Source organism: Strix aluco, chromosome 1 (assembly GCF_031877795.1).
Source record: "Strix aluco isolate bStrAlu1 chromosome 1, bStrAlu1.hap1, whole genome shotgun sequence".
Classification (NCBI taxonomy): domain Eukaryota; kingdom Metazoa; phylum Chordata; class Aves; order Strigiformes; family Strigidae; genus Strix; species Strix aluco.
Window position 1 is genome coordinate 150172710 of NC_133931.1, and position 64646 is coordinate 150237355.

Sequence of the window (64646 nt, forward strand, 5' to 3'; positions counted from 1 at the left end):
AGCTAGTGATGGTGCATTTGGAGTGATTCAGCTTTACAGATCTCATTTAACTGTTTCTCTCCCAGAAATACAATGTAATGCAGCAAAATATATCTGCCAGGCCAAATTCTCTGCTCACACATGGCTTACACCAGCCTCTGCCGGGAGCCCAGGCTGTCTGGTGTGGGGCTTCGGGACCTGCCAGGGTACTCCCTGTTTTAGCTCTCCCTTAGAGCCCCAGAGTGAAAAGGAGATAGTCCAAGGTGAGACTGTTCAGAGTGATGCCCTGTCCTAGATAACAGGCAGGCTTATTCAAGGCTTGGTATTAACTGTCCCAGACATCATAGTACACAGCTAAATTATTGCCTTAGGCCCCCTTTTGGCCAGGGGATGAGCATGAATACCCCTGAGCAGCCCCGAGGGGCAGCAGGACATCTGTGCCTCCCCAGTGCTCTCCTGCTTGGATGGGATAATAATTTGCTGTGGAACCATAGCCAATGCAAACTGACACAGGCAGCACCTGAGCTCAGCTACCCAAAACCTTCATGCCCTGCATTTCAAGCAAGTCCTGCAGAGTGCAGACACACACTTATTCCTAAGCAACCCAGGTCTGGCATCCTGAACAAGAGTTTAGGGAAGGTGCAATGTCTAAATCATAGTTTAAGCATGGTAAAATAATGCTGTGGCATTAAAAGGCCAGATCCTGATATCCTGATATCCCTACTCCTTTCAAGTCATCTCTGCTTCACAATCTGTCCCTCCAACCTCAAAGTACACTGAAGTAACTGCAATGGCATCTATGGAGTTAATCCCAATGGACAGGATTAACTGTAAATCTCAGTACTCCCATCTGCATCCAGCTGAGTTCCCTTCCCAATCCACATTTCCCTGGGCAACTTTTCCCAGTGCCTCCCCTATCCCACCCTTCTGGAGAGACACGGCCCACCCTGCTCTCGCCAAAACCCCCCGTAACCCCCTTCTTCTGAATGGAGAATCTGCAGCATGAACGTTTCTGTTATCCACCCAATAATAACCTTTTTGTCACTTACACCATCTCTGGGCGTGCAAAGAGCCTGGCTGCCAAAAATCCAAGTATCCTGGGGAGGGGTGCATGCAGGAGCCATTTGAGAACCTTGGAAATACTGCAGGAAAAATCCTTTTTAATCCACAGCTGGAGAGCAATGGATGCCAAATGGATGATAACGATTGCCAGGTTTTTAATGTCAAGTCAGTTTACAGTCCAAACGGTTAAGGAATCATTATTGGCCAAACCCACTTTGTCTCCTCTGTCAGCGAGCTCAGGTTTGGGCACTGCAAGTTAGAGCTTCATTTCTTTCCCACCTCAGGCTTGAAATCCTGCTCTGTGAAGCTGGGCGAGGGCCACCACAGGCTCCCTTCCCCAGCACCGTTCAGGGTTTCCCTGCCACATCAACAATAAAAAGAAAAAAAAGTGCAAGTACAGTCTCTGTGTTATTTCTGGCAGTTGATATTGTAAATTTTATAATAATCTAGATGATGGAACATTGCAGAAATAATACTGTATTTACAAGCCCAGGGTAAATACTTTTCCAAAGAGACTTTCTCTGAACCCAAGCTGTAAAAAAATGTTGCAGTTTAAGCTATGGCTTCAATTCAGCCTGAAATGCAAACCATACGTACAGCTCTGCTTTGCCAATCTGACATACTGACAGTACAGCACGTCTTCGCTACAAATTAGATCCATTTCCCACCGGACAAGCTACAGGCAAAACCCACAAAAAGGCTTAAGAGAGGTACTGCTTGTTCCAGGATGCCAATAAGTAAATAATATATATCCTTGCTCATCAGAGGGACATACAGCACAGCCCAGGCTCCCAAAGGCACAGTGGAGATCCTGTTCAGCCTGGTCACTCGGGGATAAAACTTTCTAAGTGTGGTTGGGAGGGTTTTATCTTTGACATTGTATTCCCGGGACGCTTGAACCTTGGCAGAATTTGAAGCAGAGAAGCCTGTTTTCAATTTCTTTTCAAAGTGCATCAAATTGGCTTTGTTGAGCTTGAAAGAAAAGAAAACCCCAAACTTCATTATCCAAGAATGTAAGAAACAGCCCAAAAAACTAGAAATATGCCATGGAAATACGTGGCCTTTAAAAGAGGAATTGATCCCTGCCTTTCTCTGGCATCCAAAGGAGTGCTCCTGCCCCTGCATCGGCACTGCCAGACCCCTCCAGCAGTAAATCCCACCGTCCCAAAGAGGTGCCCAAGGGAGCCAGGATGGCTCAGCCACAGCCATGTCCCTCTTGGCCACTTGCCTGCCCTAGGTTCCCAAGCTCAGAGGATTTTGACAAAGGTCGCCAGTGAGCAGGTTAAAAGTAGGTATATGCATTTGTCTGGATACACACCATGCGGGGTATATTTTGCACGGGGGTGAAACACACAGAGCTGTACTTACCCTCCCAGCACTGTGCTCTCTGCCTGCCCGATGAACCGCAAAACTGCCTGGGCAGCAGGAGACGCAGCCCGGCGTGACCAATTTTAACAAAGAGTGCTTGAAAAGCAACTGGGAAACCTCCTCTGGCTGCCCCCCACCTCCGGGAATGTCTCCAGAGCCTTGTGCCCAACACGTGGTGCTCACAGCAGCTCCCGGCACATCAGGAAGGCTGAAAGTGGGTATGTCAACCAGACCCGGGAGGGAAACAGCCTCTTCTTTTTGGTATTGTCCAGGAGTCTTTTGGCTTGTTAAGGGCATGGCACATGGGTTAAGCTCACTGCTGGGGGCCGTGCTGAGGATGTGGAAGGAGACAAAACCCCTCCACCCCCAGAGTGACTCTGGGCAAGCCTGATCAGAAGGAAATCCTTGGCAGCGTCTGTTGCCCATCATTCAAGTGCTTAAGTCCCTTCCTATATCATCCTGTTCGGGGAAGATAGATGGCTCGCAGAGTGGGAATTTGCTAAAGACTGCTATTAAATGATGACTGCCAGCCTCAAAGGTAGCCCCGGCTCAGAGCAGCTGCCCAGCAAGTCAGGTCTGCTGTGTTCCCCCAGCACATGGGTACAGCAGCAGGTCCCAGCACCACCCACTTGCATCCACATCGCCATGGGGCTCAAAGAATGGACAGCCCTTCATCTGCCCTCATGATCCATCAAAGTGGCCGTAATTCCTAGCAGACAGGCACCAGCTTTGTGTCTGGGGTTGTTTCCGCCAGGGCTGCAGTTTTTTTCCTCCAAAATGCACTTCAAGGGGGGAGAACCATGACCCCACTGCATTTCAGCACCCTGAGGATGCCCTGAAGGCCACCTTGCTTGATGACAGGGCAGGGATGCCTGCCTGCCTGCTCAAGGTGTCCCTGCAGACCGGCTTCCATCTGTTGCTCCTGGGAAGCTCAAGCCAGGCGCTGAGGAGGTGGGAAGGGGGATTGTGCTCCCCACAGACTGGATGCAAGGGAGTCACGGCAAATGCTGGGTCAGCTGAAGCCCACAAGACGGAAATGTGACACATCATCACATGGTGCTGGGTCCTTCCCTGCAGAGTCAGCAAAGTCCTTGTAGCTGGCACACAAACCTTCCCACCAGCATGTCCAAAACCAAACCAGAAAATGACCAAGTTAAATTGCCCTGGACAAAACTTTAAAACATGCTGTACTTTGTTAAATTTTGGACAGTCTGCAAAGCTTCTGCCTCAAGGGGATAATTTATAGTCTAACTGTGAGACAAGCGTGCTTTGCACTAGCATAGGTCAACACTCCAGCAGCAGCATAAAGGGATGAAACAGTGTTGACACTGTTCACTCTGAGCACTGACTTTAAAGGGATGGTGCCAACATGCTTGCTTTAACTTCTAAAATAATGTTGCCTTCACAGTTCTTCCCAGTTATTGCTAGAGCCTTGGGGCAACAAACTATAAAAGCCTTGAAACTCTCAAGCTCCACAGCCTCTCTCTAGCAATAACCTGGAGTGCCTTTGACTCTAGGCCCTGCGTCAGTCCCTTGAGCTTTTTGCTTCTTGGGAATGAGACATCCCATTTCTTGCTCGATCCCCGCCCCCCCAGAACTACTATTTTCTGGTTTTGGGAGGCCCCTCGTGCTGGAGGTGCTTCTCTGCCTTGGCTCTTCTCACACATCCTGTCATCCAAAAGGCCATTTTGAACAGAATGTTCAGTAGGTGCTGGAAACTGCTCTGCGTAACAAGAAAATCCCAGCACTTGTACCTAATAGTGCCATTCCCATTGCACTGGCTGGTCCCAGCTGAGTTACAGACCAAAGAAGTACAGCCAAAACACAGGCTTGCAAAACCCCCAGGAGTATCCTGCAAGAGCAGCAAGGCTCCCAGCATCCCAAATGCCTCTGTTCAGCATCTTTAGGGAGGCCCTGGGGCAGGAGACAGAGGACACCATGGAGAAGATGGATGGCCATCACCGGGTGGAGAACACTGCACTACGGGGTGCAGCTGATGCAGTCAAGGGTAGGGCTGCTTCTTGGGGGGACCCAGAGAAGACACACACCACGTCCTGTACCTGGGATGGACTAAAGCCCTGCGTACCAGTGGAGACTTGCTCTTCTGGTGACAACACTGTCCTTACCCCTAAATTGTGTGATTTTTCACTGAGAAAAAGGAAAGATTCATAATTCTCCTTGCTCCCACTGTGAAAATCTTTTGGCTTGCAAGAAGTTAATATTCAGCTCTGTGAAGGATGGACAGGGCACTTTTCATCCCGACGCTGTGTACAGCGCGGCTCAGGACCTCTCCAGTTTAATCCCAGAAGTCAACACAAAGCTCCACAAAAATAAACAGTCTCCAGGATGCCATACTTCTTTTGCTTAAAGTAAGCAAACTAAAAGCTTTCAGATGCCTCATCCTTCTTCTACTTAATTTCAGAGTCACAGCTTTTACCGCAGACTCTTGAACTTAGCTGGATCTTCTATTTCTTGGAGACACATCTCCTAAGAGATTGCTGGTGGTCTTTCAGGACATGTCACCGAGACGCACGGGTCTGCTGCCATTTACATATGCAAACTTCTGCAATACTTTTCACCACTAAAAGCCTTATATTAAGTGATATCAGCCTGCACCCAAACCATCCACGTCACTGCAGACCCAAAACAGCACCTCATGTTCACAGGAGACAGTGAGGGTCTGAGCAGTCCTGAATGCACGACTCTTCCTGCTACCATCACGGGACAACGGAGGTCCTTCTCATCTTCCCTCCTCTCTGTCTGCTTGTTTCTCTAACCCTCACACCTACGTGAGAGCAGCACAACCTAGAAATGCTGGCAGGGACGTCAAGGAGGGAGAGCAGCGATTTTGGGCAGCCGTTGCTCCCCCACTCCCTCCGCTGCTGTGCAGGATCCCGCCAGGTTTCCCTTTTCCCCCTCCCCTCGTCCCAGTTTCCCAGCCAGCCTGTTGCACTCAGCTCCAGAAGTTTTCAGAGCAGCTTTCCCATCTGCCTGCTGAAACAGCAAGAAGGGGGCCCCTTCCCCGGCGAAACAGATGTGGCTCGCCTTTGTGCAACATCTGTGCCTCATGCCCCCGTTCATTTTGAACAGTCTGGCCTTTGTTTGTGAGGGGTTGTGCAGGGGATGCTTTGGAGGAGGGCAGCAGCCTGCAGCCCGTGGGCTGAACTCCTTCCCTTCAAGCCCCCCACACAAACTGCCTCGAAATGCCTGGGTTTCTTCTGATGAAAAACAATATGTTTTTTTTCCTGTGGCATTCAGGAATTGACAGTCCCACTCCTCAGCATTTCAGTTCCAGCCACAGACAGTGGCTCACACTGACAATTCCTCTGGGATTCCCAAACCCAGGGAAGTAAGATCTGGAACCTGGGAGCCACCACAGATCGCCTTCCTCACAACCCCCCTCGCCCCAGTAGCTTCTCTCACTGTACCTCTGGGCTGCTCACCAGCTTTGTCTTGGCATCCCCTGTGGGGTTGCACTGCTTCAGCTCCTCTACTTACAACAGCAGCAAAGAGCAGAAGTGCTAGAAAGCCACATCTTTTTTGCAACATATTCTGGGCTGCATTTAATATGGGGAGGAATACATTAAAAAAAAATCAAATTTCCTCTCGCTCCTGATGAATTTACCAATCCTGCTGATGAGTGCCTGAAAAGCTGCTAAAACTCTCTTACACATTTTGGCACTCAGTCCCATTTTATTTATTTTACTGGGGGTCATGTTTTTCCTATACTTAGGGGAAGGGGGATTTTGATCCACTTATTTTCAGTTTTCATTTCTAACCAGTGGACCAGCACCAGGGAGCAGAAGCACTTGCTCAGTGCCCAGTGGGGGCTCACAAAACCGGCTCTGGGGTGCTGGTGAGGGGCAGCACTGGATTCCCTTGTTGGCGTTTCAGCAGAGGTTGCCCAAGTCAGCCGGTTGGGTTTCCCTGAGCTGGCTGTCAGGTTTTACCCTTCCTGGAGAGCAGGAAAGTGCATTCGTGGGATTCCAAAGGGGAGGGAGGAGGAGGACAGCAGGGCCTTTCAGCCCTGCGGGCTTTCTTCAAAACAGAATTGTTCATCCAAACCCTGGCCTCAGCTGCAGAAAGGTAACCCCTTTTTCCTCTGGTTAAGCCATTGCTTCTTAAAGAGAAAAAAAGGGGAAGAGAGCTGCTCACTGTTCAGCTCTGAGTGCTGCCTGTGCTCCGCAGACCCCGTCTTGGGCAAAGCCTGCCAGCAGCCGCCCTCCAACCCACTTGTGCTTCTCCCAGCAAACCCCATGGAGCAAGCAAACAGAGCAAACGTGGCACAAGCACTGGTGCAGTCTGGGTCCCAAAAAAAGGAGCTTTACCTTCAGGGCAAGGCAAATAGCTGCAGGCAGACTGGAGTTATTGAGTGTTTGAAACAGAAGGGGTAATTAAGGCGTTTGGCATCAATGCCAGAGGATTAATAAAGTGTAATCAGTCCCTCTTATTTACTGCCTCATACTAGGCGAATGACAGAGCAGTTGGAAATTACTTGCTGGCGGATTTTGAAACCAGAAGAAAGAAGATGTTTCTGCAATGCAGTCATCCCCCAGCACTCACTGCTCCGGCAGGTCGGGCACATACAGCGGCCGGACCCAACAAGCAGCCAGCTGCAAGCGTACACTCGGTACTAACAGCAAAGCTCACACCTGGGATCTCTCTGGCTTTCTGCAATGGTCACCCTCCTAGTGATTTTGCAAGAAGTCAAAAATCAGCTTATTTCACTCAGCAGTTTGCTGCAAATGAAGCAACAAGACAATAAGCTTAGGGCACAGCCTGAATTTATTCCTCTTGACTGTCACTGCCCTGCCTACAGGTGAGCGGTGCCCAGATCAGACCCGGATTACAGGTGAAATCAAAGCAATCAATACAGGAGCTCACAAAGGGGAAAGGACTGCAGAACCAGACCTTCCCTTGCCAAGGCAAAATTGAAATCCTGGCAAAAACTGAATACCCCGCTCTCGCAGGGGAGACCACACCAGGCACCTGGCACAGGCTACATACTCTTTGAAAGGCTTCATAGTGAAGGCTCGTATGGGAAAGTGTTACTGCAGATGAAAGGCTGGTGTGGAGAGGGCTGCCTTGCTTTTTTCTTTGACACAGAGGAGTTACCTCCAACCCCAAAATGGGTGACACAAGCCCCAGTCTTGTCTATTTTTCCTACTGTTGAAGTGCATTAATTAAGAAACTCAAAACAGCCTATGCAAACTGTAGGATGGAAAGTATAAAGCACAACATCAGTGTCCCCCATACACACATACACACTCTGGTACAAGGCTGGCACGACCACATTAGTACCCCTGGCCCCATGGGATGCACTGGCTCCCAGAGTTGCTCTAAGTCATCACCAGACTTTTGAGGACAAAAACATTTCAGTGACACAGATGACACCAAAGCAATCCCTACCCCGCATGTGTTTTGCAAAGGCAGAGGTGGCAGAGCAGACAATGAGCCCCCCACCCCAGTGTGAATCCCCCTGGTGATGCCCCGGCTGTCCCCTGGCAGGACAGCAATGACGGGGAGCAGTGGGGGCTCCATCCCAGCTCAGCTGGCTCATGCTTGCTCATATGGGTCTGGAAACCGGTTGCCAAGAGATGTCCCAAACTTGAGCACAAAAACTAGACAACATGAAAAACGACCCTAAGGTTTGGAACATGCTGCAGATGCAGGGGAATCTGCTATTGCTAGAGAAACATGCCATTTCTCGGGGCGGTGGGGGGGGGGGGGCATTTTCCCTTGCCAAACTGGCCGTTTTTGTGATTTTTTGTTGAAAGCGCTGTGCTTTGTGAGGACCAAATGGAAAGCACAGAGGGTCTTTTCATGCTCTCCGAGTCTATCTGCCCTTTGCTGCCTTTGCCCCATGCTCTTCGCCTGCCTGAAGCAATGTGACCCAGACTCTTAAAAAAATGTGGATTTCACCTCCCTGGCCGATAGCAGTGCCTTTAGCTACAGCAGCTCCAGGTACTGCCTTTATGGGCATCCTTGCAATCTGCTTTGTCCACCCCTAGTGCTATTAAGGACAGACACATGCGGGAGTGGGTCCATGCCTCGCTTGCCTCACCATGCCCCTACCCGCTGGACTTGCACCCAGGATGGAGACAACCAAGACACAGCCTCTCACCTCGCCCCATGGGGTTGGTGTCCCTGAGCAGACTCAGCATTGCTTCCCACCACCAACTCGGTAAGAAAACCCTTAAATCCTACCATGTCTCGCAGCACCAGCCGATGTGCTCCTCCTCGTGTGCTTCACCACCCGTGGGTGACACGGCAGGTGGTCACCTCCTGAGCTGGGCACTAGCCACCTGCAACGCTTCCATGCAACGCCAGGAACCCACACAAAATACAAAAATAAAAAAAATAACAATGATAAAAAAAGTCCTCCAACAACTAATCAGCCTGCCTCCTCTCCCTGAGCCATTAACCATGACAGGGCACTGTCACCCAGGGGCGCCCCTCCAGGCTCTCCACAATCCCTGCTGCTGGATTCTGCATTGCCAGGGGCTGCCGGGTCCTTGCCACGACACAGCTGGTGGGTGACTCTAGTCCCCCCCCCCCGCCGCGGCGGGAGGACACCCGTCAAACTTCAGCTGCAGTTTTCAAACTCTGCCTCATCCCAGACCCACCTCCCTGTGGGGAGGGGAGCAGAGAGGCTGGGAAGGGGGGAACAGGCATTTGAAGAGTCTCTTTTTCACAATAAAAGCCCTTCTTGCTGCTTTTTTTTCATTTTTTTTAATACCAAGGACCGGTTTGAGCCAGGACGCACAGGTAAAGGAGGCTGAGGGCACGCGTGCTCCTCCCAAGCTCATCTGTGCCCAGTGACCCCAGTGCCAGACAAGCAGAGGGAGAGGCAGAGCCCCAGGGACCACGTCAGCCCCGGAGCTGGGAAAACAAACCATAGGTCTGCTCATGGATGCTCGAGAAAATGCCCTTTGCAGGTTTTTATTAACATTGCTTTGCCTTTCAGTAACAGTCCATCAAAGAGGTGTGCCACATCAGTGCCTGGAGCGGGTGCAGCCCTGGGAGAAGATTTCTTATCCTCTTAAAAGGCATTAATGCATTAAAAACATTTTTAGGGTGCTCGGGTGCCTGCTTTTCCGGGGCACACAGTGCCTGCAGGCGTCCAGGAGAGGGGTGACCCCAAGGGCAGGGGGAAGGAGACCCTTGCACCTACCAGCACCACATGGCAGGTCTGCAGCATGGTGAGCCCCACAGTGCCCAGCCAATGCAGGCTCCCCCAGCACACGGGTGTGGGGTGCATCCTAAACACCGTTTCCTCAGACCTCTGGGAGAAGAGGGACTGGAGGCATCATTTCAGAAAGCAGCACACTTCACCACCTCTCCACGGCCAAGCAGGGCATACAGACAGCTATCCGGATGCAAAGTGCTTTTTTTCCTTCATATAACTTTTCCCCTCCAGCGCCGGGCTATGGCCAAGCAAAACCCATCTGTCCCCCACTGTGCCAGAAGATGCCATCACCTGCCTCAGCCCCAGCCCCTGCCAGCCCAGCCTGGGGACAAGAGGAAACCCTCTGTCTCAGGCGTGAGGGGTTTCCAGCTCTCCAACCTGTGCAACTAACTCGGCCAGAAAACTGTAAATCAAATGGGGCTGATCAATGTTATTCATTACTGATATTTGCATTTTTAAAAGTCCGACAAAGGCACAGTACAAATTATTGTGAGGGACACTGAAGACATGATAGTCTAAAATGAGAAGAGGATGAGGCTTAAGGAAAGTTGGCTAAGTGACTTGACCAAGGCAGCATGGGTGTGCAGTGGCAGAGCACAGGAGGAGGCTCCTGTGTCCCTGAGTCCTGCTTTAGCTCACTGACTGTGCATGGTCCTACAGTGACATTTCATGTGATCAGCACAAGCAAAGACTTCAACACAATGCTTTGCCCAGCATGGGCTTCTGCTAGTCCCAGTACCCCAGTTCCTTCACACCCCCTTGGTTCGTCAAGTGCCTTCACACCCCTTCCGTTGCTACTCAAAACTATATCTAAGAAAAGAAGTGGATTGAAGGTTACACACAAAAGCAGTGAGTCTGATTTCAGCTTCAGCACATGCACCTCCTTGCCACCCTTGGGTGGAAGAAAGGAGTATGGAAACCAAGCCCTGGGCCCCCCAGTTGCTGCCACCAAGCTCACTGACCCCCCTAGCTGTCACCACAGTGTTGGACACATCACATTTTCCTTGAGGCCAGTCCCCTGGGGCAGCTAATAACCTAATATTTCTAATATAATTAGTAATATTAGGTAATTAGCAATAACCTAGTATTAGTCTCGGTGCAAAGATGGATCGAGCCTGTGGCTGCTGGGCAGGCAGCAGCCAAGTGCCAGAGGAGGGATCTGCAGGACTCCCAAGGTTGAACCCTGCACATCACGACTCATCGGTGGCGTCTCATTTCGGAAGCGTTTGCTTTCATCTTCCTTTCTTAATTTTGAAATGATTCAATTTATATGCAATTTTCTGTCAAAATGATTCCTGTCAGTGCAGCGGCATTGCAAGCCTTGACTGACAGGCCAGGCGCTCCGGCTGGTCTCTCTGGATTGCCTCTCCGTACAAATAACTGTTTAAAATGCACGCCTGACATTTGAGGAATTTACCATCAGAAACAGGCATGGATGGCTGCTGTGGGAGGCAGACTTAAGGGATCAGTGGCCAAACCGGTATGATAAATCCACCGAGCCTCGAAACAAACACTCCGATCTCAGCATTTTGAAATTTCAATTTGATTTCTGCTTCCCTCCTTCCCCTGGAGAAGTTTTTTAATGATGTTCACAGTGCAAAAATCAGATTAAAAATGCAGCAAGACCTGAGAACCAAGTGCGTTATGAGCCTGTTTCCTGAGGAGGCCCAGGAGCTCCCTCCAAATCCCAGCGTAGGCCATTCCTACGTTGTACCTAAGCTGGGTAGTCCCGAGCCCGTCGGCGCAGTCCCAGCCCCCATCAGTAGCATCCTTGCTACCTCATTCTGGAAAACCAGTGATTACCTGAGTAGTGGAAACTGCTTTCCTTGTCTCTTTTTCCTTTTCTATCCCCTGACCACCTCTGTTCATGTTCTCACAGCCATGCCTACAGCTTGAAACAGAGCTTGCTCACTCATTCACAGATTTCCCTGAGGTTTCCCTGATTTTAGCTGAGGCCAGTCCTTCTATCAGACCAATGCCACCTCTGCAGGATGAGGGACGGTCCCCACTCCAAGAAACTCCCGTGTGGTGTAGGCAGCAAAGGGAGACAGAGGAGAGCAGGAAGGTGGGACTGCCCCCAGCTTACAGGCCAAATACGAGCCTCCAAAACAATCAGGTTTCATATTAGGGTCTCGGGCCAGATGACCTACGGTTTCCAATATCAAAGATCTCCTGAGCCTGCCCCCTCTCACCTTACACTTAGGCAAGAGGAAAAGCTGTTTAGTCCTCCTTGCAAGGCACAGGGCAGCAGCAAGACGGGCTCCCCTGAGGCTCACACTAGACCATACAGATATTTTCTCAATTTGCTGGTATCACCAGGCAGATACGGCTTAGCCAGAAGCAAGTATTCTGAAGTAGAAGAGCTGAGACCCCTCTCTGAGGGAAAAGCAGCAGCGCTGAAGAGCCTAAAGAAACCGACGGAGAGCAAAGGTGGCCATGGGCCCTGGTGTACCCGCAGCAGCACAGGGACCTCTGTGCTTCCCAAAGTGCCACCACTGTAGGCATTAGCAAAAGCTTCTGATATAACCCTGCTTCCATTTCATGGACTGACTCACCTTTCCCCTTGCTTGTCCTCATAGAGAAATACCTGTTACAAAAGGATGGAAATAGGCCAATTGATTTTTTTTTTTTTCCCCAAAAATATTTTGTCTTTCCCTTTCTGTCCTGGTGGACCTGCATTCATTTCTCCCTTGAGAGCTAAAGACAGGCAGCAGAGAGCGGACAGATTTCAAGAGCTGACAAAGCACAGAATGCTATTCCGCCTCCAAGAAAGTAAAGTTGAAGGAGTTTTTTCTCCCTTTTACAAAACTGTGAAGCTTTAATGGGTTTGAGGAACTATGAATATGACTTTCCACATATGCCAAGATAATTATAAGCTTGAATGGATTTCTGAGACCCCAAACCCTACCCAGATAAATCACTGCCTGTCAACCACTGATTACAAACGAGCCGCTCAGAAAGCCTTCGAATTTCTCTTCTTTTCCCCACTATCTCCTTTATCTGTTGGTAATGGGCCTCAACGCTTTACTAAGGAATAGGCTATAGAGGACACCCTGATACTTCAGCCTTCCTTTGCAGCAGCTGTGAAAAAGATGGGAAATTAAGGCTATAAGGATCAAGCAGAATGGGGACAGAGCTGGGCTTCTGCTCAGTGCTGTGGCTCTGGGTCTGGTGCTGGAGCTCAGAAGACGCAGAGAAGCAGACAAGCTGCAAAATTGAGTTTTGCATCTGATTTCAGTGTGACACATTCCTGTGCCCCGCTTCCCCAGCCACTGCCCCCAAAGGGGACAAGCCCCAAGTCCCTAAGGCAGAGAAAACGTGGGTGATTTCTTTCACTGCATTGTGTGTGGGAACAGACTTTTATCTCTCGGGTTTTCTTCATTGTTCACATGGAAATAAGCCCACCCAGGTCACTTACAGAACACACTGAATTTTCATAAATATGCTGAAGAAGTTGCACACCCCCAATCTGATAATTAGAGTAAATTAATGCTGTCAGGATGCCTTTGTCACCATTTGTCTGACTCAAGACAAAAAGCAGGGGGTCACATCCTGAAGGGAGAGAAATCCTTTATAAGCAGCATTTAAGATGCCAGAGAAAACAGTAACATCTGCAGAGGAATCACACATTCCCTGAGCACATGGGCTTTATGCCTCCCACAAATACCTATTGTGTCCTTGCTATCATGACTCAAACACAAGTATATAGAGGAAGGGACAAAGAGTTATTAAGTCCTTCAGAGGTGATTACTCATTTCTCCTGCTTACATTTTAGATAAACGTTACAAACTCTGGATCGCTTGTCAGACTGAAACATTGCTTTTGCAGGACATGAACTGTGATGATTCAAATGAGTTAGGGTTTTTTTTAATTTTTTAATTTCTCAAGTATATTTTTAAAGCTCTCCCATCTTCAGCCAGAAATAGTTCTTACCACCCATGTCCGGTGTCCAAAAGATTTATTGTGTTATTAGAGAAGCAACCGTTTCCTTAGCCTGCTCCCCCCAAAAAAGGCAGCTTTTATGATCACTCTGCACCGCCGAAGAGTCTGTCCTCCACCAGCTTTTGGAAATGACTGAACTCCAGTCTAGTATGAGAACAGACGGTTGCTGAGAGCCCACCTGTGTCATGACAGCCCGAGCCCATAGAAGAGGGTGAACCCACCGGAGCGGCATGCCAAGGGTGCCCTGTAGGACACCCATCCCCCTGGGTTCCCTCACTCCCAGCAGCTGCTATAGCAGCTTGAACTTTGACACTGAGTTTCCACCTGTATCTCATCCTAGACACCTCTGTCCTCTTCAGGGTCCATCCTTCCTGAGGCAGAGACTCCCACTCTCTCAATAAAAGATTTATTTTTTCCTCCACTCTTTCTCCCTTCTAAATACAAACCCCAGCACTCGGATGAATCAGAAACACCATTTTCTTGGACCATGACCATGTAAATCAAGGATTCAGATTGCTCTTTATTATTTACTATCCCCCTAATCCTACACCATCTGCAAACTTTACTAGCAAATAAATACATGTGTGTGTCTGTGTATCCTTAACTTGATCACTGTTTAAAAATACTGGATGTTGGATGAAGAACAATTCCACCCCACAGCGTAAAAAAGCTTTAGTACCGATGTCTCAATTTGAGATCTGTTATTGAGATAGATTCTCATCTAATATGTAAAGCAGTCCCTCTAAATGATACACTTTTCAAAATCAAAATGGCATATGGTGCTGTGCTTGTTGCCTTGGAGACACCCAAATGTGCCCTGCCAGCACAGATGCCATGGTCTTCTCAGGAAGGTAATGAGTTTGTCTGACCAGGAAATCACGTTAGCTGGTCATCGTTACACTCTGCTCCTTGCTCCTTCTTGATGAAGACTTTGTTTAGCCATCCATCCGTGCTACCACATTCATAGAAAGTGGATAGGAAAAGCCACAGATAAGCCTGGGAAAACTCCACTGGAAAATACATAGCATCACAGAAAAAAAAAATCCTGAGCAGTTGCAAAATTACAGCTCAAATTATTTGGACTTAGAGGGGCTAAGAATTAGCATTGGTGGTTCAGAGAGCTGCTTGGCTCATTCCCTTGGCCTCTTGAGCATGAGTTGCCCAAGCTCATCTTGGGAGGTGCTTTGGGAAAGGCGGGGAGCTGTGGTGGGGCTCTGCAGGGGACAGCCCAGCTCCTCCCCACCTGCTCTCGAACCTCACAGGCAGATCTAGGGTGAATGCAGGTTTCCCTGCACCATCCACAAGTCTGTGCATGGCTTAAAACTGGAGTTGGACGGCTTTTAGGAAGCCTGAAAGGGAGTGTGAACGGTGCCGGGCAGGAGCACAGAGCGGCGCTGCCTGCAATTCACGTTGGCACAGGAGTGGTGAGGTTTGCATGAGTGCTGCATGCCCTGGCTCCCTGCAGAGCATGACTGTGACTCTCTCTGAGACATTTCCAGAGATGGGAAAACTTGATTCCTACCTCTGCACATGAACACGCCAGACGCCGGGGGCAGATCCTGCCGTGCTGGATTCTCTGCGGATGTGCCAGTGTCCCAAGACCAGGGGGCATCAAGCTAAACTGTTACTTCATTTCCCTCGGAGCATCTCAGCAAACCTCCAGCTCTAACCTGCGGGACTGGACAGAAACAAGGAAAAAATGAACACAAGCTGATGCACAGAACATTTCCCCCTCAAAAGAAAGAGAGAGAAAACAAGACAGAAGCAATCTGTTTCTTTTCCTCGAAGAAGTTATTGGCATATGCTTGAGTTGGGTCCACAAAGACACTGTATTGGCTGTTGTAAGGGACAAGCCCCAAGTGACTGTACTGTGAGCCCAGACCACGCCTGGGGACCAGGGGTTTTCCTAACTACTGATGACCCAAGAGAGCCATGGTCATTAACTCAATGAGCTGCCTATTGGGCAGGAGGTCTGGACCCCTTGGAGAGGGGGGATCCATATGTATTGAGACCCCAAATATAAACCATTTGACCGAAAGTTTGCAGAAGGCTGCTTGTCTTCAATTAATGTATAATAGGTGTTTAGTCCCTCAACAGCCTTCCATGATGTTATTAATTGCTAACCCTGATAGCATGACTTCCCTGATTTGGGGCCTGCCTGATTCTTTGAAACTATATGCAGTACAACAAGACCATTTGCAGGATGCATGACCCCCATGCGGAGGGAGATAGGCACAAGGAGGAGGACCCATGACTTGAGGAGAGTAGCCCAAGAGCTAATAAATTATGGTAGAAGGATGGGGATCACAGGGGGAGCTACAAAATCAAAGTCCACTGTGCAGAGAGTGAAACAGCGGGAAAATCAACTCCTCTGTGAGCCTCAGGGGCAAAGAGAAACCTATTGTGGACTGAGGGAATCGAAAAGGGGATTCCCCAGAATTTAGTGGACAGTATGCCTACTGTGGCCTTAGAAAAAAGCTCATTTTATCATGGAAAGTAACCGATGCACACAGGAAGGATCACCAAATTCATACCCAGTGGATTGTCCCACCCTATTAATTGCTGTTTGTCTTTATGTACATATTTTACAGGTTGTCAGAAGCCTACCATGGGACTTATGTTTTTGGTTAATGAGTGGGTGATTATTTGCATTGTTCATCTGACTAGGCCTGGCTTTGTTCTTTACCAGGGAAAGATGGTGTGGGAGAAGTTTATATTCTTACTTTGTGGATGTATAATCTTGTCTAAATCAACTGGGGCTTTGGATAACCAACCCAACTTGGCATGGGAACTGATTACTGGTTTTATCCAAATCTGGAACTAAACAGACCAAGGTCTTTGTGTGGACCTCCCCATGTCTGCATCAGTGGATCTTAAATTTGCCATCATTTGTTTAAAGTTCTCACAAATTTTAAATTTGAAGCTAGAAATGTTAAACCAGAAATGTATTCGAAATACACACAGGAAGGGAAAATGTTTGTAGGGAGCTGACTCATCCTCATTCCAAGAATATAGCAGGACAACTTGGTACATACTGTCTCCAGTGATCTATTGATTTCCAATGAACACGACCTGGAGCAACATGTGGAGTGCTACCTGTTGGAAGCAACAGCTCTGCAAGGGGACTACAAATGCCATCCTTGCAGCCCGAAAGAACTGGACATTGTGTCCCTGGGGTGAGAGACTGAAAGAGTTAATGCATGTCTCAAACACTGTGGCTGCCCAGGAAGGCTGAGCCTCGGGTAAGGGGTGGCCTGGCCCCGTCCACGAGGGGCTCTTGGCACGCAGGTGGGGCCTTGCTGGGCAAGGCTACTTGCCACCTACGGCCAGAGGTTGTGCAGAGTTTATTTGAGGAAGGGGCTCACAACCACCCCAAAGACCCTTCGCAACCACCCCCCCCACACACAGTGGTGCCTGCGCAGAAGGTTGAGAGTTCCAGAAGGTCCCGAGGGATGTGACTGGTGCAGTCAAAAGGCGGGAACTATCTTTTTAGACTAGATATTAGGAAGTATTTCTTTACAGAATGGGTAGTTAGGTGTTGGAATGGGCTGCCCAGGGAGGTGCGCAGTCCCCATCCCTGGAGGTGTTCAAGAGGCGGGTTGACATAGCACTTAGGGATATGGTGTAGTTGGGAACTGTCAGTGCTAGGTTAACAGTTGGACTAGATGATCTTCAAGGTCCTTTCCAACCTAGATGATTCTGTGATTCTGCAACAGGCACAAACCCAAGGAGCCAGTTTCATGCCTGCCACCAGCGGATTGCCATGGCAGCCACCATCATCGCTAGATCCAAGGGTGGTGATACTTTTCTCTCCCCCTCCCTCTCTTTCTTCCCCTCTTTCTCTTTCTCTTTTATCTTAAAGTGTTAAAGGGTTAAAAGGTCCATCTTGTTTCCCACAAAGCAGTATAGCTTTTGTAGTTACAACTGTGATTGTGCCAACACTTACAGTCCATTTAAGTTGATGTTTGTGTAGGACTTTGAGCGGTCTTGGTCCACATAGTTTCGGCTGGGATAGAGATAATTTTCTTGAGCTGGGAGAGAGCACAGCCAGAGCGCCCAACCTGGATGTTGGTCAGGATAGAGTTAACTTTCTTTGAGCTGGGAGAATGCACAGCCAGAGTGCCGGACTCTGATTGGCCGTTGGAGTAGTCCATCTCTTGTGATGTCATGCCCAGTATATAAAGGAGGCGGGTTCTCTCTCGCTTTGGTTCTGCCAGGATCGCTGCATTGTGCATTACCCATTTGGACCGCCTGTTGTTACTGTTGTTTTGTTACCATCATTAAACTGGTGTTTTGTTTCAAACTATGAGTTCTTCCTTTTTGTGCCCCCCCTCCCGCCAATTTTGCTGGGTGGGGGAAAGGGTGAGCGACTGGCTGCGTGGTATTGGGCTCCTGGCCAAGCTCAAACCAGAACAAGGAGTCACTCCTCCCCTCTCCCCACAGGTGGAAGGTGACACCCAGGAGGTGAACATTGCTTGTAATCTTGTACTGAATTGGATGAGATGTCACCAGGAGGTAGAGATCCCTTGTAATCTTGTACATTGGTGGGACCCCCCCACCTCATGGTGAACCCCTGCACCACAAATATAACGTCCCATTAGCCCTGGGTTGGTGTGTTCAAATTCCTGACAAATGGGGTGGCCATGCTTACCGTGACTGTGCTCGTTATGAATGTGCTTGGTCCCTTAAACATTTTTTTTCCAATCCAGATAGTATACCTGATGCCCAAAGAATGCTGCATTACCATATACAATGCCACAGCCGTGATCAAAGAAGCACTTCGGAAGATGCAGGAAATCACAGCCAAGACGGGAGACTGTTTCCAGTCATTGCTGCTGAATGAATGGAAGGTGAACGGGAACACCACTTCATGGATCTCAACTCTGCCCAAAAAACTCGGACTCACGGGATGGTGGAGGCTCTTAGTGATGCTCTTGTTGATATTAATTGGCCTAGCTATCGGCTTTGCTATAATAAGGTACCTGTTTAGCTGCTTCTCTTCTCTCTCTCCTTCGGTGCGATGTGTTCAGATCACTGCTGTTGAGGAGGACCATGGAGTGTTGGAGCCACGGGGTGGTGTGGGGGACAAGCCCCAAGTGACTGTACTGTGAGCCCAGGCCACGCCCCGAGAGGGGGGACCAGAAGTAAGTCATGGGGAGGGGTCTGGTGTCACTTCTCTTGATTTTACTGGTGTCTCAACCACTCCTGGAACTGGGGCGAGAGAAGGTTCCAGAAGCCCAGGAGCTAGAGCAAATAAATAGAGGCACGTACAAGTCTACAGGGGACTGTCTACACCGAACCCGCCTGTTGGCAGGTCCGATGCTGTATCCAGGATTGGTCATCTCTGTCTCTCTCTCTTTTCCCCTCTATCTTTCTCTTTTCTCTTAAAGTTGTTAAAGGCCCACCTTGGTTTCCTATGAAGCTGCATAGCTTAGGCATAATTGTGAGAGTGCTAACATCTACAGAGTATTATCTAACATCCCATTAAAATTGATGTTTATGTACGGACCTTGAGTATTATTTCACTTTAATCCACACCGAGGGGATTTGCCTCCCCCTGCCCCACAGGTGGGACGTGACAGCTGTTTATATACCTTTGCATTAGGGTAAGTCATCTGTCACCATGACGGTAGGACGGGAGAAAATGAATGCATTAACACATGCAGTAATCAGGCAGTATTTAATCTGAAAGCTTTGAATTGTGGCTGCTGAAAACAGGGCCTGACCAACATATGGGCTCATAAATTTTTCTTGACAGCGCTGCAGTTACAGAAGCAAAAAGTGGAGCCTCCTGGTTATAAATTGGTCATGAAAATATTTAGGTTGACAATTAGAAAGTTTCTAATAATCAGAGGAATTAAGTTCTGGGATATTTCAGACAGGGGAGGGAGTGGGCTAGGAACCTCTGTCACACCCCCGTGGAGCGGTGTAGGAGAGGAGAGGAAGGAATCTTGTAGGCTTGGAGCATTCATCCTGTCCAAGTCCCCAGGGATTGCCTTGTATCATCTCCTAATGATACAAAGCAATAGTCCTGGAGCTGAGCTCCTCTTAGGCTTTGAGTAGAAACAAGGCTCAGATGGTCAGAAAGAAAGGTCAGATTGTCAGGGGCTATCCTGCTCCAGGCTGTAGGTCCCATTCCAAGTACCATAAGGACACCACATTTCCTGCCTGAGCAATGACCGAGGACCGTTGGCAGTGCCTGTGACCCTGAGTGCTCTCATCCTGTGGCATGGCATTGGGACTTTCTTCTGCCCCCAAACTGAAATTTGCTATAGGGTGCTAGAAAGCATTTTGTACCATGCAGCACGTGGATGCTTTTAAGTCTACTGGAATAATTGTCCTATGACACAATGCCCACATTGACGTTTAATTGTGACTCTGATGGTCCTTCAAATACCAAGTCATGGTACTCTGAATGAGGACTCACCATAACTTACCCCCTCTTCATGGACTCCTCTGTGAAATAACATTTTCTCACCTTCACCTCCGAGCTTACAGCCGGTAAGGATGTCATGCTGTGTCATGGGTCTGAATAGGAGCTCCTGTCTCAAGCACTGGTTAGTCCTCACAATAGGAGACTGGTTTAAAACACTAACTAGAGCAGTTTTCTACACAGTGGCAGTGAATTTCTGGAATATGCTACTACAAGGTTGCGGAGGGAGGTAGTGTGAGCAGACTGAACAAATTCATGGACAGTAGATCTAAAAGAGATACTAAGGGGAACAGGCAGGAGTGTATCCTCTAGCACCCCTAATCCTGCTATTGTAGATGCTGGGGAACTGCATGAGGGGAAACTAAACTCACGTCCTCTCCCTACACAGCATCTCCCATCGGCAGTGTCAGAGACCCCGGCTGGGGTTAGATGGACCACTGCTCTGACCCAGCAGAGCACTGCTTACGCTCCCAACAGTGCTGTCGGCAAAGTCTAGTGCAGTTCAGTGCCAGTGAGAAAGGTTAGTGCAGCCACAACCAAGTGGTCATTCCCACCTGTCAGCTGATTTCTGCATGCCTTTGCCTTCTGAAGAACAACCCAAAACTGCCTGGTGAGCAGGGGGACCGGGGAGAGCAAAGGGAGCCATGACAGGGACCATGCCCCACTTCTTGTCAAGCTATGGTTGGAAAAGCACATCAACCCCTGTGTCTCCTGGTTTCTATTCCTTGTGCCCCAACACCTGCCTCCCACTCAAGCAGAACTGTGTCACCACTGGCAGAGGCCAGGCACATCCACTGCGTGAACATCTTTCCTTCCAAGGTCACATTCAGGTGGCTGGGAGCTGAGGAAGCCTGCTTGCACCTGAGGTGAGGACCTGCATGCATCGCCAACAGCAGCAGCTTGCCAGCCTCCCCCTGGACCTTGAAAAATGCTTCAAGCAACCAGAGCAAAAATTATGCCACTTTCAGCTAGTCAGACTTAATTTACTTCATTATGCCATAAACTCTCTGATTTTTTTTCCATTACCCACAGAGACTTCCAGGATGAGCTAAGACTCACATGTGCAATGCGAATGAGACAAGCAGTAGAAATGAAAGATAAACAACCAAAAAAAAAAATCCCTTTAAAGTTATTCAGGGGCTCCAGGGAGAAAGAGAAAAAGGAAAAAGCCCACAAGCCTATTTCCCATCCTTTCTTTAAATCACCTTTATATAGCATCTGACCGCAATAACACGGCTAGCAATGGCCCCTTCTTTTGTTTGATGGCTTTTGTAAATATGAGGTTCAAACAGTGGCTCTAAAAAGTCTTGGCTGCTGAGTTATTGTGAAAAATACTCAGATGTTGTGCTCTCCTACTGTTTGTCCTTAAGTAAAGCTCCAGCTGATCTCAAAGATAATATTCTTTTATGCTATTTAAATATGAATATAAACCTTTGTCAGCGGCACAGTGCCCCAAAACACCATGCACACTCCACAAGCATCCCAAGGCAGCTGCGAGGAAAGAGCTCAGCTCTGCTGAGGACCATGATGAGCAAGTCAGGGCCTCTCCTCACAATATGCAAGGAGCAATGCTCCCAAACAGCTACAGAACAAAATATCCTGAAAATACCCTCATATCAGCAGACCACTGGGGAAATGTGAAAAAGTACTTCCTCTGTAGTAAGAACTAGGTCAACGCATCTTATGAAGGAGGAAGTGGCTCTGTGCTGGTGGCAACGGCATAATTTTTAGGCTGGTGATCAGCACAAATAGCTGATTGCAGGTGGAAGACTTCTCTAATTCAGATGCACATAGTGGTCTGAAAGCTTTTGGGGGAGGAGAGAGTGTTTGCTACAAAGACCGAGAGAGTTTGCTACAAAGACTTACCTGGACACTGCTCAGACTGGCTTATGATCGCTGGAAGTGAGGTGAGGAAAAAATGACCAACACTTCATCTATTTAAAACAAGAATATGATACAGGTGTCAGCTACACAAAGTGAAGCTTGGGTCAAATTCTCACTTAAGGACACCATGAACTGGAGGTTGCACAGCATCCAAGAATGAAGCCTTTTACGAGTTCCAGGAAAAAGAGAGGGTGTGGGTACATCACCAGTACCCACAGCGCCACTGTCTGTGTCAAGGCAGGGACAAGGACTGCAGTACTCCAGCACAGCTAGGGATGCAGAGTTAAACAGGTAAAAGCAGATCTTTCTGCTTCAGGGAAGGAAATCCCAGTATAAACTCAAAAGTACCTGAGTGCGACAATAGTATATGCAGCTTCAAGCTCCAAACAACATTAAAAACTATTTCCAAATTAAAAACAAAACGAAACCCAACAGAAATTATACAAAGGAAGAACCAAAAACTGGAAACCTGAAACGAAGTAGAGCCCAAACCATACAGCCATCCCCATAATTTGCTCCACTTACCAATTCTTGCTTGTAAACTGTACTTACTCTACACCAATAACACTGTGAAAAGAAATTAGCACCTTTTCATTTCGGTGAAAGGCAGGCAGGAGGAGTGGGCAGGGGGAAAGGAGAGAAACATACAGGGGCACTACAAGTGAAGACAAAATAGAGGGAATCCAGCTGTAAATCAGATGACATTTGCCACAAGTCCATGCTCAGCATCAATGGTGCAGAAGTAGTTCAGAACAGACAATATTATCTACTATTAACATATAGGTAACTACAAAACCAAATGATTTGAAAATGTCATGGTCACCAAACAAATCTTGACCGAAGGACAGTCTGAATACTAGTATTTGAAAACCAGAAAGATCAGTAAAGCCAGAGATTCTACTTTCAGGTCTATTGCATTCCAAAAAAAAAAAATTGAAACACATTCAGATGCCAAACACAGAAACAGACATGTTTAGACAAGAGCCAAGAACTTAAATACAGCCTTTTTTGAAGAACAAATATGCATCACCAGCAAACCACTCGGCCCAGAACTGCAGCTGGTTCAACAGTAACAGCAGATTTTACACCTTTTAACTACATGTTACGCTAAGGGGTCCAATTCTACTCCTGAAATTGCTCATGTCTCCCAGACTTTGCAGCACAGAGATGAGGACAGGGTTTGCCAACTATCAGTATCGGTGTAGGAAGTACGGCAATTATCTGCTGGTGTCAGGAGTTAACTGGGATAGGGTACATTCCCCCCTCTGTCCCCTGCAAGGTCCCTACATGTTCTGCGTGAAATAAGCTGAGAAAATAAATGTTGGGACTTCCTTTAAGCTTTTTCTAAACAGCAGATCCTATTTCTTTACACTCAGCTCCACAAAGTAAATTAAAGAAGTATATCCTGAGTGCGGCAACGTCCATCTTAGTCAACTATAAAGGCAAAATAAAGAATTGGATAAGCATGTCCCTTGCTCTCAGATGTTTGTGCCACCCCCTTTCTTGGGCACCGCTCCTTGCAGGGAAAGGCAGCACACTTGCCTGGTTTGGGTATGGGTAAGCCTTAGGAGCAACCTTGTAAAGAGCCAACGTTGCCATCGTGTGGTAACCTTCCAAAACAAAACTGTGCTTCTGTAGTTTTCTGTCTCCCCGTAGCTTTTAAGAAAAGGACAACCCAGCACAGATGGCACACTCGTGGATCGGCAGGAAGGTAGACTACCAATGATAGAGAGCTGCAGAAGGTTTCAGAGAGGTTTCATGCGTTGCTAAAAGGAGCACCAGATGCTGCTCACACAGAACATGCTGTCAGAAACACACAGCGCAGGTACCGGAGACTGGTATATTCTATTATTTTTCTTCTCCCCTTTCCTCCAAACTGTAAAAAACCTGTACTTTCACAGCAGCACTCGATGGCAGACATGGTATTACAGAACCAAGTTTTCTTCTAAGGCACGTAACAAAGCCTCCATCTTTTAACGCCCCTCTCCCCCAGCACATCTGTCCCTTCGCCTGGCGCAGTGCTGGGGCCAACACAGCCGGCCGCAGGCAGGCAGCCCGCCCTCACTCTAGGCATATTTGGTACCCTCACGAGGTTCCTGCTCAGGAAAACGAGAGCTGCTAGGCAGTCTGGCAGGTTACAGCATACTTCCTATCATGGAAATGTTTCCGAGTTGTACTGGTGGGAATGAAAACACCGGATAAACTGCTGCAGTCACAGCCAAAGTTATTCTTTGGAAGCAAGCACCTTTAAGAATGAGCAAATAACACAGAATAAGCATTTGTGAGCTCGTTAGGATTGAAGGCATATCTATTTTCTCTACAGGCACTTTTACGAATTTTTCCCCAGTCTTATATAACTGAGCCTAACAGTAGTACATATTAAAAAAACCCCAACACCTAAACCCTAAGGAACAACTCTCACCTGAAAGGACCTCCAGGTTGATACATCTTTCAAGTTCAGTTTCAGAGTAGGTGGATTTAATCACTTTAAAATCCAGTTTAAAATCAGTATCTCCAGATGTCTGAACACGGGTTTTAATCCCAATTTGCATCATTTCTTTTTCCTTAGTTGTTATATCCATTTGCATCAACCATGTGCTTGAACCCAATTTCCAAAGGCACACAAACAGCTCAAGACCACACTGCATCGTTTTAAGTGTTTGAGCGTGCAGATGCCCAGTTCTGGCTGATACAAGCAACACTACCCATCCAACTACTTAAAAGCACACATTTGTAAAAGCACATGCTTATGGGTGTATTTGAAAATATACATTTGATCATATATTCGACAATATATTTAAAGATCTTACAACCTCCATTTTATATTTGACTGTAAAAATAATTTGCTTTTCAATTACCAGAGCTCTTCATTCAATATGAAGAAAACATATCCCCTGCCAACAAACTAACAAACTACACAGGAGAAAACACAGAAAAAGATGGATGCTGACACTGAAATGAGTAAACATTATAGTCCAAAGCCTAAATCTAGCACTTCAGTGTTTCAGGTAGATTCAGAAGCTTTTAGGACATGTCCCCTTTTACTTAATAGTTTTGATTAAAAAGCAGGAATTATAAGCTGCATAGTTTAAGGGACTAATCAGGCTCATAACTCATGACATAAACTCTTAACTTTGAACATTCCAAAAAACAAGCATGCTTAAACACAAGTCACCAATTTCCATCTTATTAATATGTCACTAATTATTGTAACTGTGCTTGCAGGACAACTGTGGTGTTAGACATCTGAAGTATTCCAGATCACTTCTTAAAGTTGAACAGGGGAAATTTTTTAGAAAATATGAAGTAATTTAAAGCATTTGAACATCAATTTGTCAGTCTTTCAAACACTGACATAACTTCTATTCTATCCAGAACACGTATTTTCAGGTTATGCCCCAATTTATACAGGGTAAGTAGCACAATTGATTATTTCTCATCTTTCATGCTCAAGACTGTGCAAGTAATTTTGTTCATTCCCAACCATTTAAGTAGCAGACTGCTTTAAAATATCAGGACCTGACCTACTTCAAATAACTGAGTATGCAACTATTCCAACTGGCATTAGGTATGGAGTACTGAGCATAGTCTGTATGGTCAACTTCACAGAACGTGACGAAAAACATTTCTGCGTGTTCCTGGAAAACACTAGAACCCAACACTTGGACATTAATAAATGAGACAGACAACAACTCTTGGTCAGAAGCAAAAGTGAACTTATGATTACAATTTAAATCAGATGTTTAACCATTTGTTAGTTTTAAAGAATCAGAACAAGGACACAGTCATACATAACGAGAAGTTCATTTATTTCTGCGCCTTCTGTGCCTTCTGCACCTTCTCTGACTTGGGCGCCTTCTCCGACTTCTCTGACTTTTCTGGCTTCTTGCCTTTTTTAGAAGACATCTTCTGGAGCTTCTTCATTTCATGCTTGATGATCCTGTTTCTCTGTAAAAACCAAAAGTGTTTACTATTCATCAGAATGAAAACAGCAACAGCTCAAATATTATGCCTTGAATTCTAAGCTTTCAGATTCTGGATTTTTTGATAATTGCTAACCAATTATATAGTCAAAAGACTTACCACGTGTTACATTTAAAATGTCAAATTCCACCTAAAACTTCTGATCAACTAAGGGGACAACATCATTCTTGCTGATAACTTGAGCACCCCAATATTTCATGTGCAAAAGACCTTCATTATAGAATGAAATACTAACAGCAACCCATCAAGAATATCTGATTTCATCAGCTGGTAGTTCCTTCCTCAGCTATGACTTGGAAGACTGACAAACAGATCACATTGATTCAAGTTTGAGCAACTACTGAGGAGAAAGTGATGACCAAAGAAGCATGGAAAATTCAAGGCAGTCACATACTTTGTGCCAGTCCATAACCCAAGTCAGCTATAAAAGTAAGGCTGCTAACGTCTGTATGTGACTCTAAAGTGAAAGCTACAAGCATTAACCCCACAAAGAGTAACACTCAAACACTTACCATTTTCTTTGCTTTCATAACCTTGTAGCGATCAAAATCGGTCATTTTGGCTTTCTGTTTGAAAAGAATCAGACATGAAGCTCTGATACATACATACACACACAAGTAGTAAAACTCAGTGTTTCAAAGCATTCCACAAGTAATTGATCATCTATAAATTAGGCTTAGCTGCACATCTGGAACTAGCTCACTATTTAAGGCCTTCGCTGGGTACGAAGGAATGATGGTGCAGGAAAAAAGGTGGGTACAGAAATGACTGAACAAAACCACATTTACTGTTAAAACACAAGAAGTTGAAGCTGATTGGTAGCAACTTTTAAAAATCTATGCCTTGTCTATCTTTAATCTTCGCCTGCAGTTGAAAACACAGTTTATTAGAATCCACCTGATTTTATAAGCAGAAGCAGTACAAAGTGAAAAACTGTACCTTTTCTCGGGCTTCAATCTTCTTTGCCCATCTTGTCGCTGCCCATTTTTCATTTATATTTTCCTTCTCCCAGGCAAGTCGCACACACTTCTGACGAGCACTGCATTAGAACAGTCACAAAATTATATTCAGAGTCTTTATAAAAATAAAGGTTCTCTCTAATGCTGGCCCACCAAATTTCCTACAAGGGACGATCACCCTTCTACATTACTTCAGACACTTAAAGTCAACGCCAGACACATCTATGTGGCCTAATTAACATTTTGTTGTGTAAATGCTTTGCTAGGACAGATGGATGAGCAACTCCAAGAGGCATACTCATGCACTATTCCTAACACTGCTTCAGAATCAAAAAGGCGGCAATTTTTGTTTCTAAATTGCAGAAACTCATATAGTAACTAAGCTAAGGAGAACAGAATGCGTTCAGCCTCCTGCAATTCCAGTGTAGTTCTACAGGCAGGGAACGTATTTCATGTCTGAAGATGATCTAAGCAGTAGCAGAATCGAAGCTGCACAGTATTTATTGTAACTGCTTCCCCCTCCACCATCCACCCCGCAAGTATCTGCAAGTTGCCCAGCCCAGTGTGCTATTTCCTTTGCTCCCTAACAGCGGTCATCAGCCAATATTGGCCATGAAAACTTTAACGTGTTCAACTATGATAACATGGTCTGCTGAATTTTCACTGTGCACACATATTAACCCATTGACTTAAATGTCTTATGAACTTTCTAGATTTAGCAAGCATCAGATCACATAGTTCAGTCATCAAGTGACAGCATGGGTTTTTTACACAGGTCAAAAAAACGCCAACAACTCACCTGTGTGGGAACTTGAGAACAAAGTCAGTCAGCTGCATGCACTTGAAGGGCATAGCCTGCCTTCTGACACCACTGCAGGGGCCATCAACTAGTGCCTGAAAAAGAAAAACAAATGGGGGCGGGGGGGGTGGTGTAGCAGTTTTCCCATCATACTTGATTTAGACAGCAGCTTCCTAATAACATATGAACAATATCTTGACCACAATGGTTCAAAATTGAAATAAACATTATGCCAACAAAACCCAAGACTGCCAAGTCTTGCATATACAATCTAAGCTTTACCGAAAGAATTTTAAAGGTCCATCTTTGTCTTTGGAAAAAAACAAACCTCACTTTAAAAAAAGCACACAGAACTAAGATGACATACTAGTTCATCTTTTTTTCCCCAGCTTTTTCAGGAACATTAAGTAAAAAGAGTTCCCCAGCCCAAACATTTCCTTTAAACATACATTAATTCCATTCCACTCCAACTGACATCACTTATCCACTTCTATTGCTAGGAAACATAGCAGAGAGGGGAATATATCACTTACCAGTGAAAAAAGCTTGCTACTAAAAATTTCAAATACAACTGCTGTTAAATTCCATCTTTTTGTCAATTGCTTATTTCTTTGAAAAATCTATTCACAGAAAATTTCCTTTAAAATCAATACATTCCGTCTTAGTGTACAAGCTTCTATTAAGGCAGAAAGGAGAAAATAAAGCTACAGCACTCATAGCTTACCCTATTTTGGTCAATGACATCCACAATGGCCACCAGCTTGCCAGCGTGTGGCCCGAAGGAAATGAAAGCAACTCTGCCAATCTCGACGAAGCGTTTGAACACCTGGGAGCAGCAAAAATTGACAGGAGTTAGGCGCGAATATACCTAAGGCCATTGCTAGATTCAAGGCTCTCTCAGCCTTCGAAGCAGCTCCCCAAGCTTTCGAACTGCACAAACTCCCTTCGCGTGAGCAAAGGGCCCACGGTAACGCCCTGAACTACTTTGTGCCGGCCCAGCCCCGCGTGGAGGCTGCGGCAGGCGGAGAAAGAGGCGCCGGGGAGCAGCAGGGAGCCCCGCGGGCCGCCAAGCGCCAGGGCCGGACGCGCCGGCTCCGGCCACAGCAGGCGCTGCCTCCGAACACGGCCCTGCCCGCCCGCCAGCCGCGCCCGCCCAAGGGCCGCACGCGGGGCCCGGTCCCAGCCCAGCACAGGCGAGGCGCCGCGGTCCTCTCCCCCTCCCCAGACACAGGCAGGAGGGCACGGGCAGACCGTCGGGTCGCCAGGCCGCGGAGGCTCCGGCCGCTCGCACCTACCATGATGGCGGCCCGCGAGCAGAAAGGGAGGGAGGGCCCCGGCGGCGGCCGGAAACCGCCTCCGAGCCGCGGCTGCGCATGCGCGGAGGCGGGGCCGCGTGCCGCCTGGCGGAGTGTGCGCGCGCGGGGCGCCTTCCCCGGCGGCGTGCCGGTACGCATGCGCCCGGCGGGGCGGGGGCTCGCTGCTGCGCGCGCGGGCGTCTTGCGGATAGGGCGCGCGGCCCGGGGGGGGGAAGTGTGGTGGCCGCGTGGTGGCCGTCGGCGCCGCCGCCGCGCGCATGTGCTGTGGGTGCGGGGTGTCTGGTGGGAGCGGACGAGCGGGCGGTCCCCGGAGCTCGTCCCGCTCTCTTCGGCAGCCCGCTGCCGCTCCTCCCGAGCTCGGGGAGCGGGTGAGGACAGCTTCGGTGCTGCGGGGCGCGGGCAAGAGAGCGGCCTTGGCTGCAGCCCCCGGGCGGAAGAACGGCGGAGGGGACAGCACATGCGGAGGCCGGGCCGTGCTGTGGCAAAGCTGGCGAGCTGCTTCTGTTTGAGCTCAGGGGAGGGATGGCAGAGCACAACCAACACGCTCTGAGACAACTATTAAAAGTTATCCCTCTCTTGGAAAGGCAGAACATTTTAATGGGGGTATGAGTGAAAAATACACCAGGATGGTGCGTGGGTTTTCCTGTCAGTGCAGAACCGGCCCCAAATTTGAAAGCCTCTTGGCAATACGCGAGGTGGTATTCGGGATACAGCGGAACAAATGCAGAATGGGCTTGGGAAGGAGACGGGAGTGGTATGTGTAGAACAAACGTTTCAAGAGGGTAAACCAGCATTATAATTAAGCTTAGTAGGTGATGCCACCTGATGGTGAAAAGTTGGTTTAAAAACAACCAAAAAGAGCATTTAATTGCGTTACACGCACCGCAGTACAGGGGGACAGCCAGCACTCTTTGCGCAGAAGTCAAGCGTTGGACCTGCGCTGTTAATGGCTAGTTGCTCCCTCCTGCGTGTGGTAGAAGGCACCGTGCCAGGACCAGTGTCACAGAAGCATGTGTGCGCTGCCAGAAGAACCTGCCCGCTCTGTTCTTGGGCCGTGTTTTCGCCGAGCTCCAGGGGCAAGCGCAGGACAGCGCTGATTTTATTACTCGGTACCTATCGCCACATGAATGGCGTTTCCTAGAGAGCAAAGACGCAGCACGAGCTCTGCAGTGCGTACAGAACGTTCCAGCCCCAAGCTGAGCTGCAGAGATGGTGTGCCAGGTGGAGAGACGTTCCACTGGACAACGGGCCCAAGAGCAGCCTCGCAGCACTGCCAGAGCTCCCCACAGCCCTCGCTGCCAAGCAGCGCTGCTGCTGATGGAAGGTAGGCAGTTAGGGGCCCTGTGGACCATTGGGGCATGGCAGAAAAGCTCCGTGGGTGGCTTTGATGGACACGTGTCAAGATACTGACATGCGTGCAGATCATGTTTTTCACTCATAAACATCAGCCAAAACATCTGCTACGAGGAGAAGAGCTTTGAGGGTAGCAAAGCATAGGCACGGCCTGCTGCCGAGCTCTGCTGGAACAGAGGTCTGACCCTCATTTGTCTGGCTCGTCTGTCAACAGTAGAATGAAACATCCCAACTTAGCTGCCTAAAGCATAGTGTTTGTTGTTTGGAGTTTTGCTTTTATAATATAAGAGAGCAAGTAAAGAATGCACTTAAGAAATTTTAAATGGTGCAGATATTTTATGCAAAGTGCCTAGGGAATGGATCAGTAAAATGTTAATGAGCACTTGACTCCCTCGGGTATTTTGGAAAGTCCCATCCAGAATACCATTATAGCAATATTGTTTAACTGTTCTTTACAACAGTAATATATTAATACATGTATTAAACAAGTTATTTTTAAACATGTTCTAGGAAGTCAGTAGAAGATGAAGACTTTCTGATTCTTCCATTTTGCAGTGATTTGGAAAAATAGTATTTTTCATTTTCTTCATTTGATCTAACATTACTCTCCAGTATTACTTAAGAGGAAGGAAGTTACCTAAAATCTTGCCTTTGCATGTTTCATGGCAGAGATACTCAAATGTCACTTGTGACTACATTGATGACTGAGTTCTATGTAACTATAACTTGCACACATGCATTTCTGCATCTGTCAATATCATAAATGACTGGAAGAGGCATCATAAAAAACACCAAGCTTGGGCTGTGCCTTAACATCACACACTGAAAACAGTTCAGGACCTCAAGCTTAAAAGCATTTTCTCCCATGACTACACGTTTAAAAACATACACTAGGCCTGCACAAATGTTGAGCAAGTAATTAGATACTGCCTTCCCCTTCCTACACAGAAGAGCACTCATAAATTAAGTGTAGGTGAGCACTTCTTATGATACAGTCTCCATTGCCATCCAAGTGAACATACATTGTTCCAGAAATAATAATTGAATTTAAAAAATTAATAAAACCACCCCAAATTGGAGAATGTTTGACTATCATACTCACAGTTTACTTTTCTGCCCCCTTAGCTGATCTTACCCATGCTGAATCGTGCCATGCAGTACAAGTTACTGCTTTCTTCTGCCGAGTTTGTGTATTGCTGTATGAGAAAATTTATCACCTTTTCCCTGTTCAGAAACATCCATATGCATTTCATGTCTCATCTCATCTCTTTCTTCTGGTGGATTAATTTCTTGCTGCTTCTCCATAGATGAGGTTTTTCACATTGCATAATCCTGTCCCCGTTGCCAGTGCCCAACAGTTTTTTCTAACCACTCTTGATCAACTGAGTTTAATAACTGGGAATTGCTGCTTTCAGATCAGCATTATGGTGGTGAATGTGAAAGAAGCCCTACAAAGTGTCATGTCCCTGAGTGAAATGTTAACAGTGTTTAAAAAAAAATAAAAATCCAGAAGAGGGCCTTGGTTTTAACCACCAGGGTTTCCTTGCTGAAAATACAGATTCTGGAGATAACGGGCACTGATCTCACAGGATCAGTTTCGCAGCGTGCAAATTTCCATCCCTCAGAAAAGCATCTCAGGGATTTCCTATCCCTCTAATAAGAATAACTTGTCTACCAGTATGAATACTGGTATTGGGCAAATAAAAAATAAAAAGTACACTTGGCTTTGCTTTCCACAACTTAATTTTATTATTCTTCATAAGGAGAGAGTAAAGAGTATAAAAAGATAAATAACCTATAGTTTGTACACACTCCCAAGTGCTGTTCACTACACTGCCTCTCCCCGAGGTCTGTTCAGTTCTAGCTGGCAGGACCTTACACCCTTGGTCTAGTTCCACTCTTCCTTGGGGGAGGATCTAGCTATGGTTATGGACACCATTATCATCCCCATTGCCTCCCCTCCCCTCCTGGAGCAACCACTACAGCCCAGGGCAGCCAAGCTGGCTGCCAGTCCCAGACAGCTGTTTTTCTACTGTACCGCTGAACTGCAGCCATGGTGCTGGCTTGGAAGCAGCTGTAAGCTGTGGCGGTGCAGCTGCCTGGCTGGGAGTGCAATACTTCCAGCTTGCCCAGCTGGAACTGGTGGGAGAGGTAAGACTGAGCAGGTGGGTAACCTGGTGATATGGGATGGAGGTTATAGACATAGGGAGGAGAGGGAAATACTGAAGAAGGGAAACAGAAGGTGATTAATGGAGGAAGGGCATTTTTTGAACAGATACTGGCTCTATCCAAGTACATCTAGAAGTCCAAACAATTCTTGAACAAATTTACTTGTTCTTTAGCTGCCAACTGTAAGGAGAATAACTTCCACGCATGTTCCATTTGTGCAAAACTACACGCAAGTGGCCCTGCCTTTCACAAGCAAAGTAAAGGTTTTGTATGTCAAGTAAGTATCCCAGAATATAATTTTCAGCAGAAATTTAGCCGCTGAAGAAAACGTTTTAATGGTGTCTTTTTTACTCTTTACTGCATTTCCAGATCAACCACACAAAATAAGGTAAGGCTTTTCTCTCATGCTATCCTCTGTGATGTCCATGCATTGTGAAATAAATCTTACATTTTATCAGACATAACTTGGGAGCCACAGAACACTCCATCATCTTGTAATACCTTCTGCCTTATTTTAAGTACTGCTACTCCAGTAAGACTGACGGGACACAGCAGTATACCAACAGAGAAGGGACAAAGCCCTCACTGCTGCCCCTCTTGAAAAATCACTAACTTTTTAAATGGAAAAAAGAAAAAAAAAAAAAAACCAAAATCCATGTTTAGTTTCTTTCAAATCATCTATCAGCCTGTGAAAAACAAAAGAAAACAAAACCCCAACCCCATAACCAAACCTGAAAGTGCAAAGGTGATATAGAAACAAAAGACAGAAACTGAAAATATTCATGGGTAAAAACACTGGCCACTGTTCTCCTGTCTCACAACCTAATCAGTCCAGGGATAGAAAACACGTTATGTGCCACTGGAATTCATAATCCAACGTTGACTTTTGGGCATATGCATCAACAAGTAGATCTCTTACATGCAACACACCCGTGTGAAAACCACTACTCAGGCAGTCTCACAGGCTTTAGCTTCTTAGCAATAGATGCTGGATATGGTAATCTCCTAGTTTTTACTTTCTCACACTGGAAAACTCCATGCATGAAATGAGTAACCATCCCTTCAGAGAGGAAAGATGCAAGGGAAACTACACACTGAGGGAAGCAATCCTGAGAAGATGGAGAGGGAGGAATGTATTAAAGTGATTGGCAGCAGCTATTTGTAGGACATCTGGAGAAATACAGAGCTCCATGTAGGTACTGAATCTGGGCAAAAGGAGATGGTAGAAGGGGAGGAGGGAAGTGAAGCTGAGATGCTCTTTTCTCCTCTTGCAGGTCCTGAAGAGTACAACAATCCCTTCTTTCTGCTAACTGCAAGGCCCTTCAAGATGTATTCCCCTTGCAGCTTCACAGATCACGTTACAGCAATATTAAGAGGAATTAACAGAAAGGGTGAACAAAGGGAAGAGATGGCAGATGATGTGGCAGGGTTATTTCAAGGCTTATTTTAGAAGTCAGCTGAAGACCAAAGCTATACAAAAGACAGGCAGGTAAAAGGGACACTCCTTGAGCAGTGGGTAAAATTGTAGTCTTACAATTTAAGGGAATGAGAGGTTTGGTGAAGAATGCCTGGGCTTTCAAGGAAGTCAGCTCTTTGGAGCATGAAGGCAGCAGCACTTCCAGGAAAGCTCTGGAGTTAATGCATTTGACAGAAGCATCTGCTAGGTAGATCCCAGTGCTGCTGAAGGAACACTGAGGCCAGGACAGCGGAAAGGCATTACAGCCATGGCTGCAGCTCCAGCAATGTGTTCCCGAACCCACTACAGAAAGGGTGTTCTGCTGGCCTGCAGACTGGCTCCTGTTCTTCCTGGCCTTGAATGAAGGGCTTAACATGTTAATGCTTCAGAAGGTCCCAGGTCTGAGACTCTATCCAGACAGTTGAAATAATATGTACATGAGAGGTCAGTACTGACTGCCACTGTCCGAGAGCGACAATACGTGGGGAATACAAGTCAGTGTTTCAGTATGAGAACCTACAGGAAGTGTTTCTGTGAAAGTTAGAGAAAAGGACACTGAAAACTCTAGTGGGTTCTGGAGGTAACTATGAGACATTCAAATTTAGTTTCAGTTACTAAAGTATGAAAGCATTTTGTTCCACCTTCAAAGCAAATCTTACGTACCATAGCAGAGGCATTCCAAGATCTCCATAGTACCAAAAGATACAGCTGTTTTAGAAAGGCTTGAAAGTCCTGAGAGGTGTTGGTAGTTTATTACACCTTTATGTGGTGGGGATCAATCAGTTTGGAACAGCAATACAAGCAATTCTATCCCAGCCGTTCCTCTCAGTTCCTGTCATTACCCAGTGCTTGTTCCAGTTTCAGAAATCAAATTATTTGCGGGCTTTTAGTGTCAGCACTGCACACAAGAACATCTACCATGTTCCTGCCTCCTACAATTCCTACTGACTTGTTTAATTTTATTTAAACAACCTCCACCATGATCAAATCCATCACCACTTGAGTTTACCAGTTAGCGCATAGTTAATGAACAAATAAATAATACGTACCTGGTAGGAAAAGCCTATTAATCCCTTACCAAGCAAAGTGACATATCTGTCCATGTTTTCTCTGCTGCACACTGGACAAACTGGTTGTATGGACACAATTACCAAAATATTTCAAAAACATTCCAATTCAACATATTAAAGATTCCTTTGTGTCTCTTCTCTTTACATGCTTCTGATCCTGAAGTCTTTTTGCCTGTCTTTATTTCGTCCTCCATTTTTCAAAAATAAAGTCCTACTTAATAGCACTATATAATTTTTGTTTTGTCTTCAGTGAAGTTCATTCATTCTGGAATAAATACATGTTCAACACGACTGATGTTCTTCCGATTACGTGAAACAATACACAAGTAAACAAGGAAGAGAAGACACAACAATGCCGTAGCTGTGAGGAAGATGAGGAGCCCAGCGAATAAAGAAGGTTTCAGAGGTACTTGGATCAGCTTGCCTTCTGCTGGAATCATGTTCGTGAGGCTTAACATGTAACCAAGTGACCATGCTATACTGCTGTTACCAACCTGAAATAAAGACAGAAGAGTCCTATTCCCATGGACTTCCCAGTCAAAGAAAAGAGGTTCCAAAAGTTCAACTGCTGATACTGGCAACTGCTCTTTAAATTAGCAAAGAGAAAACTTTAGCGGAGCATGCAAAGAAGATACAGAATCATTTTAAATTACCCTTTTTTTTGTAGTTTCAGAGGATGCTACTAAAATTGGTCAGTAAATTGGGGTAAAGAAGTGAGATACAGGCATTAGATGGATGGCTATAAGGATGTGTAGTACATATACAGACAGCCAGTTAGGGGATTTTCTGTGCAAGAAACACACTTTAAAAAAAAAATAAAATCAGCACTACTGTGCTAATTCCTAGAATTAGACCCTCATCTTAGCCAAATCCTAAAATGTTATTTAGTTCAAGCAAACAAAAAACCCCACAAAGAATCCCACTGACACAGACAAAGAGGAGGCCTCCCCAAAGCAGCAACTCCATTCATCATCTTTTGTTTCATGATTCGTTTTTTGCCTGCAAATGAACCAGCACTAGGCTCTTCCATTTAAAAAATAAACATAAGTGGAAAACTACTTAGGAACAGGTGAAACAAAAGCAAAGGGGTTATGTTTGTATTCGCTCCATGGTCCTCCCATTTTGCTCTCTTTCCCCACTTCTAACTTGAGCAAGAGTTTCAGTTTTCCACTGTCTTTTTCATTAAATCATCATCCTGCCACTTGACAAGCACAGGATCAAAGGGTGAGGACAGAGCATCCCTTGTCCTCTTCCCACATATCCAGGCTCCAATAATGGTTTGCCTATTTATATAAAACATGTAAGTACACATCACTGCCTTCTACAAATCAAACTACAACTTAAAAAAAAAATCTGTTGTTAAGAGTGAAAAAATAAGGCATTTGAAGAGGTGTCAGTAGAACTCATTAAACAAGGGCTAGCCTAGAGGGCCAGCTACAAGATATGTATTTGGTTTGCACTATAGCATAGATTGCTTTCTTTTTCAAAGGGCCTGCACCACCTTCAAATCACTCCAGGTAGTTCTAGGGTATACTACAGGACAGACAAAGCTGAAGTTGTGCTCTTCTACAACAGCCAGCTCTCCCAAACTCATTTGGCTTTCCATCTTTATTACAGGCCATCTCACTCTGCAGCTACAGAGACGAGTTTGTCTGAATGGCTGCCCATAGGTAGTTTGCTTAAATTTGGGAAAGCAAATTTGGGAAACCAAACCTCTTTGGTTATTCTTGTATAAAAAGCATCATGATGAAGTTGAGGGATGAACTTTAATAAATGAATGAATGTCTTTAATGAACAGTTTTAAGCAGTCAGCTACTGATTGTAGGAGGCCACAAGAGCCTATAATATTTGGTCCTTTTTGTAGTTATGTATATCTTAATATCTTTTGTTTAACTGATAAAAAGAAAGCTACAGCAACCCAAACTGGAATATGACAGGTGAGCAAAGAGGTAAGATGGATAAAGATAGTTTTTCATTGCCGAGAGGGGGGAAAAACTCATTTTGAGGTTTAGAACATTTGCAAATCATCCAGCTCTAGATCTCGCCCAGATCTTAGCATTGGATTAAGGTTCTTTTCATTAATTAAAAGGAAATATGCTCCTAGCACAGGCAAAAAAAAATCCACCCTCCACTCTTGGAGAAACCGTGCTGTTATCTCTAGGGCAGCTTAGCTGAACAGTTAACATTAGGTCTCGTTATTTTAGTAGGGGCAGATCTATTTAAGAGAATGTAGTTTTTCCTTTTGGAGTTTCATGATTACCCTAGTGTAAAACCTAGGTAACAAAGTGTTAATTTCAAATAAGCCTTTTGGGTTTTTATTTTGCTCAGTATTTTTATAGTCTTGGCTAAATACAGAAAAATGTTGCTGTGTTTGGTTGCTCCCATCTGCTGGGGACAATACAAGATATATTTAAATTCTGAGATGAATCCATCCCCCACCAGGCCCAGATTAACATCCCAAAGTAAGCTCTCTGCTGATTTCCTGGTAGAAGAGCTAAACTCTGGACACTCCTCCAGAGCTGCTAATGGTTCTCCACCAGAGGACAAAATAAGGCAAGAAAATCCTGATTGATTCCTTAGTGCACCAGTAACAGATACAACTGTTCAGAAAACATTGCTTACAATTTCCAATTCACAGCTTGCCAGCATACCCTGCATTTAAGAATACTTCGTGAAGATCTACAACCTATTCTTTTGTTGGTTTTGCATGCAGGTGCTGAAGCATATCCAGACTGTACAGAGATTAAAAGATGGTCTGGGACAAGGTTTTAGAATAAGGCTCTGTACGGTAGCAGAGAGGAAAAGATGGAGTCAGAGCACTGTGGGGACCACACTTCTTGATGTAACAGCCAAGCTTAGATAAGTTGCCATCCCTTCTGATTTGAAAGCAAAGATTTCTTAGCAGTAGCTTTAGAAAGGACATATACAAGTTTGTTCCAAGCACTCTATTTTTTAGGAGAAAAACTGAGGTCAGGGAAGAGAGGAATGCAGCTATTACACAAATGTTGTAAGCCTTCTCTCTCTGCCAACTGAAAGCCAATACCCCATCAATATACATTCTTATTTCAGAGAACCAGATTACGGCCAGCTGAGGATGAAAACTGCCCTAGTTGCTTCAACACCACTCACTGACTACAAACCAGCTCTGCTGGTTCCCCCAAGGATCTGCCAGCAGACAGAAGAGTGGGATTTCTCCTATCCAACTTAGCAGAGTTAGCTCAAACTGACCTTGACTGGTGAGGTGTTTCAGTCAGATCACTGCCACTACTTCAACAAACTGGGCAAGGTTTAAAACACAATTATTTGATCCTTTCTTAAAGCTCTTTAAAAGAATCTAGGCAGCATCTCCAAGTAATGCTGCAGCCTCTGGAACAAGGCTGAAATTGCTACTGAGGCTGGAAAAGTGGCTTTGTCTTATACCAAAGATTTGACAGTCATTTACAAAGGCTGTTTACAGCCGTTATACATTTTTGTAGGCTGCTGCATCTTCTGTCTCCTCCTAAACTTCTTTGGATTAAAATAACAGTAGGAGGAAATAATTATTACTCACCTCCTTTTGAAAATGTATCTGTGGCCAAGTTTCTGCATCAAAGTTGTAACCATGTACAAGCAAGTAATAAATGAAACTGGCTGAAAAACAGTAGGATCTAGCATATATTTCTTCAAATTTAGGCAGCATAAACTGGAGCTGAAAGCAAAAAGATTTTTAAAAACATGTAAATTATGAAAAAATGCTTTTGTTTTTTAACTAGAGACTACTTTGGATTCTACTTAGAATTTATTAGCATTTTTCAGAAACAAAATTGTGGACTAGATACAGAGATTTAGAAAAAGAAAGACCCTGACAGTGATATAGCTTATGTGGTAAAAAATTAAAATAAAAATAAAACTGCAGATAAAAGATTGATAATGTTATGGTTCCTAAATTTTATATGCTATCTTTACAGCATGGTTATATCTGTGGAATGGAATTTCAAAACCTAGCATGCTAGAAATACTACATGGTTTGAAGCACAGTGGGGAAACAAATGTTGAGGTTGATACAGACTTCTGAAGAGTTCTGAATACTTGCCCAGTCCATGTTCTTTTTATATCTCCCTTTTACAGATACAAAATAAAAAATAAAAAAATAAAATCCAAACAACCCACTTACCTGTGCCCAGCTCTGTGAACAGAAAAACCACATACTTGAATTGAAGTCAGCTAGGGAAAAGTGCCCAGATAAATTCAAAGCATTAATGGTATAGTAGAATCCTGAGAAAGCCTATAGAAAAGGAGTAGATGACAGGTCTGTTACTTTCAGAACTACAGAAATCAAAAGCAAGAAAGCTCGAAATGCTGTGTTTGCAAACCTACCACAAAATTCCCTTTAACTTTTGGCCGATGTATTCCATTAAATGGACAGTCTTCTCCATCTCTGCAAGCAGTGAAGTTAAACAATAAGGAAACCATCTCCTGGCACAGACCTGGGTCTCCTGTTCCATGGAAGTTCACAAGCTGGTTTGGGTAGTAATTTGCTGGTCTCAGAGACTGTGTACAAAGGCTGCCAGAGAAGTACTTCATCGCTAACGCAGTATTGTAATTCTGAGGGTAACATGGATTACCTACATTGGAACTGGTGTTTGATTTCTGGAAAAAAACAAACAAAAAAACCCAAACAATAAAGGCTACTCAAACACAAGAAAGACCTAATTTGACATTGACTACGAGAATCTTTCTAAACCACATATGCATGTATTTTTGTTCTCTCTCTGCCATGGCTGATCAGTACAACATTGCTGATTGTTGTAATTCATTGGAACTCCTTTCTCAAAAATCACTGGCAAGATCAGCAAAAGGCTTACAGGACTAGTTGGGCCTTCTTGTCAAATGGTACAAAACTCACCAATTTTTAACAAATATGAAGATCTATGTATAAAACCTAAGTGTGTTTGCCCACAGCTAAGCACAACAGAGCTCTTATTAGGGTCTCCAAACTCCACCAAAGGGAAGCGAACACAAGCCTAAGAACCTGCTCAGACAATTACTGAACACCTGCAAGAGCAACATAGCAAAGAACCTGAAACGGACCTGAAGCAGCAATGCTAAAAGCCTTTTCTCAGCTTCATCTCTCCCATAGCACTGGAAGCTGTGAGTGTAGACATTGTAGTTGTAACCATACAACTTCACTTGCAAGGTGCTATTGAAGTTCTCCTGAGGCTCCTCTGAGATAAATGAAATTTGAGTGGAAGCTCCTCCAAGGTCCAGTGCACCCATAGTTTCTTTTCCATAAGGATGGACCCATGTCCTCCAAAGGTTTCTCTACATGTAAAAATAAAAACAAGGCCAATTAGAAATATCATCTGCTTGGTCTCCCTTCAAGCTTTTCTACTCTTTACGTAACTTTTTGAGATCCCCCGCCCCCCGGCTTTATCCTGCACCCTTTCAAAAAAATCTTAGCTCCAAGGAAAACATGCAGATGTTTTTTACATAAGAGGGTTGTACTTTTACAAAGCAAAATAATCTTGAAAGATGGAAAATGGAATGCAGTCTAGCTTTCAACTCAGAGGACAGCACAATGATCAAAGCCCAGGACTAGCCAGATCAGTATCTGTACTAGAATGCAGGGAATTGAAGTCCAGATACCCATGAGATCTTGAACAAATCTGGATGGAAATAGCATGGAGATTTGCTTGTTTCAAGGCAAGAAGAATTATTAAAGGAATAGAATATTAAGAGATCACACAGGAAAGGAGAGTGAAAAACACAGAAAAGTCGAATGAAAGCTCCCTAATCTGCACATTTCCTTCGCTGAAACTGCAGTGGCAATAAATCTGATCTATTCAGCTGGCATTTTTCCCTATTACCCAAAACATCCCCCAAATTCTGTGTTTGATGTGCATAGTCACAGTGCAAAATATAGATTTTGTATGACTATCTATCTCGATATTTACTGTAGTATTATTTACTGAGCATGATGATATGAACGTATACATAAGAAGGGAAGAGAAACTTTATGGGCTAGTAAATATACTCACAAGAAAATTCTACAGTGAAAGATTCCCATTAACAGCCCCTAGAAGAATTTGACTCCTAGCCCACTGTCACAAAAACAGTGAAAATTTCTCTCTCCTACTAGTGATATTCTAACATGAAGATCTTCACACAACTCTCTATACTAAACTGGCTTCACAGCGTTTTGTAGTCCTTATGAATCTGCCATATGGAATTTGATATTTGGATTGTTAAAATTCACATGCGTGTTGGGCTTGTGAGTGGCGGGTTTTTGGTAACAGGGGAGGGGGCTACAGAGGTGGCTCCTGTAAGAAGCTTCTCAAAGCTTCCCAGCTCCAAGTCAGACCCACCTCTGGCCAAGGCTGAGCCAATTAGCAATGGTGGTTGTGCCTCTGTGATAACATATTTAAGAAGGGGAACCTAGGAGAAGGAGGGCTGTGAGGGAGATACCTATGCAGACACTGAGGTGAGTGGAAGAGAGGAGGGGGTGGGGAGGTGCGCTGGAGCAGAGACCCCCCTGCAGCCCATGGTGAGAGGGCAGCCTGTGCCCCTGCAGCCCATGGAGGTCATCGGTGGAGCAGATGCTGACCTGCAGCCCATCAGGACCCCACACAAGAGCAGAGATGGCTGTGCCTGAAGAAGGCCATAAACCTGAGGGAAGCCCCCGCTGTTGTAGTTTGTTGCTGGGAGGACGGCAGCCTGTGGGAGGGACCCATCTTGGAGCAGTTTGTGAAGAGCTGCAGCCCATGGGAAGGACTCATGTTGGAGGAAGTTCATGGAGGACTGTGTCCCGTGAGAGGGACCCCACGCTGGAGCAGGGGAAGAGCGCAAGGAATCCTCCCTCCAAGGAGGAAGGAGAAGCAGAAACAACAGTGATGACCTGACCACAACCCCCATTCCCTGCCCCCCTGCACTGCTGGGTGGGAGAAGGTAGAGAAATCAGGAGCAAAGCTGAGCCCAGAAAGAAAGGGAGGGGTGGGGGGAAGGTGTTCTTAAGATATGGTATTTCTCACTGCCCTACTCTGTTTAGAAAATTAAGTGGTCGTGTTCAAATTAAATTGGTGTTCTTTTTCTTCACCAGTCAAGTCTGCCTTTTGCCCATGACCATAATGAGTGAGTCATTCCCCCCCCCTTGTCTCGATCACCGAGTCTTTTGTTTTATTTTCTCCTCCCCATCCCTGAGGGAGAAGGAGTGAGCAAGGCTGCTTTGCTGCCCTCTGGGCTTAAACTACCACATGCTAGAAGACTGACATCACGCTGAAGTTCATGATGTCGTTTTTGTTGCATGAAATGCACACAACAAGAAAAACTCTTCCAGAACATGCGATTCCAACACTGTTTTTCTTAATTTTGCTAGAGTCAGTAACACATTCACCATGAGCTATCATTCAGATCACCCACAACTAATCCCTGCTTATTAATTGCCAGGATTTAACAGGAACCATCCAACTAGGACAGCTAACAATACTCAGGGGTTTGGCTGAAATTTCTTTCAATCTAGCAAGACTATCTGGAAGAAGTGCACTTAATGCTAAGGGCAGCACACTGCTGACATGAACGCAGATGAGCAGTTTCTGATCATCTTGGTACAGCTTTTACCAGGAATGAAATTATACTGAGTATCTCTATATAAAAAGGGACCTTCTAATACATTTGACTCACTCTGAGGCTCCTGCCTGACCCTATTTCTGAGTTCAAGGACAGGATAAGTATCTTTATATTGGTATCACTTCGTCTGCACAAGATAGTTGGTATCACAGCCCACTGCTCATAGCCTGCAGCTTTTCAGCAGTATCAAATGAGTGTATATAAGTGACTTCTGGCTCAGCTGAGGCACATTTGGCCGCATCAACTTAACCACTTTCACTACTTCAGTCTTGTCTGCTTAAGACAAGAGAGCCAACACTGCCAAACAATTTGGAGACCCCTAAGCTGTGCAGATCCTTCACCAGTAGAAGCTGCAGGGACAGCAATCACCTGAGGAAGTCACAGAAAAGCAGAAGAAAACATCTTTAGTTGGCACCACTGTCACACTTAACATACTAATGCATTTAAGAGCAATGCAACTTCTGTTTCTAGGTAAGGCATCTGATACCATTTAGGTAAGAGCCCTGTTTCACGGGTCAACAATTTTACCTTTGCCATATCACATTCTTGTAACATCATATTCTTTGATTTATGCTTGCTTTGTTCTATTACTGCCACAAAAATACCATTACATGTTTCAGTGCAAAATGAAAGTTATAGCTATGATGTTTTAACAGGCATGTCCTCTCAAACTTCTCATTTATAAGAGAGAAACAGTGAAAAGAAAAGCATGCATTTTTTTCCACACACCTCTAAGAAATTGCCCATTAAATAGTTGGCCGTTATCCATCCATACACCCCTTCCTCTTGCCCAGTTATGATTTGAGCACCCCTAAATTCAAAAGGTTGTGCTCTGAAGTAGCTTTGAATGCTTGCAAGGACTTCATTGGCTGCCGTTTCATTTTGCAACCTAAGCAATTCACAAAACATGAGACACTGAGCATCTGGAAAGGCAATTTCATATTTATTGTTCACTGACTAGCAATTCAAGAAATCTCCTACAATCACCTAATAAAGAAACAGACGTGGTTTCCCTAAAGGGGAAGCTTATGACAGGGAACAGCAAAGTATCCAGCATTGCTTCAGCAAGGAACTCCCCCACTATGTACAAACTTCACTCTTTATCATACAAGTGCATGGGTGCCTTGTTTCTTACATATACTTTTCTTTTTAGTAAACTGAGGGCTTATATGAGAGCTGCTGGTTAAAACAGTCCTGGAGCCTTTCTTCCCACTCTGTTTAGCCACAGAACAAATACAAAAAGCCAGTTTGTGCTAGGGCTAAAGCCACAGACAGACCCCAAAAGCCACATTACACCACATTCACACTCAGAAAACTCTGCAGTGTCTAGCTTTAATCTGCCTTTGCTGCCCACGGATAAGCACAAACATTATCTGTTTATATAACACTGAATTTTAAGACAGATGTGGAAGAGAAAATTAAACTCTTGCCTTCTCCAGAATAAAGCGAGCATTTCTTTTCAATATAGCATAACAGAGGATTTTTATACAGCCCTGCTTTCCCTATCAAAAAGGTTAATTAAATTAAATTGGCTGGGCCCCATTTCCTTTTGAGATGGCCAGTTTCCAATGGACAAAAATGCATCCAGTACATTTTTCACATTCTGTTTTCAAAGACTGCTATGCTAGTATGCATACAGAGGAGTTAAAGTTTCTGCCATACCTCAGTAGTCTCATGCCAGCTGTAGCCCCCAGATAAACAGAAGTGTTTTTATGCAGATGAACTGGTATTCTCTCCTTGACTTTATTCAGACAGTCATCAAAGGGTTTAACAAGAGCTCCAGGGTTACTCTCATAGCTAGAGATACCAGGGCCTTAAAAGAGAACAAGTAGATTGATTTCATTCTGCTTTGCCAACTGCAAATTAGCCCAATTAGCAAACAGGTGTTAAGAGAAAGAGATTTCCCCCTTCCCTCCTGTAATTACAAACAAGGATAGGATGGTTGAAAACTACAAGTGCTTAAGAAGTAAACAATGTAGGGACTGTCTCAGCTGTGTGAGACAGAGAAGATATTTGCAATCTGCTCACCTGTATTTCCTTGTGTGTACATATACAGCTATAGTATCATACCTAGAGTAAGATACACAGTATAACCACATAACAACACAAAGACAGCAATGCTATATTCATGAAGAAAATAGGTTTACTCATGACAGATACTGTAGAAAATAGCATTTCTAATGGATATAAGATTTCTCTGATCTGCTAAAGTATAGAAAATCCCTCCTTCCACAACCCAAGACAAAGATTTCCCATCTGGTTTGCCACAACTGTTGTGGATACCATGGCACCTCTACAGCTCTCTGCTCTCAACTGAAAAGAAAGTAAAGAAGCTTCTGCAAGGAATTGCTGGTGAAATTTCAAGATGCATACAAATGTCTCTTGAAGTAACAGAGGTCCAAGTCTAGGCTGGTGCATGAACTACTAAGTATTTCACAGCTTTCCAAATTTCCAAAGCCTTAAAATAACAGGAATGAGAGTTACACCATGCTGCATAAGGCATAACTATTTGAATAATTAACATCAAAGTCTTTCCTCCCTTGCTCAACACTCCAAGGACCAGCAGGACCTCAACTTGTTCAGGCTCAAGTTGGGTGTGAATATAAACATTCCTTACTCAAATTCCCTAGCTGAGGAAGTCACACAGGGAGAAATCCAGGCAATCCCATGAAGCCTCACAGAGAACAACTCTGCCAGAACTCCATCTAGTTCTCCTGTAACAGCCATCTCTCTCACAACTTGATCCCAAGCTAAGCAAAAGGCGGCTCTTGCAGAGTTAAAATGAGAAACCATTTATGTTCATCCACATTGCATTGATAAAAACAGAAGAAACAGACTCCACACTCCACCACTCCCTTTTCCACAGTATGAACTTAAACACTACCATGTCATCATTAGCTGTTCACAGCCCTGGTTTGGAATAAGACTTTCTAAAAGTCTTAAGTCTAGCACAGGCAGGCTTGAGGCTGGAAGAACAGCTGTTACTAGTGGAAATTGCAGCAACTGCTGTTTTCTGTCCTCAGCAACTGCTGCTGCCTCACACTCCCTCCGCTGCAGCAACCTCTATCTCCTGGTGTTCAGACAGGGCAGGTCACAAGGCAGCGACCATTTTCTTCTGAACAGCTGCCTGCTTTGCGGATGCTTAGAGCCTGACCAGGACAGATTAACTGCACTATATAGAAAGGGTTTTGATTTGGGGATGGCTTGTATACACAGAGGCAGAGGTACCTAATAAAGGCAGAAATAAAATTATAAAACCACCACGGAAGTTACAGATCAGTTGATCATTTGACTTTCAAGTTTAATAGGTATGTGAAAGTCTGCCTCTCAGTATGGCCAGACCCATCCCCCAGTTTAAGTGCTCAAGGCTGCCCCCCACAGCTTGGTTGGGGACCTCTCCCACGAGCCCACTCTCCTCCAGCGCAGTCACCCAAGACTGGAGCAGGGAACCCTAGTGATTTTGTAGATTGGAGGATGAGTACTTTGGTTGAACATGGTTAAGGGTTCTCTAGACCTGAACAGTTCACAGTAATTTGGACTCCTCTGTTTTGCAATTTTTTATATTCCCTGGACATAAAACAAAATCTAAACCAATTAAAACAAATTCACAAAGTACTTGTCTGTCATTTTCCAAGAAGAATAATGCAGTTTCTCTGTGCATTTTTGATACACCAGGATTCCTAAAGGCAACGTTCCTAACGAGTCAGGACATGAGCCAGCAGAGCGTACCCCCCCACCTCGGCAGGCTGGCTGCCATTCCTGCAGTCTGTAAGGACACATCATCAGGCACATGACAGTGTATTACTTCTGTGCACGTTACAGTTGCTTTCCTTTCCTTGTTCTAAAATTGCTAAGAATGTCCACACATATATTTAACACTGAAGATAGAAATGTTGGTGCTCTTAAGAAACCATTGCCTTCTACTCATCTCCTAGTTACTCATGGACCTCTATGGTTACATCTCTGGCATCTATTTCCAGACACAAAGAGGGATGCAGGATTTTGCATGATCATGACTGAGAGAGCAGGAAAGGGAAAAATTCTCTTTGAACACCACAGTTATTATCAGAGATCAACAAAATCTGCACCAAGACCTCCTGAGTTGCCCCACCTTCTCTACTTACCTAACTTGCAAACACAAACCAGTACACTTAACAAAGCAGTATTGCTGAAGGCAGTATCTTAGAGGATAATCTAAAGCTCATTTAACTCAGAGTAGCAGAATTTACGAAGTTTAGCTTCCTGCAGAAACCCCTTATGGACTAGCTAGTTTAATAATGTGAATTTCTCTCCCCTGCCTGGCCACCTGTCTTCATAGAATGTGTGGAATTTGGGTATCTTTGAAAGCTTAGTCAAATGTCACTGAAGTTGACTAAGAGATTCAAAAGCTGTTATGAAGGAATCCACAACAAGCTATTAAAACATATACTTAACCATACAGGAGTATAAGCAAAAGTCAGTCTAGTCTGCATCCTCTCTGAGATAAATCAATGCAAAACTTCAGACAAAAGACAAGGCAGGTAGCCAGTGGTACTTTTTGTGGGACACCTTCTAGCAGTGCACAACTACAGGTCTTCCTGAGCCAAAGGCCAGAACTGCATATCTGGTACAACTATGACATCTTGTCAGAAACAGTTCTGCAATTTAGCTGTTTTACTTGATAATTTTATTAGACACTTCCTAGTTCTGTAGTATGGAGAAGCTCCTCCTGTTCACCCTCTGCATGCCTTTCATAACTTCCCCTCAGTTGCCTCTAATCCCAGATGAACCACGCAAGCCTTGTTTCTCTAGGAATCCTGACTCAAACAGCAGAAATTTTTTTAAACATCTCTAAGATGTCTGGAAAATAAAAACTAATTTGTCAAACTCCTATAGCATAGCTGACACTCATTTTTGCCTCCATCAAAGTTAATGGATAACATCAAAGACTTTTTATTCTGAGCTATTTTTAAATATATTTTATACTTTCCTTTTAAAAGAATTTATTTCAGGGCCCAAGGCCTAAACATTTACAGGGCCTGATTCGCTGTACATTGAATTCTGTCTGCACCAATCATGCACTGCAGTGGAGTAAATCAAGTTTAGCTACAATTTCCTCTCTCCATTGCAGATTAGAACAGTCTGCTCTATCAGTAGGAGTAGGACTGATACTGACAGATATAGACACCATCTTAACAGTTCTCGCTCCCCAGCACTGAAAAGGGAACACAGCAGAAAAAAAAAAAAAAAAAACAAAAAAACAACACAGTATAAGCTTTCAGATATCCTCTTCTTGGAGGCTTGAAAGAAATAAGGAACTTCCATTTGAGCTCACCTTTCACATTGCACTTGAAGGTTTGGCTTACGACTCCCGTGTCATTTTCTTTTTCTGCTGGCCATTCATAGACATAGACTGTAGTCCGAGAGGATCCAGCATCAAGGACTATTCCATACTGGGGAGAAAAAAACCCCACACTAGATCAAGAAACAAAAAGTGACGCTTAAAGGCCCATACACAGCTGTACTTCTCTGCACCATCAACACTTTAGAAAATGTATGCACAGTATATTTACAAGAGAGATTAATTCTAGTGTTAGGCACTTAGGCACGAATCCAACAGCCAAGCACAGAATGAATCTGGCTGCAAAACAAAGAACTTACTAAATATCTTCAATAATGATTTCAGTGGGGATGGAGAATGCTCATCTCTTTTCAGCATCAGGTTCAAAATCCACACTGACACATAGATAACACTGTGTTAGGACCTGATTTTGCAGCGAGTTCATTTCCCATTACCCCAGCTATACTCCCTGGACATAGAAGGGTTTGATACCTAAGCACAGGCTTTAGATTCAAGGATGCACAAGGGATCCATAAAGCTACGAGCAAAGAGGTAAAGTACATAATAGTCCACAGTCAGAATGATGTAACAAGTCTGGTTCTCTTCTAATTGCCCATAAACCTCTCCCTTTGAGTGGTTTAGGCAGTCCACCTGAGAGTTTGCCACTGAAAACAGGCTGTGGCAGAGTGTGAGACAGCAAAGAGGGAATCAATATTACCCCTTGTTTATTTATGAAACAAATGAGAAATATTTAAGTGACTTGCCCCAGGTCAATTGGACTCTGTGCGATTAAGGCCCAGGTTTCTCCATCCTGTTCCACTGCTCACCAGACCAGTCTTTCCCCCTTTCCCATCTTTTATGGCAGCAGAAAACTGTAGCAACTGGGAAGGCAAACTGCATGAAGGGAAGAAAACTGCAATTTTGCTCATCTTCTTTATGATCCATGAAAGTATGTTTAGCTGCCCCCCAACCTTCCAAAGTCATGTAACTGGCAAGAATCACACAGCGTAGGGTTCATTTCTCTGTCAACTTTTTTTCTTTTAAAAAAGACAGATGCCCAGGAGCCTGACAATACTGAAAAATGAGAGCCTCCATCTCGCTGCAAAGCAGTAAGAGCCCCTGCAGCAGGCCAATAAATTTCATCCCACTGCCTCCTCAGGGAGCCTCAAGTCTGACCGAGAAAGATCACTGCTTCAGGTGGCAAACCATTCAGCTTCCACACCTCATTAGTTCCCAGCTTCCGCAGTAATCCCACAAACTCCTGGCCCCCAAAGAACTACCAGCAATACCAGTCTAGTCTGCTTCCTAAAGGACTGTTAGATAATGAAAATTTCATTTATATTTATCCAGACGATACTTACCCTGATCAACTAAAAGGTGAAAGGCTCCACAGATACTATCAAACCACTATGCCATCAGGTTCCCTTCAAGTAACTACTTTAGCAAAGATACTTTGAGTGTATTTCCCCTCCTTGAAAGAGAGATGAGGACTCTGGAGACACATAGTACAGTAATGGTCAATCTGCTCAAGGGTTATTAGTTAAATCTAGTCTCCGTCAGCTCAGAGTGCCAACCATAAGCTACTTTTAAGTGCCAAACTTAACTACTTTTAGAGCTAACTATCATGCCCAAGTAGAGCTGGAAGATAATGGGAGTATTTTACCTCAGCTAACTGTGGGCCTTTTTGACCTACTTCCACCCTCTCCTGCATTTCCCAGCCTCCTTCCTGAAAGTAACAGATTTCAGGCCCAAAGAGTAGTGGTACACTTATCTGAACCAATGTGCAACTCACAATTTTATTTTCTTCCCCCTCCTATTTTCCTGTACAGCCTCTTGTTTCTTTTAAAAGAGATGCTCGTTTTTGAAAAGGACTCTTGGACCCATTTCAGGGTGACTCTTGAAGCTCCTCAGAACTGGTGTGAGTTCACTCTGTGTGAACTGGCTCACGCAGCCTCATGAAGTGGTGATCAGTGAGAGGTGTGCCAGATGTTAGGACTAAGATTAATCTTTAATTAGAAAGCCAGAAATGACAGAGGATGCAGCATTTTAAGAGGGTGAGAGAATTCTAAATGCCTTGTCTCAGCCTGCTGCCTAAGACAAACTGGTTGAGTTAAAATTCTTCAGTGACGTTACATTTCTATCCAGGTTGCAAGTCAGATCATCTTTGGCTGCCCTTTAAGGACGAGCAATGCCTTCCTGCTTTGAGATGCACTGTGTGGGACTGAGAGCACAGGGAAACCCTTATCCTGGGCTAGCAGCTATTAAAGAACAGAGCAACTTTTTCTCCCTCCCTTCGCCTCTACTTCAACTTTCCCACTGAGGATTTCTGTCATCTCTACTCAAACACCAGTGGAGAGAGATAAAGGCCTGGTGATTCCCTAACACCCAACAACTGCATCATCTAGTCAGTGGACTAGATTAGTCAGGACAAGCCAGGGAGGCAACATTAACCCAGAAAAGCTTCAGAGTTCTGGTTTCTAGTCCAGTGGAAGGGAGGGAAGGGAGGGAAGGGAGGGAAGGGAGGGAAGGGAGGGAAGGGAGGGAAGGGAGGGAAGGGAGGGAAGGGAGGGAAGGGAGGGAAGGGAGGGAAGGGAGGGAAGGGAGGGAAGGGAGGAAAGGGAGGAAAGGGAGGAAAGGGAGGAAAGGGAGGAAAGGGAGGAAAGGGAGGAAAGGGAGGAAAGGGAGGAAAGGGAGGAAAGGGAGGAAAGGGAGGAAAGGGAGGAAAGGGAGGAAAGGGAGGAAAGGGAGGAAAGGGAGGAAAGGGAGGAAAGGGAGGACTTAAAGGAAAATGCTTATTTTTGGGTTTATTGTTGCCCAATGTACCTCCAACACAGAAGTGACCATGCTGCCTACAGCATAAAGTAAATGTACCGCTTTGCTTCTTGGGTCTAGCAGAATACTATGACTACTGTACACACCAGAAGCTAAATAAAAACCAAGGTAACAGTAAAACAGACTTTTTCTCTAACGGTGTACTCATACATCTTTTTTTTGACTGCAACTGGGCTGACTAAAGAGACAACCACCGCTGTCCTATCAACTGTTTGTCCTTCCCTTGCAAGAGAGTACCCCTTGCTCACACAGCCACCTGTGTGAGTGACAACTATCTATACTGGTTCAGTGGCAGTTTCATGCTACTTGCTCAACAAATCTGGCTGTGGCCCAAACAGATAAAGGATATTCATATGAATAGCTTTGCAGGTACAGCCTGAAGAGCAGTAATCCCAACAGGGAACCAAGAACAAGCCTCAGGATTAATCACCTTTTCAGCCTGAATACCATACCCATAGGAGGATGTACAGATGCAGAAACCATTAAGGCAGGCACAGTTAGGATGGCTCACCTGCCTTCCAATCACTTTGGAAAACTGCCACGAGAAGCTAACAAGCTAAACCAGTTACAGGGAAGATGGAGGCCACAAAAGTGGATCCATGCTAGAAGCACCCTTCAGTTCAGCTACATAGGTTTGATCTACTTTTAATCAAGTATAACATCCACAAACAAGGCAAAACACTTCCTAAGAGCTAAAAGAGATGTGCAAAATTTAAGTGTAGAAAACTGTAGCACACGGAGAAGCATATTGAAGAAGCACAGTAATGAAGGGAGGGCTTTTTCTCTTTAGGGCACACAAAACATCAGTAGACAAACAAATTTTTTTGACTGGTACAAAAGCTCTTTACATTCAGAGCTAGCATCATCTACAATTCTGGACTTCTTCACAGGTCTGTCACTAAGGATGTTTGTGCTGTCTTCATCACTCTCCTGACTTCACGGCGTGTGCCAATGTGTCATGAGTTCTTTCAGTGCCTCAGCCCCATGCACATTGACAGGTCCTTCCTTCACAAATCACTAGCTGAATCTTCAGATAACCCAACCTCCAAGGAACCAAAATATTAATTTTGCAACAACACTTTAAAACATCAGTGGTGTAGCAGATAATTTGTCTCTTGTTTCACAAAGGAATGAACCTGGACACTCTCAACATGTGTCCTGGGAAAGAACTATTATGCCACAGATAATACAAACTCTAGTTATCCTTCAGTCGCCATTTTGGTTTCATGGAGAAGAGACAGAAGAAGAAGAACAAGGACATTTACAAAGAGTGGGTGTTTTCATCATGTTATTGCCATATTTAATTTTAATCGACCACTAACTTCAGGAGATTGCCATTTCCAGGCTCCATCATATCAACTAAGTACTGGAGGGTTTCACACTGGTGTACCAAGGCCCTCCTTCTGTTCCTGAAGAATTCCTTCTTGTGAGTGTTAATCATTCACTGAGAACTACACAGCATCTCAGGAATCAAACATAGGGTCCTCCATATTAACTGGGATTTTCTGCATTGGCAGGCTTACTGCCCCAAAAGAAATCCAAAGCCAAGGCACCTAGCAGAGGAACTGCCAGTCTTCCTCCAGAGCCAGCCATGAAGCCGTTGTGTTTCAGGAAGCAGACCTCCCCATCTAAACCAGCTCCAGATGGTCAAGGTGGGTCCGATGTTTGCTCAAAGAACAAGGCAGACAATTCTCTCATTCTGAATGTGAAACTGAATTAATGACAAACACAAGTGACATGCAGGCTGTGTTTTAGATAGTGGCTTCAGCCTACATGTCAGTCCAGTCTCGCCTTGCCTGAGAAGTGGCAGGATGTAAGGCTGCTGCAAGCACAGATTTGGGGCACAACAGGGAGTAAACTTGAGACACTGTGCCCCATGCAAGATCCCAGCACACACACACTGTGCCACACCACACAAACACATAAAACTGTCATCAGAATACAGCTTTACCCACTGTCTGACTCATACACCACCAAATGATTCTGACAAAGCCAAAGGTATTTATAATCCCATGAAGTGTAATGCGATATTAGCCTATTGCTATCAGTTTGTGAACTATCCAGTTAAATACATATGCAAAGGGAAAGGTAAAAAGGACTTCAAAGAAGGACCTGACGAGGTTTATAGGCTTGTAGCTATTGTGGGAAAAAACAGAGAACTCAAAATGCTGCACTGCACAGCTTCTCTAGAAGGCTAATTTCTACAGCTTTGTCCTCAGATGTGTAATTCTCTCATTGAAGAATCTGCACACGTACTCCAGCAGCACAAGGCAAAGCCTGAATTCCAGAGTATTTCAGCTTGTCTTTTTAGTTTGCTCTGCCCCTCATCATGAGCTACTTTGCCTCTGTTAATATCCAGCAAGTCCCAACATGTGGTAAATCATAAAGTACACACTTAACAGCCCAAATGCTTTTGATACACAGGAGCAGTTTGCAAAGATTTCGGCATAAACTTCCTAACTGTGCTTGGGGGCAGAATTTAAACTCTGTGTATTTCCCACTTCAAAATGATTTTAAAATTACTTCCAATCTCTGGCAAAAATAAAAAAGCAGTGGCATATTCTCCTTGTTTGGCCTCTCAGTCTTGGAGAGGATATTGTGTGATAGGCATCACAGACAGGGAATCAAGGAATGCCTTTCCTGCTTTGTCACTGACTCTGTGATCATGACCAATTCTCTTTTGCTCTCAGCTTCAGTTTTCCCATGATGAAGATGTGATTAAACATTAATTTATGGCTGTAAGCTCATTTGAATCACACCATAAAAATTAGTTTTGGAAGGAACATGATTAAATATCAGTTCAAAACATTGTTTTCCTTCCTTAGGCATTCTGAGACTTACCTTAAGCCCTGGGGAGAGGATCTGTTGCTGATTTATCTGAATTACTGCAATAGCAATGACAAGAACTATGCTTAGAAGAAGGAACACTTGGGCAACAACACTTGGGGTTCTGGTGAGCATCCTGAAACAACAAAAAGGGATACACTTAAGGAATGTGAAAGGATTCAGGGATTCCATCTTAAGGCTGGAAGCCCTGAACATCAGTTGAGACTCCTCATAAAATCTCGTCAACTAGATTACTCTACATGAAAATTCTGTGTTCTCCTCAAGAACTGCCTGATGTTTTGCTACCACTAACTTTTTATTGTCTAGAAGGGGTGTGTCAATATTGTCATGCTAATGATGCCAGATTTCACCCTCAGGCACCAGTCTGTTCATTTCCCACAGTGCCTACATGTAGATGCATGCTCACCATCTCCCACTGCCTCAGGAAATCAGAGCGATGGGCAGGCTGGGGCTAGTGCACACTCAGGATCCCATGGACGCCTACAACATAGACACAACCATAGCCATGTAGACACAATGCTGGCAGCTGCTGAGTACAGTTGGATGTTTCTGCCAAGGAGAGAAGGTCAGTGTCTATAATAGGTACAGGCTGCTTCAGCAAGAAACAAAAGAGGTTTTAAGAACATTGAAGTGGGCATCTTTCTTCTAACTGCTGATGTGTTCATGAAGTATGTTTGTGTGCATGCATATTAATGTGGAGCCTATTATTATCACTCTGCACTACACATAAAATATAAAAATATACCGTCTAATTCACAGATCTTGCAATGAAAAGTTACTAAATTAAGTAAATTAACATGTAGTTATGTTAGACAAACCCAAAGGTGACACAAAACATGCATGCTGATGATAAGGCTCTTTATATGTTCATTTCCTCTAGAAACGTTTTCTAGAATTCAGATGTGTCGTGTAATTTCTGTTCATCCTTTATTTTTGCATGTCCCTGGCCAGACAGCCCTTCACTCCAAAAGGCCTTTCGGTACTTCCAAGTACTGACAATCCCCATATCAAAAATTCTTATGCTCTACAGGGTTTGAGGAGGAAAGAGGTGGCTGATGGGAGATGGCAAGCTTAGAACTGTCAGAGGAACAGAAAACTAAGAACTTCCCTGCCTTTCTCATTTGCAGAAACCAGTTATTTTGGCATAGAAATAACAAGTTAGCCTGGCATGAACTATCCTGACTCCCATCTCCCATACTGACAGTAGAGTATACCAGTGGCTGTTCAGGGCTGCCCTGCCATTTCAGCAACTGCCAGTGCCAGTCTGTGCTGAGGACAGGAGCTAAAAGGTGGTCTACAGTCCATAGCCACAGCACGCTGGGTCAGCCCTGTTGGACCTGCAACACATGGCCTTCTCCTTAGCTCCAACCAGAGCCAAAGGCCTGAGGGAAAAGGCAGAACAAATGCTTCTAAACCCCATGGGTTCTTCAGCCTGTGCACCCATGGTCCAACATCTATGTTCACATTCAAAAGAGAAGCAAGTTATTTGTTTTGTTCTGGGACTAGCTTCACTCCGAGCTTTGCCCAGTGCTGCTGCTTTCCTTCTTTGTCTTCTGTTTTCTGTTGTGAAATCTAGCTCAGATTGGCTTTTGGAAACTCTTCATTTCAGCCTGACACATCTCACTTCCAGAACGTCATTTTTTACACTCCTTAGCCCCCTTTTCTAAATCCATATGGGCTACTTGTTTACTGCCAATCTACTCTTCCAATACTTTCCTTTCTTGGCTTGGTAACAGCTTTATTATCTTAATGATCAGCCAGTTTTAAGAGAAAATTACCAGCCACACTGATGATTTATTTACCATTGTCCACTGCTTTACTATACTAAGGCATTTAAACATCATGTACACTATGTATAAATGGTAGAATAAAATCTTATTTTTACTACTAGAAAATATGTTAACACCTAAGATGAATTCTCACTGTAACCTGCGGATGATATCAGGGCATACTAATTAGAAGCATTTATACAGATCAATTAGTTTTTTAAAAGAGACAGCAGATTTTAACTACACATTTATGAATAACCATCTGGATAAAATGTCTTTAGGGGGAGGAAAAAAATCTTTATCTTTCAACTGTACCCAGCGTTAGCTGTAACTGTAAAGTGACTGAAAGAAAACTATCTGCTTGTGACCTAATATATACCAGTCACTCCTGGATCAGAGCACTGATGTTCAGCACTAGAAAAAAATAAGTCATTATCAAAGAAAAAAACACTCATGGCAAATGACTTTTTGAAAAACAAAAGCATTACTAAAGAGCAAAGCAATAGCCACTATTATACTAGTGACACTTAAGAACACCCATGACGACTGCTGAAATATTTTCTGCTGCATCTGTTTGTAAAATGGAAATTGAAATCTTGGTTTGTTGCATTTCTCATGTGTTTCCCTGGTATTGGGATTTGTCTTTATCAGAGATTATTTCTCTTTTCAAAAATCTTTTTTGACAGGAAGCATATTGGGTAAGGGAGATCTCTTAATACATTCCTCATACAATCTTGTCCCATTGGCAATCAGGACAATTTCATCAGAGAATCTGTAAATCCTGGTTTAAGCAACAGCCTCTGTGTCAGTAGGACACCTTACACTCCATGCCCACTTGAAGTTGTCACACAGTTGACATCTTCACTATGTGAATCGTGCAAGATGCTGCAAGATTTCACATAACTGGATCAGAAGCACAGGGCTGTATTTACTGTTAGCTACACTCATCTAAGTCTCACACACATACCAGGCAGTACAGTCATACTTGTTCATTCACTGAAATCTGTAGAGATACCAGAGATGAGTTCATTCACTCCACAGTTTAAACAGAGTTGTAACAGAAGTAACTCTTACTAACATTGTCAGCAAAAAGCCCAATAAAAGATTTTAACAAAATATCAAAAGCAGTTGCATTCCATTATTAAAACAACATCATCCTGAAGCAAGAAACAGCATAAATACGTATTTTCCACATCCAATTAGGTACACTGGGCCACACAGGAGCATATTGGAAGGATCACTTTCTACACCTTATTTCAAAAGGAATTCCTGCCTGCAAAGTAAAATAGTCTAGACTTCTTCATGCCACCAACATTTTGAGATTAACTAGGTTAAATACACATCCGTATGAATGACTGCATATTATACGTTGAAATTTCTTTTCCCAAGTTACCTAAAACATCAAACCCTCTTATTTTAGGTACTGACCTGTTTGTTCATAGGGTGGGTAGACAAGCACCGTAAATATCTTTCTTCACACTACAACTGCGAGAGATACAAACACATTAGCATTTATTTAGAAGTGGTCTGCAATTGAATGTTTTTCAAATGCTGAAAAAAAGCCCCAAAACCCTAGCACCCGCAGCATTTTAAAACCCACAATGAAAACCTGTGAGGAGGTTTCACAGGCTTTCCTTCGGAGGAGAAATTAAGTAAAAACAAGCACATGGACCCCAAATTAGCGGCTGAACCTCAGAGCTTTCCCTCAGCTCACCGTCGTCCCGGGTGAGGAAGCTTCACACAACGACTATGATTTGCGAGAACGCACAAAGTTTTCCCCCCAAAAAACCGCGGAGAGACAGAGGGACACCCCAACCCCACTCCCCCCCCCAGCAGCGGCGGCTGCGCGCGCCCACCCCTCAGCCCCGCGGGGCGGCCGTTGGCGGGAAGCGGCCCCTCAGGCGGGCTGCCGCCCCTCAGCCCGGCTGCCGCCCCTCAGCCCGGCTGCCGCCCGTCCTCCCGCACCGTGCCAGCCCCGCGCCGCATCCCAACCTACCTCCCTAAACTGCGGCTTCCCCGCTCCGTCCCAGGCGAAGGAAAAAAGGCGGGGGGTGCACCCTCGGAGCGGGGAGGTGGCGATTGCGAGAGCCTCTCGCCCCGGTGGGGGTTTGCGGAGAGTCACTCGGTGGTTGCTCGCCCTCCGCTCCCGTATTTCCAAACAGATTAAAAAAACCCCAAGCAACCAAACAACTTGCAGTTAAAAAATCCGGGTGAATTGATTCAAGTGGAGGGAGAAGATCTGCGGCGAGTCGACACACCCGAGGCGTTACCGCACCCAGAGATGCGGAGGGGAAGCGGGAGGTGCGGGGCGAGGCCGCGCCTAGAGAGGGGTGCTGGGCGCCGCCGGGCGAGGAGGGCCCGGGGAGGGGGCCCGGGGCGCAGTCCCTGCCCGTCAGCCCGCCTCAGGCACTGCCGCTGTTGGACAGGCGCCAGCGGGGGGGCAGGTCGTGCAAAAACTCCCGCAACGCGGCCCTGTCTCCCTCCTCTCCCCCTCCATCAGCTGCTCTCTCCGGAAACGCGGATCTGGCGTTGCCTGCAGCTGATACAGCGGGATGTTGCTGGCTGTCCCTAAATCATACTCCTCAGTTCCCTCCCAAAGCAAAGGCAGAAAGGGTTTTGCCTACAGATGACACCGTGGGTGAAAGAATGGTACTGCCTCTTCTAAAAGGAACAAGTGCTTTCTCAGGAGGGCTTTTCTCAACCCTCAGAAATTAGCAGCCCTCAGGTCTCAGGGCTACCTTTCCATTCAAGTTCAAACGTAGTGGCACTACTTGTTTTGTAGTTTTGCAGAGTTCTTGCCAAACCTGGACTCTTCAGTGGAGCTAGCACATACCCAGAAACATACATAAAAGCAGTGTCACTGAGATCCTGCTCCCGTCACTGGTCAGACTTGTGTGATCAGCTACAGCCAAGGATCATCCTACAGCCTGCAGGATGGGGTTGCCAGAGGCATGAGCTCTGGAATCACAGTGAGACACTTCAAGCACTTTGCCACCATTTGCTTATTGTTCTAGGATTCAGATTCACATCATGTAAAAAACTAAATGCACCTCTTTGATTTCTCATAATAATCTTGATGAATTACAGTATCTTTGGCCTTTGAATAAAGAAAGGAGAACAAGGAATCAGCTGCAGCCTTCTGAGCATATGAGCATCCTTTCATAGTCTACTAATTTTGGGAGAGGAGGTAATTTCCTCTTTTTGATGACAATACATTATTAAAGCTGGTTTAATGATGATCTTGGTGGATCAGTTCAGCTATTGCCAGCACATGGACACAAAGCCTCTCATGCATCCTGATTCCCTGTCTGTTGCATGTAACTCCTTTCTTCTGTATCATTTCCATTCCTGTGACATCTTTGTCTTCTTCCATCAAAGGGTATTTGGTTTAATGCATGTAGTCTGACTGATTGTATTGGTCTGCTCAGCTGGGGCAGAATCTGTCTCAGGTATTCATTTGAAATGACAGGTGAGTTGGGTTGCTAACCCCACAGAAAAGCGTATTCTTTTTGCTACCACCAAACATAAACATTTTGAAATAAAAAATAAAACATTATATCCACTTCAACCAGTCCTACAATTAACCTCCGTCAGTGACTCAAATTTAATGCTTGCAACAAAAGAAAACCCTACCTTCTATATCATCTACTTCTATAAAAACAGACATAAGAGATTCTTTTTCTTTCTGCACCATTTCCGAGAGCTGGGCTGTTGCACGAACTGCTTTTCTTGTGACATTTATTGCTGTGCTAAAGCCATGATAGCAACATAATTGATATGGGCGATAAAATCCCCCAGCTGCTTTCAAAGTCCAGAACACTGATCCTGAATCAAATTGATTAGAAACGGGATTCCCCTCCAGGCCTGTCCAGTGTCTGTGGCATGGTAAGTGGCTTCATCCGTTCCTCTGCTTCAACCCTGGGGGCCTATCTTAGATCCACTACTTTATCTTCTTTTTTTTTCTCCTAAGCCTACCTCTTTGGCTTTTCTTCAGTTTTATCTGCAGCCCTATCTTCCTTTTTATAGTTCCTTTCACCTGATCCTCCATCCATTCCTCATTCCCTAGGCATAGATTAAACTTGATGCATTTTCCAAGCCTTCTCCAAGCCTGTAGCATGCATACCTCTCTGCTCCATCATTTCCTTTGCTGCAGCACCTTTTTCTCCCCATGCTTCAGGTATCCTTGTTTGAATGCATTTAGTGTAACTAACTGTATTGATTGGTTTTGCTTGGACAGAATCTGCCCCACGTGTCCATTTAAAAATGACAAATGAGCTGGATTGCTGACAGCCTGAAGGAAAAATTTATTGCCTTTGCTACCGATGAGCACACGTATGTGAAGTTAAAAGACAATGACTGATATTGGCAAATTCATAGATGAATACCAGTTGCCATGATCAATAGCAAATCTCTAGAAACTATAAAATATTATGGACATGAATAAAGTGTTTGTTACAGACACAGTTCTGCAATGCAGTTATGGTATCACATTTACACAGGCTACAGAGCAGATACTGCTCCATTTCCCTATACAGTGACATCAGGAGAGGGGATGGATGATTATACATCTCATGAGACCGCAGAACTGCAGCTGCTGCTTGTGCAATGCTCATACAGCATTTCATGCTGAATATTAAGAGGCCTCAAAATACCCTCTGAAGAGAGAGCAAGAGGGTGAAATAGAGAGAAATGTTAATGTAAAAATGGAGGTAAGAAGATACCAGTGGCTGCAATAAGATTAGTCTGGTTTCTTGCATGGTATTTTGCAAGCTCACGGGAGCGAGGTCTGTCCCCTGTTTCTGTGCATTGTTTGCAAAGTCCAGTAAGCAAAGGGCTTCTCCCTTTCCCGCTAAGCTTCCACTACCTTTTTCACCATTTCTGTTGATGCCAGCAGAAGGCTGTGATGCCCTTTAGCTCAGTTCATCAATTCCATCAATATTCCTGGATACTTTCTTCCCAGGACTTTTCATCAGCGTTGACAAGGACCCTTCACTCACTAGGTTTCTGCTCCCAAAGACCTCCTGTTTCATGTTCACCTCTTTACCTCATGACCAAATGTGAGAACTGGCAATGCAGGCAGAGCTCTCTAAAGAATCTGGGACCCTCTGGGCCAGCAGGAATCAGGACATTCTTATAAAGTTTGTAGGCCATTTTTGTGTCCAACATTTTATTCCAAGTCAGAAAGCACTTTTTCTATTTGTTTCCAAATAAGAGTAGCGAAGCTGGTGAAAGTCTAGAGCATCAGTCTTATGAGGAGTAGCTGAGAGAACTGAGGTTGTTTCGCCTGGAGAAAAGGAGGCTGAGGGGAGACCTTATCGCTCTCTACAACTACCTGAAAGGAGGTTGTAGTGAGGTGGGTGTTGGTCTCTTCTCTCAAGTAAAAAGTGATAGGAAACGAGGAAACAGCCTCAAGTTGTGCCAGAGGAGGTTTAGATTGGATATTAGGAAAAACTTCTATATAGAAGGGGTGTCCATGAACAGAACAGGTTGCTCAGAGAAGTGGTTAAGTCACCATTTCTGCAGGTATTTAAAAGACCCATAGATGCGGTACTTAGAGACATGGCTTCGTGGTGGACTTGGCAGTGCTAGGTTTATGGTTGGACGTGATGATCTCAAGGGTCTTTTACAACTTAAATGGTTCTATGATTCTATGATTATAGCAGCATACCTTGTTAATTGCCAAATTTAGGAAGATAGCAAGGTTTTCAAGCAAGAAGTCACAAACCACATCTGAAATCTACATTTTGAAGAATGTTTAGATGTGATTCTCCTCAGAGATCAAGAATGCAGTTTTTTGTTTCTTTTACACAGTAGCAAAACTCATTTTTAATAATCTTTAAAAGCATCTGCTGCCCTATAGTTTTCTATCATCACTGACAAAAAAAAAAAAACAACCATAAAGCAAATTCACAGCTATGGCATGAGAAACTCAGTTTGTCTCAGTTTTGAATAGCGGCTGGATATGGACATTGTCTTTTCTCTTCTGGAGTTTCACTGATGTCTTCTTCGAAATACCTTGGGCAGCTACTTGTTGGTTTATGTTTTTATTCCTTTACCGCAGACACTAAAGCTAACAATGTATCTTGGATTCAGTTTCTGAATCTCCTGTCTCATACACATGACTCTGTGGCAATAACAGTTTTCTGCTCCACATCTTCTTGTGAGGTTTTGAAACTAATAAGAATTTAACTCTGAAACTGAACCAAAATACTTTCTAATCTATTTATTTCCCTTCCTGAGACATAAAGCTTTATACCTTGCGTCTCGTGTCCAAAGAATCAAGAGCTGCCTTAATCACTTATAAACCCTCAGGGACAGCCTTTATCACGTGGTTATGAGCCAGGACAAGTTGTAGACACAGGCAAAATAAGCATATAATTAGGGCAGCAGATTGCTGGGACAGCAGAAAAACACAGCCCTTTGTCTATTTTGCTATGCTCGAGTTTTAGAAAGCCAAACTAGCTGCTGCAGCAGGAGAGGCTATGGGCCAGCCATGCTATGCTGCTGGAAGGAGAGGAACTCTCCAGGAGTACCAGTGACTGCTCCCATCCTTCTTGCTCCCTGCCCTCAAGCTGCAAGCCACGCTCACCGAGCTTTATAGCAAACGCGTTCAATTTTTTCAGCCATGCCTGCAAACATATGTTATGTCCTGACATATATATTCCATTGTCATAAAAGTGACCACAGGAATCTGATATAAAAATACCATATTCTTGGAAGAAATTCACTTTTGTACTCAAATAAATGCACTATCTCCAGTGGATGGGGGTAAATTCCTCCTTGGGACTTAATCTTTTAAAAATTGCTGTGTGAAAAACTGCTCGACGTGGAATATTTCTCTGAGGCTGACAACTCTAAATGAATAATGTTTCACTTTTCTTAGTTCAGAAGTAACTGCTGACAACTTGCTAGTTCAGAAGAGATTCATCCCCTACATTTTCAATGAAGTATGAAGAATTATCTGTAGCAACATTTCTATCACCTTTTTGTGTTCTTCCAGGAATTAATCAAATTGGCTGAGTAACTCTAAAATTCCTAGATAAAATCCTTTCCATTGCAATTCCAGAGTTAGGTTATCTCCTTGAATACAAGATCTGTGGATGAACAAAGCTCTATTACAACTCTTTCCAAGTCCACCTGCCAGTATTGTTACTCACTGTTGCATTGTTTCACTAACTCTGAGTCAATGTTACAAGTTCTTTTTGTCTCTTTCTATGCACTAACACTAAACTGCAATTGTCTGGGATTGTTCATAGGCACAGAAATGCAATTATAGTCATTAAAGTCCATTGTACAGAACAAGAAATCTGTGGAAGAAGAAAAACAGCACACGAAGGAGTAGAATGATCCCCGCAGTAGTGATCATAACAAACATTTCCAGTTTTCAGACTCACCCTTATGTAGTTCCTGCTTGAAAACAGCTTGCACTAAATAGCTTGTTTGTTCACCAACTGAATGAATATAGAGAGACTTACTAAAATCACAGTTTTGATTCTGACAGATTGAAAAGCCTTTCCTTATCCAGTAGGGAGGAAGATATCTTCTTGCTAACTGGAGTGCAAAGCTGGGTCTGGTGAAGGGTGTGAGGTGTACGTTGATTGGGAAGTTCCTACAATCTTCACTGTATTTCATTATCTTCATTCACCTTTGCAGTCACAAGTACAGTGCCATCTCTCCATGATAGTAATGGTAAATAATACACCTGATGTGAAAAATGCATCCAGGTTTGGTTTATCTGTGATTTTTCCTTTTGTTCATTCTTTTTATCTCCATTTTGGTGTCCCGAATATTTAGGACCTGCATGAGAGCATATCCCACACACCATTTTAGCATTGGCTGATGAGTTTATGAACCCTGTCAAGGCAGCATCTCTGGCTTAAGTTGGGCAGGTTTGTGCCTTGAGTCAGCCCCAGGTGTAAGTATGAGTGCCAAAGACAATATAAACTCTAAGTGACAGAGATCCTGCCCGAAGCTGGAGTCTGTAATGTCAGTCCTAAGCGATAGGCTCTGTCAACCACAGGATTCACTGTACATGCACAGTAAAGCCAGACACATTTAAGGCAGCTGATATATGGACCAGCTGTGCCCAATAGCTCTGTCATTCTCAGACACAAACACTGCAGTTACTTGCTTGGCCATAACAGAAGCATGAGAAGAAAATAATAAGGGTGATAATTTCATATGAATACTTTGAAAGCCAGTGTCTCTGCCTAGGTATTCGTTTCTTCCTCTGTCTCCCCAGGTCAGGTATCCTAATAGTATCCTGTTTCAACTTTCCTCCTCCAAAGCCAAAGCCACCTTTTGGCCCCTCAGCATGACAGTCATCTTGCTCCTTCTTACCTGTCTTGCTTTGCTCCTTGCTCAGTCTTGTTCAGCTCTTCCCAATGGTCATGCTGTTCTGGTGAAATGGTTTTCCTTCTCAAATGACTCACACATATAAGGAAGGCCTCTCTCCAAAATGTTTCCATCTACCAGTGGTGGCAGATTCCTTTAAATAAATTCAGGACAAAAAAAATCCTCTACTTAAAAAAGCATATATGTGCCGATCTACTGTGGACATCTACTGAGAGACAAATGGGACATGATGTGCGTCAGCATGTGAGAATAAATATTTTTGTTGTATCCTGAGTAAGTATGAAGAGACAAGTGCCCTTGCAGCTGTGATGGTCTAAGTACATGGGGAGGACAAGTCTGTGGATGGAGGCAGTATCTTGTACTAACCTTGTATAAAGATGGACTAGTTGGAAAAAGTAGGCAAGCTTTGATCCCCCCAGACCTTCTTCTGGCCTGAAAAAGCAGACTTCAAAGCCAGAGTCAAGTTTAGAACATTTGCTTGGCTTTTAAGCAGATAGGTATCTGGTAATCTGTTTCTGAAGAAAAAAAAAAAAAATTATTTGGAGTAAAGCAGATGTTAATAGGGGGAAGACAGATAGCAGAATACTTACTTCCTGTGGAAATAAGAGGTATGGGAATATGGAGCATCAAGGAGAGGCAGAAGGAAACAATAATGTGCCATGAACCTAACATTTCCATTGAATGACTATTTTTAAAGTTTTTGAATGACTGCTCAGTACCAGGTGACCAAAAGCTAGAGGTCCTAAGTGTCATTGGTTCATTTTAGTCATGGGAGCCACGTTTAGTGGTCTACAAACTTTAGGAGCACTGGATAATGGACAGGGAATCAATGCACTGGGCCTAAACCCTAGTCAGCTGCTCTGTGACAACAGACAGGGCACTGTTGTCTGATCTCCCCCCAGTCATGGTCTGTACTGTGAGCTCTCTGAGGAAAGGATTAGCTCTGAAGAAACATGGT

General features: G+C 44.7%; 2 protein-coding genes across 2 annotated transcripts; both read right to left on the reverse strand.

The window, feature by feature from the left end:
* Nucleotides 1-25645: 25645 nt before the first annotated feature.
* Nucleotides 25646-28975, reverse strand: RPL14 (ribosomal protein L14). The gene is made up of 6 exons (XM_074839651.1): nt 28895-28975; nt 28324-28425; nt 27600-27694; nt 26781-26880; nt 26354-26407; nt 25646-25805 (listed from the first exon to the last, which is right to left on the reverse strand). Exons 1-6 carry the CDS (start codon nt 28895-28897, stop codon nt 25665-25667), a joined length of 495 nt encoding a protein of 164 aa, XP_074695752.1. The 5' UTR covers nt 28898-28975; the 3' UTR covers nt 25646-25664.
* A 6248-nt stretch (nt 28976-35223) lies between these two features.
* Nucleotides 35224-57447, reverse strand: ENTPD3 (ectonucleoside triphosphate diphosphohydrolase 3). Its single transcript, XM_074849649.1, has 11 exons — nt 57330-57447; nt 56762-56818; nt 53559-53679; nt 47880-47997; nt 44228-44378; nt 43295-43454; nt 40034-40264; nt 39320-39592; nt 39117-39227; nt 38514-38651; nt 35224-35457 (listed from the first exon to the last, which is right to left on the reverse strand). Exons 3-11 carry the CDS (start codon nt 53676-53678, stop codon nt 35224-35226), a joined length of 1536 nt encoding a protein of 511 aa, XP_074705750.1. The 5' UTR covers nt 53679; nt 56762-56818; nt 57330-57447.
* Between the last annotated feature and the right edge of the window lie 7199 nt (nt 57448-64646).

What these genes read in the sequence shown, in the direction of transcription:
- RPL14 (XM_074839651.1), bottom strand. An exon ending in GTTCTCAAGTTCCCACACAG is followed by an intron (nt 26,881 to 27,599) that starts GTGAGTTGTTGG and finishes GTTCTAATGCAG; the next exon opens with TGCTCGTCAGAAGTGTGTGC. An exon ending in TTATGAAAGCAAAGAAAATG is followed by an intron (nt 25,806 to 26,353) that starts GTAAGTGTTTGA and finishes TGGTTTTTACAG; the next exon opens with AGAAACAGGATCATCAAGCA.
- ENTPD3 (XM_074849649.1), bottom strand. Translation starts at nt 53,678, where the DNA reads ATGCTCACCAGAACCCCAAGTGTTGTTGCCCAAGTGTTCCTTCTTCTA. An exon ending in TTTTAGCATTGCTGCTTCAG is followed by an intron (nt 39,593 to 40,033) that starts GTCCGTTTCAGG and finishes GTTTTTTTCCAG; the next exon opens with AAATCAAACACCAGTTCCAA. An exon ending in AGATACATTTTCAAAAGGAG is followed by an intron (nt 35,458 to 38,513) that starts GTGAGTAATAAT and finishes TCTTTATTTCAG; the next exon opens with GTTGGTAACAGCAGTATAGC.